Source organism: Chenopodium album, chromosome 17 (genome assembly GCF_948465745.1).
Source record: "Chenopodium album chromosome 17, dcCheAlbu1.1, whole genome shotgun sequence".
Taxonomy (NCBI): Eukaryota; Viridiplantae; Streptophyta; class Magnoliopsida; order Caryophyllales; family Amaranthaceae; genus Chenopodium; species Chenopodium album.
In genome coordinates this window covers 42,070,155-42,131,102 of record NC_137850.1, presented here as the reverse complement: position 1 = coordinate 42,131,102, position 60,948 = coordinate 42,070,155, and the positions used below count along the sequence as shown (strand labels likewise).

Sequence of the window (60,948 nt, the reverse complement as noted above, 5' to 3'; positions counted from 1 at the left end):
TTTGGAGTATCTTGAATACTCGGATAATTTAGCATACGATTACTCTATCCCATCAATGCCTTGTCTTGTGAAAGCAAGTTTAACCATTAATGATGTCTTAATACATGAACATATTCTGGTTTCTTTCGAGAAATTAATCAGCTTCATCAGACCCTTGTCTTTTGTTAAGCATTTGTCTTTGTTTGGCTGTATTCTGAGCTGTTTTAGGGAGGTATGTATGTCTAATCTCTAATTCTATCATTGGCTAAAATGCTTGATTATTTTGTTGTTATTTAATGAATCTTGAAATGTAACTAACTGTTTGTTTAATGTTTACCTTTGGCTGAAGGTATTTGACTATGTTGGCGAAAAGGTCCTAAAGGATCAACTGCCCATGCTTTCTAATCTGAAGCATCTGGACTTGGATTGTGCTTGTCTATTAATCTACTGGGATACATTGTTGTTGCCACTTCTTGCCTGTTCGCCGTTCTAAGAGACAATTACAAATTCAGGGGTTAGTGTGTGCTTCCAGTTTTTATTTTAGAATACGCGGAATGGATTATGTAATGGTGATATGATGTAACCTTAATCTGTCTTCTGATTTGCAGGGACTCATGGCGTATTATACTTTTTGTTGCATTGATGAAAGGGGACTCGTGTCACATGATCCTCCAGATGACTTTGGATATGAACAAGAGTTACTGGACTTGGAACTTAAGTATTTCAGAACATTTCAAGCAATTCCTTCATGTTTCAGAAATCATCTTAAAAGAATAGTGGTAAAAGAATACTATGGAGTATTAGAACGGGAAGTTGAAATAATCAAGTTTTTCCTGAGACATGCATTAGTGTTGGAGGAATTGGTCATATGCCAAACTGTGAGAACTGATGCTCCCATCCCAGATCAGTTGCTGCTTGAAAACACCATGAAGAATTTACCTAGGGCCTCAATAACCTGTTCAATTCAAGTATTGTGATCAACTGATCACAATGGCGTCAGACAATGTTTCATAAATTACCTGTCAACTTTATTTACTTGTATAAGTTTTATCTATCCTATCCTATCTTACTCTGGTACTTTCTCTATTTTTTACTTGCTATATATCTATTTTTCATGTTGATCAATGTACAACTTCAACCGTTTATATCCTTTTTTTATATGTTGTGATCACAATGACGCTAGACAATGTCTCATAAATTACTAATATATTCTCATACACACAATATTTTTTTTTAATGTACTTTACTAGAAATTTAATTGTTAAATTTAGTTAGTGATGAGTAAAAAAAAGTCAAACCATGTCAAGTATTTTGAATTGGAGTATTTTATAATCAAACATCTATTTTAGTGCTCTTATGAAATCTATTTTCATACTCCCTTCGTTTTTATTCACAATTAGTCTCATAGAAAAAAGTTTAAATATTTTATAACAAGCATCAATGATTCATAAATATTTGGGCTATAAATCAAGTTTTCACGATTAATTCACTGGTTGAAATACAATGGTGATTGAGCATGACTCATTGACAAAGTGAGCCTATAATCGAGCTTGTTCACAAGTGATTTACGAACATGTCAGCTCATTACAACTTTAAACCACTAGCCGATATTAACCGAAATCAAAATAACTTGACTCAAAATCAACTCGTGCACGATAAACCCAATTTGACAACTCTATGGGACCTCGACCAACACACCATTTTCTTTTGGCCCAATGTATAGGTTTCGGGTCAAGTCCCCTTAACTTTTCTTTGGTGTTTTTTTCACTCAACGACTTCGAACTCTCATACTTTCATCACTGAACCCAGAAAAACTGCGCACAAATACAAATTCAAACGTCAATGTTTCCAACACTCAAAATTCACTTCTTCAACTCTAACACACTTCTCCTCTTAATCTCTCTCTCATGTCCAAAAGACTACTTTCTCTCATCAAACCTCGCCAAAACCCCAACTCAAAACCAGCAAAAATACCCCTTTATGAACCCCATATCAAGAAATTGGCCAATGAAGCATGCAATTTACTCAGAACCCACCAAAATTGGGACAAATTTCTCGAGCCCCAACTCGCTGAAGAATCAATTGAAGCTTCAGAAATTGCCCATCTTGTTTTTGATAGAATTCATGATGTTGGTTTGGGGTTGAAGTTTTATGAATGGTTTTCTAATCGAAAATATTGCTCTCCTCTTGATGGGTATGCGTTTTCCTCCCTTCTTAAGCTTTTAGGAAGTAATAGGGTGTTTGATGAGGTTGAAAATGTGTTAATTTGCATGAAAAATGATGGTATTTTGCCTACTATTGATGCTTTGGATGTGTTAATTCGAGCTTATGCTGATTCTGGGTTAGTTGATAAAGCTAGGGAATTGTATAGATTAGTGAATGATAAGTTTGATTGTATGCCTAGTGTTTATGCTTGCAATTCATTGCTTAATGGTTTGGTGAAATGTCGTCGTATGGAGGTTGCATTAGAGGTGTATGATGAAATGCTTAAGAGAGATGGTGGTGGTGGTGGTGGGAGGTGTTGTTTGGATAACTATAGTACGAGTATCATGGTGAGGGGTTTGTGCGAGCAAGGGAAAGTTGAGGAGGGAAGGAAATTGATTGAGGATAGGTGGGGAAAGGATTGTGTGCCGAATGTTGTGTTTTATAATACTCTTATAGATGGGTACTGCAAGAAAGGTGAGATTGCGAGGGCGAATTGGCTTCTGCAAGAGATGAAGTTTAAAGGGTTTTTACCTACTGTAGAGACATATGGAGCTATGATAAATGGACTTTGCAGAGAAGGGAAATTTGAGGAGGTTGATATACTTATGGAGGAGATGAAGATGAGGGGTTTGAAAGTCAATGTTCAGATACATAATAATATAATAGATTTCCGGTATAAACGTGGCTGTTCAGTGGATCCTTATGATGTGATTAGAAGAATCAAGGAGAGCTATTGTAAGCCGGATATTATGACATATAACATTCTAATTTCTGGTTTATGTAGTAATGGGAACGTTAGGGAAGCTAATGCATTTCTAGAGCAGGCCATAAAAAGGGGTTTGACACCTGATCGATATAGTTATACTCCTTTCATTCATTTCTATTGCAAACAAGGTGACCCTGATAGGGCTTCCAGTTTGCTCATTGAAATGACAGAGAGAGGTCATAAACCTGATATGGTTACTTATGGAGCACTTGTGCATGGACTTGTTGTTCGTGGTGAGATTGAAGCTGCATCGAACATTCGAAAGCAAATGATTGAGAGAGGAGTTATCCCTGATGCTGGAATTTACAATGTTCTTATGAGTGGATTATTCAGAAAAGGGATGCTCTCAGCTGCAAAACAGTTGCTCTGTGAGATGCTTGACCATAAAGTACATCCTGATGCATTTGTTTACACTACATTGGTTGACGGATTTTCCAGAAATGGTAATCTAGATGAAGCGAAGAAGATTTTTGAACTTGCTGTTGAAAAAGATTTAGATCCTGGTGTTGTGGGATACAATGCCATGATTAAGTCATACAGCAGACTGGGGAGGATGAATGATGCAATGCTCTGTTTCCAGAAAATGACGCAGAGACACATCTCTCCTGATGAATTCACCTGTTCAACAATAATAGATGGTTATGTTAAGCAACATGACCTTAATAATGCATTAAGGATGTTAAATGAGATGGTAGAAAAGAAACTTAAACCAAATGTGGTCACTTATACGTCTCTTATTAATGGGTATTGTCGCCAAGGAGATACGTTTGGAGCTGAGAAAATTTTCAAGGAGATGCAGTGTCATGGTTTGATGCCTAATGTAATTACATATAGCATACTTATTGGTGGGTTTTGCAAAGAGGGCAATCTTGTCAAAGCAGCATCCACATTTGAAGGAATGCTGATGAGAAAATGCACCCCAAATGATGTTACATTTAACTATCTAGTTAATGGATTTACCAATATTGTGCCTGCTGCAATAGCCGAGAAGGAACATGATACTGAAAAGAATGAAAATTCAATCTTTCTGAACCTCTTCAAAAGAATGCTTTTTGATGATTTGTCGCCCAGAAAGTCGGTACATAATTGCATTCTCATCTGCCTTTGTCAGCACAGAATGCTCACAACTGCTTTGCAGCTGATACAAAGAATCATGAATAGGAATATCCTTGACGAATCATTTACTTTTGTTGCCTTGCTCCATGGTCTTTGCTTGGAAGGAAGATCAAGGGAATGGAGAAATTTGATCACATTTAGTTTGAATGAACAGGAGATCTATATTGCTTTAAGATACTTAAAGTTGTTGGATATGTACCTCCCCAAAGGAACATCATCTGATGTTTCATTCATTTTGCATCAGTTACATGAAAATTGTAAGTTAAATGGCCATAAAGCAGAACATCGTACAGCTTCTGTGAGATAATGGGAAGTTTTGCATCAGTTGGTTGATGATTGCAATTTTACCAGCCATGAAGCTGAACACCGTACAGCGTCTGTAAGATAATGGGGTGGAAACTTTAACTCTGTAAAGACCAAGAAATGACTATACTCTTGGGTTCAATTGATTGGTAGTGCCAAAAATTCCTTCGTTGGATTTTAAGTTTGATACAAGTCTTCATGAACCTGATGAATTGGTGATTTATTAATGGTTGAAGACTTAAAAGGAGAGACATACTGGAGGAATCGTGTATATAATTTGGTCCCAAGAGCACCGTGATCTGTCCTTGTCTTACTCTTGTGGCTTTTGGTATGTTTTGAAATCCTATTGCTAATTCAGTTTTGTCTGTTGCCAACTTTTCTTCAACCATTTGCCTTTTTTATAGATACATGGATTTTTGAGTTATTAAATTGATTTGTATGGTACCTTTATGTGCTTTCTCAGTGTGCCCAAGCAGGCTGCTAACTTCACTCTCCCACATCCCTTTTTTTAGGTGCTGATCAACTATGTAACTCACACCGCATCTTGATGAGTTGGTGTAACACACATTTACCATACAAGACTTGGTAAAACACTAAAACTCTTGATTCTGGTTGGAAAGACAAACTAAAATTTGCCTTGGTGCAATTGCCACATTGTAACCTCTGATCGATTGTCTTCTTTTCACTTACATTACTATTCTTTGGGTTGGGGGCCAGGTTGCTTTTTTGTAATTTCACTTGCAAGTTTTCACTTGATTTATTTTTAGATTTGGGAGTATTGTGAGAGTAAAAGAGAAGGATGTATTAGTGTAATAAACATATCGATTTATTAGTAGAAATTGACTACAATTTTCTGACATTGTTTAGGTCCATAATTCCACTTCAGAAAACAGCCTTAGCAATCTGGTAAACTGCATGGTCTATACGAGGTGAATCAGTGCTGAGACAATTATGCATTGTTTCAGTCACATAATATTCCTGTGAAGTGTTAACTTTTTCCTTTTGGTATGGTATGAATACAGCCATAAAGTTAACATGTGCATGAAAAATTGCTACTGAAGTACATTGCCTGTTCAAGCGTGCGGACTCATTGCTTTCACTGATTCAAGGAAGAGAGGTGTATTGCTTGACTGAAAACAGCTCTGTTTGGCTCAAATCACAGGTGAAGGGTAAGATACAGCATAGCTACATCCTGAAGTTGCTGGCTGCCCTTCTCCAAGGGTTCTGGACGACACTCCTCGTTACATATAAATCAAAAACATTTGAAAATCTCTTCATATGAAGCCTTGAGCTGGTCAGTCTGTTCTTTTTCCTCTCCTTTTCTTGAATATGCTAATTCTGTTCCTAGGATGGACAATTGTAAATTAGCCAGTCAAGTCAGATGCTTGACAGAAGTATATACTTAGTTTGAACAATATTTTGGGAATGCTCAAGTCTGTTATACTTCCTACAATGGACCTCAAATCTCTCCACCATTTGAGAGTTTTAATTTAAGTAAATTTTACATTCAACTTTTACCATTATTACTGACCATTATTCATACTTCTGAATCGTTTTTTGCCATAATATCTTTTGAGGAAAACATTAGGAAATATTGGTTGTGCAAAAATTAGTCAAATCCTCTCCTCTTGAAGAAGTGAGGGTTTGGATGGAGGAAACTCCTCCGGCTGCTGCTTCTGCTGTTAGTGCAGACAATGCGGCCTTTTCTGATTTATAATACTACTGTTAGCTGCTGCTGTCTTTGTAAAATAATAAAAATAAAAAAGAAATATTGATGGTTAAAAATGTGCATTAGCAAAAGGTGTTAAATAAAAGCATATTATGTATTCAATAAGCAATCTGAAAATGCAAGAAACCTGAAAGTTCGCATATTCAATAAAATATGGTTATAAAATCTACTTAGTGGCAAAAACTAGAAATAAAACAGTTTTCATATCTACTTAGTGGTGAAAACTGGATATAAAACAGTTACTATATCAATCAAGTTTGAATTTATCAAAACTTCAGTTAGATACTGCAGGGTCTGTAACAGAATCATTGCCATTGGTATCAGTCAAAGTGCCAAGCCAAGCAGGTGGCAGCATCCCAGTCTGTTCATGGACCGTCTTCACAAGTGGAGGCAGCATGCTATAGACCTCGGCCACACTTTTCATGGATCCACCAGACCCACTTCCACCCTCCAAGGTAGCCCCACCAGACCCGGATGACCATATGCTAATCTTCGGCTGCAAACCTTGGACAGCGTCAGCATTGATCCTTGCCATCTCTTGGAACACTCCAGCATTGATCATCATGTAATCCCTCAATGCAGCATAGTTTCCATTTAGGGCCTTAAGTAGGGTACTAAGGTGATATCCTTGGGCATTAGCAAGGGCTACAACTCCCTCAGCTTCTTTCTTCTTGCTGTAGAGATCTGCATCAGCTGCCTGCTGACGAGTGTAGAAGGCAGCGTCTGCTGATGCCTTATCTGCCTCAGCTTGCTTTTGTTTCCTGTAGAGATTGGCATCCGCTTCTCTTTGGTTGTTGTATAGGTTTTGGTTTGCTTGTTGGACCTGTTAACCAAAAATCTCTGCTGTAAACATCATTAGAAGATTAAACAGAGTGATGTATCTGCTGTTATGTGAAGTATTATCTTATAGACAAGCAAATTGAACAATTTAGCAGAAATTTGTCAGAAATTAGTACCCTTATGTCATATTCAACAGTTGCCTTACTGAGGAGGTCAGCCCTGAGTTGTTCAGTCCTAGTGAGAGCATTCTTCTTCTCCACCTCAACTTGCAGCTCGGCCTGTCGGATTGAAACAGCCTGCTTAGCCTCGACCTCTGCAAGTTGAGCCGCCTTGGACCACCCGGCCTTTTGTGCAGCCAGCTCAGCATTGGCTTTTGCAACATCAGCCTGTTTTTGGTTCTCAAAAATCATAACCTCACTCCTTATTTTGACCTCTTCCTTCTTGCCTTCTCCTTCCCTTTGTGTGGATATGATCTTGGTTTCTGCATCGATTTTCGCTGCATTTTGTTGAGTTTGTCCTCGCCTTAGCATAGCTCCTGTCTCTCCCTTCATCTGTGCCTCTGCTACATCCACCTTAAAGATACAAACACATCAAAAAACACAAAAAACACAAAAAACACAAAAAAAAAAACAGTTCAATCTTAAATTTTTTAATAATATATCAGTGAATTTGTCTCCTAAGTTTATGAATCTCTTCCCTAACATAATTGTTGCAAGCAAAAGTTAACCAATATATTCTCCAAAATACATCATCAATTAGAAATTTCCCTGCCTTGATGTTTTGGAAAATCTTAAGACTTCAAGTTGTCACATATACATGCATTATAATTACATCAAGAAAAATAAGATTACTAATTAATCCCTCAGATATGAAATATAAACAATTTTCCAAATTTTATTTTCAAGTTCATACAAGGATACTACAAAGATTCCAAGACATATACACCATGTAATTTAACAATGCTTTGCACAAAATTAATCAAATAGCTAATTGAAAACCACCCCAAAATTTCAGTATAATTTAAAATTAAAACCTTCAACATACTAATTAATCAATCTAAACCCATATAATGAAATAACCAATTCATAAAAAAATAATTAAAAAAAAATAAAGTATAATCAAGAAGTACCTTAGCTTGATTTGCAGCCTCCATCTGAGTCTTCTGACCCAAATAAGAAAAATACTCATGACCAGGAACATCAACAAGCTGTTTAATATTAGCATTATAAATAAACAGTCCAAATTGATTTAACTCCAACTGAACTTTGTCAAACACTTCTTTCTTAAACTCCTTAGTACCCTTAAAAATATCCTCCATAGTCATAGTAGCCGCAAGAACCCGAGTTTCGCCTTCAATGATCCCTTGTACAAGTTCATGTACATGGTTAGAGGACATGTCATGGGGTGCCATGAGCTTAGCATACAGAATAAGGCTTGCAGGCTCATCGACTCGAGGGCCGATGGTGAACACTGCAGGGAGCACAAAAGGGAGTTTCTCTGCGCTCATGGCTTGGACATTGAAGGTGTAATTTACGGGTGATACGTTCACTCGAACGTAACGTTGCCCTGGTAAAATCAATGCTTTCTTTGATAGTTTTATTTCGTCTATTTTCCATCCTGTTATTGCTAAGTATTCTGATGGACCTGCTACTTCGTATTTTGGGATTATCATGGTTCTTAGCTTCTTGGTTGTTGAGGAATTGAAGAAGAAAATTCAGAGAATTTTTTTGAGAGTTTTTTAGTGTGAGTTTTTGAGAATTTATGGGTTTATTTATAGACGAGATAATCAAGCAAGATTTCCTAGTAATTCCTATCACCTTAAACTTCCCAATAAGATAATATTCTAATTGTCAATGAGATCTTTATCGAAAATATATCATATTAATATGTTTTATAAAGGAAAATATATCATGATAATGTGTTTATATATGGAAAATATATCATAATAATATATCTTTTTACATTCTTAATAGGGTAGTTTAAAAAAGAAATCCTATTAGGAAATTAGGTGATCGATTTAGATTTGAGAGTCGTAGACCTTGTATAATTGTATTAGGTATTGTGCTAGGGAAAAAAGAGTTGTAGCTTGAATAGTATTCCTTGGTTAATTCAAATATGTATGTACTTAACTTCAAATGGGCTTGTCAAAATGTAAAAATAATAATAAAAAAAAAAAAAAAAAAAAAAAGCTTCAAATGGGGACTTTGATTGTATCTTATTATTCGATTCAATAAAGGTTCTTGGCAAAAAAAATATTATAATATTTACCTCCGCGACCCTATCTAGCTAGATAAATTTCTACAAAAAGACAATTATTAATGTATAATCTCTTTGGACTATAACCTTATTACAAATAGAGGTGTTAATGAATTGATACCAATTATACATTCATGAACTACTTAGCGAACAAATTCGGTTAAAACTCGTTAGTTAATTAACAAACAAGCTTGAACAGAAATTTTAAGCATGATAATTGAACAAAGCTCGAACATGTTAAAATCGATAATGTTCATATTCATTTATAAGTTTGTTGACGGTAAAAAATAAATAAATAAATAAATAAAAATAAAAAAATAAAAAAAAAAACTCAGTCAAAGCTCATTCAAGTCGATTAAATTTATATTAAAATTAAATTAAAAGTATTTATTAGCATAATTATATATTTCAAATCTTTTACTCATACATACATATTTGTTAAAAAGTACTTATTCCATCATAGGTAGGCTTGAAGACCTCCGTCATTACTTTTTTTTATATAGAAAGAATGAATACATCTTATGAGTATACAAATTTTAATTAGATGCATTAAAACTTAAAAGAAATTACTTTTTAATGATAAATAACTTAAACTCAAAATACAAATAAGTACATTCGTGAACAAAACTCGAATAAGCTAAATTCTTAACAAGCCAAGCTCATTCAAGTTCGAAATAGTTCGAACTTTAATAATTTAAGTTCGAAATAGTTCGAACATTAATAATTTGTATTATGCTTAGCTCGAACAGACTTAAACTCAACTCGGCTTTGCTTAGAATGTTTATCTATTTATGTCTACGAATGTGTTATCATGATGAGGAAAGGACGTAGAAAGTTTTCCAAAAGTCATATACCAATATACATACACACATTAAAGCAACTTTTCCAACAAAAGTTCTCTTCCCATAAATTAAAGGAAAAATACACTTTAATAATCCCAACTATTAGCGATTTATGTAGAATAATCCCAACTAAGAATTCTTTTCTAACAGTCCCAACTTTTCCTCTTATTTTCTGAGCTAATTCAAGTTTATCACTATGAGAAACATGTGATGTTTATCAAAGGGTATATTGGACTATTTGCTCATGAATAGTAGGGACAATTTTGCCATATTATACTTTTGGTTAGACAAACTCAACTAACGACGTTAACCTTGTCGTTAGTCATATTTTACAATTGCTGAGCATAGCTCATCTTCTTCTCTAGCATCTGCATCTTCATCTCCTTCCCCAAAAATTAAAAAAATTTTAACCCTTCCTGTTGTGCATCTTCATCTTCTTCCCCAAAACTAAAATAATTTCAAACACTCATGAGCAGCTTTAATGGAAGATAAAAGAGGACGGAAAATTATACCCTTAAGGGTTTACCACTCCCTTTAATCTCCCTTTTATCTTAGGCTGATCTTTTAATTTGCGGCAAAGCCGCCGTAAATATGGTGGTAGAAATGATAGCTCCTAATTAACTTTAATGGAGGGTTGGAGGGTATATGTGTGTGTGGAGGAAAATATGGTGATAAAATTGGTTGTCCATTCTCACTGATCATTGTCGGCAATTGAATTCACCACCGTCTTCCGACCTTCCTCCATTGTTGAAGGGAGCAGCTGAGTCTTTTTTCTCTCTCTTCTGTTTGGAGTGAGAAGATAGTAACGTTGCTCCGTTTTGTGTCAGCTAACCAGTGAAAAAAGAAATAATATAAAAACAAAATTTCGCGAAAAACGAGGCAACTTATTTACTAATTTGCCATTTGATAAAAGTTTGAAGTTTATCAATTTGATAAACCGGGGCTTCCTCTTATTTTCTTCCAACAATCTCAATGACCGCTGAAAGAAAATAAGAGGCAAAGTTGAGACTGTTAGAAAATAAACCTTAGTTGGGATTATTCTAAGTAAATCGCCAATAGTTGAAATTATTAAAATGTATTTTTTCCAAAATTAAAACCTAAAATCACCAAATAAAAATACAACCTAACTAACTTTCAAAAATTTACTTCCCACTAAAAATGGCTGTTACAACCCTTTGCTCTCGAAGCAGAGCAGCTTCCACCTTCTTCTTCCGCTTCTTTCATGGCGCCTCTTCCTGCCATTCTCTCTCGATTTCATCGGACTCACCACCCGCATTGTCCGATGATGTTAACGATATCTCTCGAGTTCTCAGCGACTTCCGGGGGCCTCAGCACGACATTGAGTCTGCTCTTACCCCATTTTCTTCAAAGCTTTCTACAAATTTGGTTGAACAAGTTTTGAAAAGAACCAAAAATCTGGGTTTTTCTGCTCACAGATTCTTTCTTTGGGCTAAAAAATTGCCAGGTTTTCAACCTGATGTTAATAGTTATAGGATTCTTATTGATGTTTTGGGTAGTAGTAAGCAATTTCCTCTGATTTGGGATTTGCTTTTTGAGGTGAAATCAGGGGAAAATTTTGAATTGTGCCCAGAAATTTTCTGGGTTATTTTTGGTGCTTATTGTAGAGCAAATTTACCAAATGATGCGATTCTAGCTTTTAATCGAATGAGTGAATTTGGACTCGAGCCGAGTTTGAATGATCTTGATCATCTATTGTATTTGTTGTGTAGGAAGAAATTTGTAAAAGATGGGCAGGAATTTTTTGATAAGATTAAGGGTAAATTTGATCCAAGTGTGAAAAGTTATACGATTTTGATCAGGGGTTGGGGTGATGTTGGTAATTCTGAGGAAGCACGCAAGGTGTTTGATGAAATGCTTGAGAGAGGTTGTGTAGTGGATGTTCCTGCTTATAATAGTTTGTTGGAGGCGTTGTGTAATGGAGGGGATTTGGATGAGGCGTATGCTATGTTTAGAGCGATGGAATCGAAGGGACTTGCTCCGGATGCTTGTACTTATTCGATATTTATTCGTTCTTATTGCAAAAGAGATAACATTCATTCGGTTTTTAGGGTGCTTGATAGAATGAAGAGATACGAGTTAGTGCCTAATTTATATACTTATAATTGTATCATTAAGAAGTTGTGTTTGATTGAGAAGGTTGAAGACGCGCACCAACTTTTAGATGAGATGATAGAAGGCGGGGTTAGTCCAGATACATGGAGTTACAATGCAATCATGGCTTTCCATTGTGATCGTAATGAGGTGAACAGAGCTGTCAGATTGCTTTCTAGAATGGAGAAGGAGAATTGTAAGCCAGATCGGCATTCATGGAATATGTTGCTTAAAATGTTAATTAGAGTGGGAAGATTTGACAAGGTTGAAGAGGTGTGGGGTAGCATGCCACGAAAGGGGTTTTATCCTTCAGTTTCGACTTATGCTGTGATGATCCATGGTTTTCTTAAAAAGAAAGGCAAGCTAGATGAGGCAATTAAATACTTTGAGATGATGATTGATGAAGGAATCCCACCTTATTCTTCAACTATTGAGCAGTTGAGGAACCGCTTTGTGGGATGGGGTATGATGGAGAAGGTGGAGATACTGGCTGATAAAATGGAGGCAAGTAGTTCTTCCTCTATAAAAGAACTGTCGAAAACAATGAGAGGACATAGATCTGATCGGAGAAGACGGAGGAGGGAAGATGAAAGCTCAGAATCCAGTGAAGAGGAATGGCCTTTTATGCCTGATGCTTCATGAGTGCATGATGCAATTCTGAATTTTTTTAGTTTGCAGCTGGTATTTCCTACCATCCGCTCTTGTTTGGTCATTGAACTAAAACTGATAATATCATCTTCCATCTTTTAAGTTTTGACAGAAAGTGAGGAAGAGGGCCGGGGCATTCTAGTTCGTCTATCACGCTGTTGGAGATTGATAGTGCTACATAGTTCTGTAAGCAACAATGAATGTCTTATTTCCTAGTGCTGCCTTTCCTGCAGAGGTGCTACATATTTTAGTGAGCACATCTCTTCTGATATGTGATTCTGTGTGTGAACGTATCTCTTCTGCAGAAGTGCTACATATTTTCCAAGTTCTGGAAGCAACAATCTGTCTAAATATCTAGGTTAATTGATGATGATGATGTGAGCCTGAAATACAATATGAAGTTACCAGCTAACATACAGAATAAACTACGCAATATTACCATTACGATACAGCATTTACATGGGTTTGAAGTAAAAATGTGGTTGAGTTTGATTTAATGGGCTATTTTACTTAGGAAGAAGCTTATGGATGATGTCTTTTGTAACTGATGCATTTTTGTAAGGGGAAAATTTTCATTGTGGTGCATCATTGCTCCTTTGTGAATTTTTGACATATGTAAGAAGTATCCTTCTGATATAATCTACTTCCTATTAAACGAAATTAATTTTGACTTTTGTATTCAATCGTTGAGTGGAACACTTCTGTGGTTCTTTTGGTTCAAAGTTCAAATAAATATAATGAATCTGAGCACATAAAAACCTATCTTTCTATCATAAACAATATGGTGACGGACGAGAAATGATCCCTAAGCTTTAAGAACCTGTCAATGTTGTTGAAGAAAATTTTTCTACGGAATCCCATTCGAAATCTTATGAAATTTCAATCATATCTTGTGAATAAACAGAAGCGGTTATATGTCATAACGATATCTAGTACAAAAGAATGATGACTTCTAGGCCTTATATAAAATATCATACATGTAAGATACACACTGGTAAAAAGGTGTATAACATCAATGGATCTGAAATAGGAAATGAAAAACTAATGTAAGACACTTCCTATTTTAGATTACAGTTTGAATTCACAAAAACAATCTGGTAAAGCCGATCCTCTACCCATGACAAATTCATCTCTATGTACCCTCCATAGTTCCCTCTTCAATTGCTTCCCTTTCAGCCCTTGAAAAGTCAGCTCAGAGAAAGCTTTCCGATTCAAGAAGAGAGTTTTATACATGCCTCTAAAAGCTCGCATAGCAGCAACCATTTTATCCATGTTACCAAAATAAGTGGCAATGTAGGAGTCGCTATTAATGGAAACATGGTAGTCAAGGGCAGCTTTAGTGTTCCCATGCATGGCCTTGAAATCTTCATCACGAAGTAGGGCAGATTTTGTATATACATTGGAGTAGATAGATGTCAACCCTTCAATTCCCATTAGACCATCCCCAGCAGCTAAATATATATTTGTGTTTTTTGGAATACCAAGAGAATGAAGGATGAAGGCCGTCTCCCGAGGAGTCAAAGGACATTTTCCACGCTTTCTCCAAATATCGGCTGCTTCCCCAGTCCATGGTTTTCTCTCTCCTCTAGCAGCGTCAATGGCTTTCATGGATTCAGCGGAGAGGCCTGAGTACTGACACTGGCTGTATGCAACCATGTCAGGCTCAAAACGCAGATGTAGGGCAAGGAATGGCTTAGGTATGGCTTGGAATAGTTCGTTGCTTTTCTTCTCCAAAGCTTCTGTGAGACGCAATGCTTTATAACAAGCTTGGCAGAGAGAAGCTTTGGCATAGTGAGGATACCTGCAAGATGAAAAGACATTAAATTTCAATCAGATCAATTTTGCTCATCCTTAATAACTAACAAATGTGCCTTGACTAATTAAACCTGTTAACTATCCTTGATTTTCCTTTCTCCTTTTCTTTTAAAGCATGAATATTTGTAACAAGGTCAGACAACCATATAATTTAGTCATATAACAAGGTAACACAGGCTTTCAAACAAAGCTACAACACTATATCCAATAGCCAAACAATTCAATATGATGATACCTATCTCTTCTTTGGCTCATCTGGGGAGTAAATGAAATATATCGATTTTGTAACAGGGGAGGAAGCACTGTTTCAATGTAATCAAAGTGGCCCTTCCGTTTTCTACAATCAACCTGGAATGGCTCCTTTGTTGTAAGCTCTGCTGGCAGTTCTTTAACTACTTGAATAAAACCATCCATCTCCTGAATGAAGTAATCAACATCAAAAACATCTGCAAAACCACTAAGGGCATACATATAAACTGTCAGCTAAAACATGCCTGATAGTTTATTAATTTTGCATGAACAATATGGTCAATATGGTCATTCTCTTCCTAGCTGCATTCAACAAAAGTTGAGCTTAAAGCTTTCAATACATCCTCATACCCAACTAGACATTGGAAGAGCGTTTATCTATCATGTGGCATCATATTCATAGCATGCATTGAAAATCAGCAGAAATGGTAAAGGTTTAGGTTCCAACACTAGCTAGGTCCTTAGGAGAAGTGGCGTGGAGGGAAGTGATGCATTATCGACATTCCTTGATTACAACTTTTGAGAAAAAATCCAGAGGCAACAATCTCAAATTATGCAGAACCCTAATTTTTGAGCAGTACACAATAAATCAGAGATGAATTAGATGAGATGAAAGATCCTCTTCGCTCTTCCTCACTATCTTTTTATTCACTAACATAACCTCCATCTTCATTACCAATTACCACAGTCCACCTTTCCACCTAAGAGGCTACAAGTAAACCCAAAAGGCATGCCAATATTCATGGAAAAAGTTAAAAACAAATACAAAGAAGAATGTGCATAACCATTTTAGCCACATTAGACATAGATAAAACTATAAAAGCACATTCTTCAGGGAAAAAGGAAAATATAGATCATCAATGATGGATAAAATATACCTAGATTCGTTCCAATAGGCAGCAACTTCAAATTTTGGCAAAACAAGGGTTGCATTCAGCAAACGTGCAATGCCAACACCGTCACAGAACTGTAGAAACAATGCATTCGACAGGATCAGTTCAACTAAAAACTACCCTCTTTCTGCTAACTAAATAGTAAATACAGATGCAGAGTACATGCAACAAACAAATGGAAGGAATACTCACATCTCTTCTCATCTGATTGAGGCCCCCATAACAATCCACACGAATATACCCATTAGTCTTTGCAGGTAGAGCTGCAGTATGTCAATAACAAATGTCTGCAAATCAAACACATTTCACATATTCACTTGGAGAGTAAAACAACACTTTCTCCCAAATTTCCTTTACTAGACCTAGATCGAACATATCCCATGTGGAAACAATTGCCAAGAACTAAACAAATGAGACGGGGGAATAATACTAACCAGCTGGTTTGTCCTCAAGCCACCAATTGCAAGGTCTCCACTCTACAATACGCCTGAGGCTCCATATATCCGTTTTCACACTAAAATTATAAATTTGAAATCCGATGAGCAACAATGTCAGTATGTCACTATTCATTAAGCTAGGCTACAACGAATACGGAGTATCAATCTTCTATAGCTAACTTTAGGATTCCCCAACTTCTTAAAATTCACTTTCTACAAACCACAATCTCTTTCTTCTCCTCAAAATCAATAGTTAAGTTATCCTTTAACTTGTAACTTTGGGGCAAAAGAAAAGAAGCCTGAAACTTAATTCTGAACTGTTGAAATTCAGAAATTCTAGCTTATTGGTGCTAATTTTATGTGACCAAAATCTATGTTACTCCAAAATCTATGTTCCAAAATCATGAAAATCATTCATAATGCCTTAACAAAGACCAAAACAGATGAAACCGACATTAAACCTAAAGTACAATGAATCACAACTTATATTGTCACATTCATCAACATTTTCAGTAATCAAGAACAATTGAGAAAACCCAGAACTTATTTTCGTGTTCAACGAATTGGGTTTTTTAAATAAATTGAGAAAAATCAAAGAAAACATCAAAAATAAAAAAAATAAAAAATAAAAAAAAAATAAAAAAAAAAAACCATAATATTAATGATTAAAAAAAATACTGTATTAAAAAATAAGACATGAAAATTGAAAGTTTACCCAGATGAAGAAGAAGGAACTGAGAGCTCGGAGAAGAGAGAAGATGGTGATAAGAAGACCAAAGCAAGGACGAGCGAGAAAGAAAGGATGAAAATGCTGCAAATTGGCTTCTTGAAGAGCATGATTGCTTGATTTAGTGGCTTCATTTCTATGATTTAATTTGAGGGTTTTTTTCAGTTTAATCTCTCTTTTGATCTTAATGAAGAACATATGAAAGAGGAATCTGGGGAAGATCTGCAATCTCAATTGCAGATTTGTGAAAAAAATTGGAGATTGGAGATGAGAAAGAGGGAAAAGTAGAAGAATTTGTGCATTGATTAGTGCTGTAAATAAGTTGTTTAGGGCTCAGAAAGGTTGAACATGGAAGTAGATCGAATCATCGAAATTGGGACTTCACTGCTTACTTGAGACTTCACTAGACGATTTTACTCCTTCCGCCCACAATACCGTCGATGCTTAACATAGCTCCCATTTTCATCTGTCTCATAATATTTGACACGTTACTAAATATGAAATGGAATTACTAATAAAAAAAGACATTTTTCTATACTTTTTTGGGACCTCAAAGGCTCAAACCCCAAAACCTTACGCAATTTTTTGTATGTGGCCTGCTGTACCGTGCGGCAGGGGTTACTTGAGTTACTTGGTCAGAAGTTACTTGAGTTGTCGGGGTTACTCGAGTTTCTCGGTTAGGAATTTCTCGAGTTGGCGGGATTACTCAAGTTACTCGGTCAGGGGTTACTTGAGTTACTTCTGATCGAGTAACCCCTGACCGAATAACCCTTCGAGTAATCCACGACCGAACTTCTCGAGTAACCCAGGAACGAGTAACCCCCTCAAGTAACCCCTGACTGAACCCTCGAGTAACCCCTGACCAAACTCCTTAAGTGACCCTTGACCGAATTACTCGAGTAACTCTTGCCAAACTCCTTAAATAACCCCTGACCGAGTGAACCCCTCAAACCCCTGCCTGAACCCCTCAAGTAACCACTAACCGAGTAAGGCGAATTCCCCTGACTGAATAACTCGTGTAACCCCTAACAAAATAACTCGGGTAACCCCGATTACACGGTGTGACTGACTTGTTGAACCAAAAGGTTGCTAAAAACCCTATTTAATACAGTACTACATTTTCTCTTTCCTCACTACCCCTACCTCCCCACTTTTTGTTTTTATACAATATAAAAGTACAAAAGAGAATTCTTTATATAATAAACAAATGTTTTAAATGGATTTATTTGCAGTTTTCTTTGTGTATCCACCCCAATGTCTACTTTGGATAGAGTGAGTAACGGACATCTTTGAATTTTTTTTTTTTTTTTATTTATTTTTTTTAATGTCATGTTTCTTTTTAGAAAAAAAAAATTTAAGGCAATTGTATTTTAGAACCTCGAAAAATTCTAATCGATCAATTTTCCCACATTTAAACCGAGAAATGCAAATTGAGTTTTTTTCTTTACGCAAAACGAGATAATTTCGATAATTTTTTTTAGTCTTTACACAAATTGAATCCTTAAGATATGACCCACTAAACCTAAATTGTGCAAATTTTTGGCACACAAATTGAATTTTTTTAGAAGCTGAAAAAGTGATTGCAAACGATTTCTAGACAGAAGTTATAAAATGGAGGTTAAGGGCATGTTCTCTTCAGATTATTTTCAGTTCAATTTAGTTCAGTTCTTAATTTTCCTCTCTCATAAAATATTCAGTTCAGTTCAACTAAGTTTAGTCAATCAGAACAGACCCTAAATTAAAAATTTTGTAAGTTTTTAGGTGTCATTTTAAAATAAAAACTAGAACAGTTACTAGACTTTTTGATGTGGTAAATACAATTTATCGTAAAAAAGTCTCCTATAATTGATGTCTAAAATTTAGGAAGAGCAAAATTACCCAAAAACCCAAAATTTGATTTGTAACTAATTTGAAACAAAGTGTACCTAATCCTAGGAGGTTTTTTTTTTTTTTTTTTTTTTTTTTTTTTTTTTTTTTTTTTTTTTTTCCCTTTATCGGGTAGCAATTTTGGTACTCGATCTGATAATTTAATATCGGATCAATTGTTGTTAACAATTTGTTGTATGTAATATTTATGGGTAGTCGATAACGATCTGATAAACACTTTTTTTACCTTTTTTTATTATTCATTTATATATATTTATCCTATACATGAACTATGCTTTAATCACTTTATAATTTAAACAAATAGTAATATTATTATTAGTAATTAAGCCAAGATTATGTGGTAAATTTTAGATTCGGATACATGAGCATATTGGTTCGGTTTATAGATATTACTTTATTTATTTTTAGTGTGAGCAACCCTAATCACCACTTGATCAACAAACAATTAGTTATATACGGAGTATCATTTTTAGTGTTACTCCCTCCGTCCCTAAATTACATTCCTCCTTTCTATTTTTGGTATTCCAAAATTACATTCCTTCTTTCTATCTTTGGTAAGTTTTTTAGTAAATCAACTCTCTTTTTTTGTTTTATATTTAATGCTTTTTCACTCATCCTTACCTAATCTCACTCATAATCCTTGTGCCAAACTACAATGAATATGATTGGTTAAAAAATTTCAATTAGGAGCATGTGATTGGTCCTTTTTTTTTGCAAAGGATTGATGACATGTCATGAGTAATAAATATTCTATCTTTGTACTTCCCATTGCATTATCTAATTATTGTTATTTGTCTTATTCTTCTCTCCTTAATTCCCGTGTAAATTTCCAAATAGGAATGTAATTTAGGGACGGAGGGAGTAATAATTATGGGATATTCGATTCCATAATAATAAGAATTTGGGAACCCGGCCCACGCTCATTCCCACTAGAATTGTATCACTAAGGGCACAATGAGCAAATTATTATATTTCTCTCGTTCTTAAAACTTTTTTTTTTTTAATTAATTTCGAATCTGAATATCATTCATATATTAATATATAGCTATTTGGGGTCTTATTATTTGATTACAAACAATGTCTCTTTCAAAAAAGTCAACCACCATGAACATTGAACAAAAAAACTTGATATTGACTCACTATTCATTGATATTGGCACACCTCTACGTGACAAAAGCATACAAAACTATGCTCTTATAATGTGTGTGTCAAAATCATCTTTTGTAGAACAAGTTTGCGATGCTGATGTTACACAAGGCATCGTGAACAACAACACCTGGTTCTTTTATATTTTTAATTATTTAGAATCTAAACATTATTTTAAATACAAAGTATAATTTGATTGTTTTTAATGGAAAAGTACAAGTTTATCATCTTAATAAACAAAAAAGCGTTTATTTAGTGACATTTTGCTAAATAAATCAACAACTTTTTAGTAAATATAAACTCAAAAAAGTTAATACGGAGTACATACTCTACGTATCAAAATATCATGCCGACTTTGATTTTTTGTTCATTTATTCACATAAATGCCACTAAATAAACAATTTAGAAAATGCAACTTTATCTTCTTGATAAAATAAATATGTTTATCAAATGACAAAAATGAAAATAAATCAACAACTTTTTGTGATACATGAACCCTACAATTGTTGATTTATTTACCAAAATGTCATAATTGGACAAATTTGTTGTTTTATTTACGATTTTTCCATTCAAGAAGATAAAATTAGAGTTAACAATCTCTGACACGACAACACGAACGGAATGTACGACACGAAGACGAAATTACTGCAACAAAACACGAAGTCGACACGAAATTTACTCAAACACGATCCGTTTAGATAAAGTTATCAAACTGTGTAATTTGTCTTATATTTTACATAGGTTTTGATAAATTTTATCTAGAATACGAAATTAACACGAGACCAAACACGATACGACTTTCCGGCTTTATAACGGACTTCCGATAAAATGGGGCTCCCCGTTTTTAATTATACTGTAGTTGGAAGTCTTGGAAGTAGGAAGTCAAAGCGTCAATAGTTGGAACTCTTAAACCAAATTGGCGCTTCCCTCTCCCCTCATTCACTCCCCTGCACACTCTTTCTCCTCGTTTTTAACTCCTCCGCCATTTCGACGCCGATCTCCGTCGCTTCTCCGACTCCACCGTCGCTTATCATTTCGACGACAAACGCCGCCGTCACCATTGTTGCTCCTTCTTCAACACCAAGGTAATCTTTTCTCATTTTTCTTTTTAAATTCCTCAATTTTCGTTGCTTTTGTCTCAATTTAGTATTCGCATTTACTTTATACTTTACTCGGATTATGCTCATGAGTTCGGATCTTGATGTATTTCGTCCTCTGGAAGACGGATTTTGTGTGCGAAACATGAACTAGGGTTTTGTAATTTTGGCAATTAGGGGTTTTCTTGTTCATCTTCATGGTTGCTGTTGTGGTGGGATGAAATGTGGTTGATATTGTTTTTTTTAATTAGAGAAAATGAAGGGAATTATGACATGATATTGAAGAAAAGTTAGATTTTAACTAGAATTGAAGATGTTATAGGAATTTGAGTAGTAGTATATATGCATGCAAATGGGATTTCAAACATCCGAAATCAGAATTGATTGTGAATTACTTTCGTTAAACTCGAATTTGCGAGTTACAAGACTTACAACTATAATTATCTGGCATGCTATCAAATGTAACCAAAGTATAAGCTATATAAGGCAATACCAGGCATGCTGGCAGCATCTGGTCAATTATCGGGAGAAAGTCTTTGCCAATAACTGTTCTTGACTTGTAGGACAATAACAAATCCTCGTTGGTACTTATAGATCTCTCGTTGTACAATGTTGTACCAAGATAAGAGTTAAAAAGTACCAACGAGAATTTGTTCTTTAACTGACAAAAACAGCTATTGATTTAGAAGCCCTCCTATTCCCGTAGCTGCATTAGCTGATTTTGATGCTTCTCTTTAGTTTTGAGCTGATTTTGAAGGAGGGGGGGGGGGGAACAGCAGGGTTTGTTTTAGTTGTTCCAATCTTTAGCTGGTTCGAGTAATCTGATTCTGAAATGTGGTTGCTTGTAGTCTTCTCATTTTATTGCATCTGATAGTTTTATTAGTTGCATTAAATAGGACAGAATGAAGTACGCTGTTTTAATTTGTGACTTTATGGCTATGGATATATCTCAGATTTTTGTACAGAGTTGGCTTGTTCTTTGGTCATGGCACAAGGAGAACCTGTTACTACTCACATAGAACCTGTACTGGCTAATGACACACCTAGGAGACCCAGGATCCTTCTAGCTGCAAGTGGAAGTGTTGCTGCGATCAAGTTTGGGAACCTCTGTCATTGCTTTTCTGAATGGGCTGATGTAAAAGCAGTGGCGACTAAATCTGCATTGCATTTTATTGACAGCGTGACAATTCCAGAGGATGTGATGCTGTACACAGATGAGGATGAATGGTCTAGTTGGAGTAAAATAGGTGACAATGTCCTTCACATTGAGCTTCGCAGGTGGGCTGACATCATGGTTATTGCCCCTCTTTCAGCAAATACTCTTGGCAAGGTAATTCAACTCTGTCCATTATGTATCGTCTGGCCACGTATCTAACTTTTCTCTTTCAAGATCTAAATATGCCATTTGTGGAATAGTCAATGCACTCTTTTAGTATTAAGCACTAATGCATTAACCTCACTTGATAAAAAGATGTGCATAACCTCAGTTAGCACTCAATAGGGATTGGAGAGAGTGTATATTCACTTTGAATTTTTTTCTTGCCTTTACATTGATATTTCCTGAAGGCTGTTAGGCTATGTCTATCATGACTTCAGACTTTCTGAGTTATAACAGTGTATAATTTGAACATAATCAGTCTAGCTATCTCCCTCTCTCATACACTATAAGTATTTTAGATTGAATCAACATGCAGGTTAAGAAAAGACTGTATATGATGATTTGCCGGGAAAGTCAATGTCTCAAACTTAACCTTGTGTAGTTGATTAAATATATGGATATATGAAGTCATTCTGTTTTATGGAAGGCAGTGTTGATAATTCGTGCATTAATCAATTTGGAAACTTGAGTTGGGGAATGTCAAGATAGCAAGTAGGAATGAATATTAGTATTAATCTATTTTACAATTTTGTTTACAGCTTTATAGTATAGCGTTGTGTTTAATCCAATAGAGATTGAAGATTATAACTATAAGATCCAATGCGGCCTTTCTAGCAAATTTGGGCCCTTGTGCCAAATCATGTTTTAAATAATGTGTGTGATCCTCTATAATTTTCTTAGTTAATAACTAAACTTATACATTCAATCTTCTGTGTACTGGCAGTCTGGCAGTCATGGAAACATGTTAATTATCTATAACAGTACACTTGAATTTCAAGTCTTTAATTAGCTGAATTTTTAATTCCATGTATATAGATTTTTATTTTTATTTTTAATCAAATGCAATCTTTTTAGACTGCCTTTTTTAAAAAAAAAATTAGAAAATTGGAAGTACAAACTATTCCATAACTTCATTTGTGTAAGTCATTATATTCTTTAATTAGCTCCAGCTAAACCCTCCTGATTGTTGATGACTGTGATTCATCTTTAGTCTTCCACTCTATCGGAGTAAGTAATGATGCCTGACTGTGTTGGTGTGTAAAATTTTGATAGGAGTATTTCTTTTGAGGTTTGGCCTAGGGGCTGTTGTAGTTGAAGACTTGAAGTTACAGTATAAAAGACAATCCCAGGCGGACTTACCATGTCGCTAGTGCCGCTTCCAAATGTTACACGTAAAAGCACTATAAGACAACAAAAAGCATACTTAACTTTATGTCATCTTTAACAGAAAAGAAAGAACACATGAAAGATCTAGTTGATGGCCAGATGCATTTTATTTGTCCTTTTAGGAAGCCTGAACAAGGCCTGAAGCCACATAATGAAGTTACTTCCTGAAGCAGCATAATTGGGCTGCAGTCTTTTCTTAATTAACTATTTGGCCTTTGTATTTTGTACTCTGCTTATAGAAACTTTCTAGTAGTAGAGTGAAGAAAAAAACCATGAAATCTCGCAATTGCTAAACCAACAATTTTGCTTGAGGCACAGTTTTTACCCACCTAATTCTTGATATAATACTCAATGTGAGTCCACTTGATGTATTATTCATCTTAATCTTGTACAAAAAGATATTTTCCATTGCATCCTTATTCCTACAGACCCCTAAGCTCTCAGCAAGTCAGCAGATCTTGCATCAGAAAGATGAGGCCAGCATAACAGTGACGCTTTACTGCTGGCAGCCTTACCAGTTACCAGCCCAAATAATAATTTAGATGTTTTGTGACATTAAAAATACCTAAGTTTTAGCATCAGTTGTATACACATTTAAAAATCATGATCTGAATTAGTTATTTAATGCTAGAATTATTTCAAAGTTTTATACCCATAAAAGTAGATATATCAAGCATCTTGTCAAAAACAAACTTGTAACGCAGTCTGTGTGAAGAGAAAGAGACAATTGAAGAGGACTTGTTGAAACAACTTTTTGATTTAACTAGATGTGGGATCACAATATAGTGTCTCTTTTGTAAAAGTCACACCAAACTTTTTATAGAGCTGTAAACCCTTTCATATTTCCTATCTATGTGCTTGCTTCTCAACTGTATTGACTTTTGTTTCTAATAATATTATATTGTGGCGATGGGATGACATCTCTATAAAGTAAAGCTAAATTTTATTTTGCCACTGTTGATAATTACTCATTTTCACCTAGGTTTGCGGTTCAGTTACCATTAAGTTACCTTTCCCCCTCACCCTGGGGCCCTTTTTTTTTTAGCTTGGCACTGGAGGAATGTGGGTAAACCAGCCACAAAAAGCCACTAAGATATGGGGTTTTTCATTGTACGTGTAGTAGGTGCCTAGCTTAAATAAGAGCCTGAAAACATTGGAACTAGAATGCTAGATAATTTAGACACGATCAAGTCTAAGATCTCTATTCACCAGCCCTGGGATCAGTTCTTGCTCTACAAAGCTTTGGTGGAATTATGCAAGCCAGTGTATGAGGCACAAGGATACAAATAAGGGTCATTTGCCTTTTTTGGTTTCATTGAAATGCACCTGAGGCACTAGGATGATTTATTGGGATTGGGAAATGGCCTTCATTCTGTATTTTATGTGAGCATCATTATACTTTGTGAATTTGTGATTACAAAATATTGTGATGTAATAAGTTGATAAAGGGATTTAGTGATGGCTGAGTTGGTAGCATTTCTTCACACTTTAGTCACAGGGGTAAAATATGCATAGTATGACACATTGAGAAGTCTTTTCCCCTGTTGGTGCCAGCTGTAAAGATTAAAGCATCTTAACTAACATTGAATTAGGTTCACTACCATATTTTGATCAAACTTTCTTGTCCCTTGATTGGAAAAACTGGAAAAGATGTTTAACAATTGAAGTGTAATTGGGCTGATGGAAATCCTGTTACTTAAAATCTTCAATCTATTACTAGTATCCACGTCGGATCTTTGACTTGGGTATGGACTATCCACACTTTAAATGCCCCTAAATCATGATATATTTCATGAAATAGGTAGTCGAGTCAGTGTGACACTTGGACTTGTACCCTTGTCTAACATGAGTACCTGATTTTGTGTATCATGGGAAGGAAATTATAGGTTTTAAACTTTAAATGGGTAAAAAGTTGAATGTGTATGAACCTTGCAGTTTTTCAAGCACCCAATCTGTTCTGTTAGTAGCAGTAGCACCAGATCAACGTATCATTCTTAGAAGAGATTGTTGGATATTGGTTCACATCTGCATTCCACTCAGCATCACTTATTCTTTCTAGTTACACTGTATGGCACATGTCAGTGATGTCTAAATGTAACTGATTTTATTTTTTTCGCAGATTGCTGGAGGATTATGTGACAATCTGCTGACATGCGTTGTACGGGCCTGGGACTACAGCAAGCCTTTATTTGTAGCTCCAGCTATGAACACCATGATGTGGAACAACCCATTTACAGAGAAGCATCTTCTGTCAATTGATGAGCTCGGCATTACTTTGATTCCTCCTGTTACAAAGAGGCTGGCTTGCGGAGATTACGGAAATGGAGCTATGGCTGAACCATCTCTCATCTATAAGACCATACGACTGTTCTTGGAGTCTCATCGGCTCCAAGCTGGCTCAAATGTGTAGAACTACTTAGGTGCCATTCCTAAACTGAGCTAATTTTGTGAAGTTTGTGGATGTTCTATGGCTTCATTGTATAGTAGTTGGATTGTGTGAATGTTTGGTACCATGATAGTGGGTGTTCTGATTAAGTGCGCATGTTGTAGAGCTTTTGTTTGCCTGATAAAAGGCTGACTTGAATTGTTGTCAATATTGCAGATCTAAACCGTTAAATAGTTATTATGTTTTAAGCAGTGCAGCGTAGTTTGCTGAACATCATTTTATGAAAGTAGACATTTGCAAATTACTCCGTACAAATGAGTCACAAGGAGATAGCAAATGCGGGAGGGGGCGAACTTGTAAATTGTAACCTATTGTACGCAGATTTTTAGGTGAACTGGACTTGAGCATGGATACCATAAAAAGTTAATTATGGATAAAACGGAGTAACTTATACGTATTAAATGTAGTAAGAAGTTACATACTTACATAGTACTCGTATCCTTTTTAAGAAATGAAATTAGCTACTTCCTAACTTTTTTTTTTTTTTTTTTTATTCTTTTTTTTGTAAAGAGAGTTATAAAGGCAGTAATGTAGAATGAATTTGATCCGAGGTTTTAGATACCATTCTACAGGTGTTGAACTAATAAAACTAGTTGGCATTTATGACCTCATTTTAAATTTTAATAGTTACTGGTAGCTGATACGGAGCATTGCAGAGATATGTTTGTATACTACATACTGATCAGAGTCATAGATGATGTTGACGTTGCATTTAAAATACCTAATAAAAATGTGATATGAGGAGATAAGAGTATTAGGTATTACGAACTTGCTAACTACAAAAATAGTGACCAAACAAACATGTGGATGCTTGAATATCAAACAACAATTTATATACGTCAGTTGGTCATCGTATCTTATAAAAATAATTCTCGTTTTATAAATGATTGATGTATTATATTACATTACGTTTAAATGAAAATAATTTAAAATTATAACAATCAATCACTTGGACTAAACTACTAAAGCTTTATGTTCTAATAAAAATATGGGAAACATTTTTTTGTTTTTTGTTTTTCCTTAATGTATAAATATATTATTCTTTCAATTGTAATTAATATGAAATGTTCCCAACTTTTCAAAGGGATAAATAATTACATCTTTTTGAACTTCTGTTGGTCCATTTTTCACTTTGTTTAGTTTGGAAATTTAAAGGGACAAATTAATCTAATTCTTTATAACTTGACCATAATACAATAGACGTCCACAAAAATTTTAAGTAGTCAAATACAATACAATGGCTTTTGGCCATTGTCTATAGTTATAAATTTTTATGACTATTTTTTTTTTTAACTTTATGTTATCGTCCATTTCCGACTATGTCAAGTTAACTTAAGAAATTCTAAACCAAATTAAAGGTTTAGAGTTCGTTTGGCATTGTTTTGGTTTTCTGTTTTTTGCTTTTTAAAATTATATGATATATGTCCCATAATGAATCAAAAATTATATAAACTTATTAAAAACATGATAATTTTGAAAACTGACAACAGAAAAGTGAAAACACATTTTTCTTGTTTCCTGTTTTTGGTTTTTGGTTTTTAAAAAAACAAAAAAACTGAAAACCAAAAATGATGCCAAACAAGCCCTTAATTAATTAATTTAACAATAAATTATTATATATCGTTATTCTATAATAATTGACAAATTAAAGTCATATTTAAAACACTTGGCAATACACTAATTTGACTCTAATTATAATAATTGCAAAGTTTCAAAAATTTTGATAAAATGATACTCTATACATATGTTAGTAAAAAATTATTACAGTCAAAGTTTACAAAAAAATAGTGCAAAAAGTCAACATGTGTCAATTTATCATAAAAAAAAAGGAGTTATATTTTTCAGCATTGTCTTCTATACTCTTTACTCGTATTATTTATTTATATCACTAGAATTAGACATTTTATATGTGCATGATGGCACATCTAAGTCAAATTATATAGATCTTCATAATTCATACTCTATTTTTAGTGGGTTAACATAACATTTATGGAAAGAAAACGAGAAATTAAAAGAAGCATGCATGCAGCATGCATGGGAATTGGAAGGGCCGTGCAATCACTGCAATGGGCATGCCAAAGTAACAAAATGACGTGCTTTTTGCAAACAGCAGCATGGTTATTCATGTCACTTAGAATTCATTAGCAACAAGGTAAATTTTGGTACACTTCTTAAGTGTTACTCTTTCTGTCTCTATTTATTTGTCCCATTACAATTATTTAGGTCAAAATTTATTTAAATTGATACCATAATCCCATTTCCCGGTTTCCTCTAGGTATGATTGCGAGAAACGATGGTAGGACAAACTCAAAGGCTTGCTTTTATAGATCAATTCACATTATAAATTTAATGGGTGAACCTTTTTATAAGGTGTAATGTGTTACACACTTACACTCATTATTAGTCATAAACTCAAACATGTAACATTGCCAACTTGCCATATCATATCACATGGTGTGTGTACACTTAAAGTCCTTATATTAGCTCCGTTCTCCAAGAACAGTTAATCTGTATTATGTTGTTGATCAACCCTACAAGAAGAATAATTTGAATAATTCTTATACAATATATGCATAATGTATTTTTTTTTTCTCTAACAATTAGAAAGCTAGAACAATAATTTAACAATAATATATGGTTGCTCAAATGGATTCTTGGATTCAATAGTAGCACTTTGTTTGCTTCTAGAATAAGTTCTAGCTATTAGAAATATTTAGTTTTTGTTTAGAATAAGATGAAAAACCTATACTTTTACTAGTTCATTTAAATATCTATTAAAAAAAATAATAAAAATATTATTCAATCAAGTAAAATCTTAACAGATTTAATTCTTTAATTAAATATACATAGATAATTAACCAATCATATGTACACAATTGAAAACTTTGTGCCATACTTGGACTAGATATCAATATATCATCATAATGTATAAATTAATAATCATTATGCTGGAAATCATGAGGAATACACCGATTAAAAAAGAAAGATCGGCCATCATTCCATCGATTTATGCAAGAAGCTAAGAGAGTTAACAATTTTTCAAAAAGTAAGTGATTATAATATATAAATTATAGACCTTTTGTTAGCAAATATAGACCCATCACACATCAATATCAATAGGTAAAACAACAAATTCCACCAAAATGATTGAAGTTGTCCTTTCCAACACATTTCTTTGTTGTTGAAGGTTCACATCAGTACAAATATTTCATAGTACGAACCACTAAAATTACATTTTCTTTTGTCATAAGATCCTCTTGTAATTTTAGAACTATAAATATGTGCTTCGAATAATAAGTTTTTGATTTTATTGAAACCAATTCTCCTACCACATGTCAACACCTAATTGGTTAAAAAAAAAATCATATAACCTTAATAATTTATTCCATAGATTTTTTTTTTGACAAAGTTATTCCATAGATTTTAATTTTAACCTTTTCCCTCCATCACCATTCGATTGACTATCTCTGCTTCCACCACGGACCAACTCCTCACCACCGATAAGCAACCCCTCCTGTCCCATATTAATTCCTGACCCCCTAAAAAAATAACCCTTGTCTCTTCTCCATTGCCGAAAACTTAAAACATTTTCAATTCTATTTACCCCAGTGCACATAGAGGTAGGTGCACTCAATGAAGGTTATTAAATGAGAAGAAAATACTCTTGTGTGCAACCTTGCACTCGGGTGTATATAAAAAATTTCACCGAATGAAAACCCTCCTCTCCTCCCCCACCTAATATAATTCATTAAATAGTTTTCCTATTCTAATACTGAAACGACACCTCTCACAGATTTAGCCAACTCAACGCTTGAGAGTAGAGGGCTACTCCCAAGCGTTTTGTAGTTAGTAGGCTGGAACTTGTGACCTTTAAATCACGGGGTGATTTGAGTTCTACACTAATTCCACCGAGTCTTGCTTGATCATTTCATCTACTTAATGATCATATCACAAAAGCCATTATACGGAGTATGTATTTCCTCAAAAAAAAAAAAAAAAAAAAAAAAACTACGGAGTATGTACCATACTCCCATTACCTTCATTCATCAAATGGTATTCTTTTTGTACATAAATATGCGAGGGCCCCACCTTGCAATTGTATTGATGATCTGATCTGTGATTGCTAATTTCATCTGCATTATACATAATTTTTTTGGAATTTTATGTCTTAAGATTTCTTCAACAGGTACATTAGTCACATGTCATTATATCACCGTCAATTTAATTACTTTATAGTAAACAATTTGTAGTAAGGTTTATTATTGATTACCATAGACTAATTAATTATTTTGGTTGTTTAATTTCTGTTGAATATATATAATATATATGCTGATATGCATAATGCATGGTCGTATATGATATATCATGTATAATTAATATTTAATTATCGCTAATTAATTGTTCCCACATGGATCTTATAATTAGTTAGAAGTTGAAAACTGCTAAATAATTTATTTCACCTATAACAATAATGCATGTATTATAATTTACGTATAAAATATGTACTCCTTGATAATAATCTTCTTTCAACTTGCTCATTAATCACGTATTCGTATTGTCAAATACTATGAATTATTGTATTACCACTTATTTACTCATAATTATTGATGAGATTATATACTTAAGTTGCACTTTATTTATCTGATTTTCACTTAATTAAAATCATCAATTTTTGGACCTTGTCAAATCGTACTCTAATTGTAAATTGAACTTGAGTATTTCTTAATTATAAATTCTTATTTGAACTCACATAATTTTCCTTAACTAATTATTCCGTTTTTTTTCGAAACAATAATTATTCCGTATATAATTAAAATATACTTATATACAGATATAATTATTCCATATGTAAGTGTATTTTAAATGTTAAGCGTGACATAAGTGAAAATAAGATAATCCGTACATAATGCATGGTATTAACGTACCGTATCATAACAAATCTACATTTTTTTTTTTTGGTTGGTAATTAAGGAGAAGGGCCCTACTGGATCGAAACCTCTCACAGGTCCTCCCGACCCGGGTTAGCGGGATACACACTTTAAAAGTGAGGGGGAAGGGTAAGGGAATCCCCACCCCAAAGGTGCCTCTAGTGGGGTTTGATCTCCCACAACCTTTTAGTTGTGACATATAAAGTTGATCACTAGACCAACTTATGCAACAAACCTACGTAGTATACTAAACTGGTTACTCTTCGAGTCTCCGCAATATACGAAGTATATGTACTGTATATAATAATATATTTATTTTTGTGCCAATTACCTATCTTGCTAGTCCGAGTGTTTGACAGCGTAAATACATGCATAGCTTGTCATAATTTCGGCTTTCATTGATTTTTTGACGCAAAACCTGAATTATTTTATACTTACTTGAATAATTCAATGTTTGAGGTTGCTTTCCTAAAAATCTATAATGAACCTCAATCAAAACAAAATAGTCCAAAGAGTATGTCATATTACTTAGGAGTGAGCAAAAATTCCGGGTACTCGGAATTAGAACTGAAACCGATTAGGAATCAGCGGGTCCGGATCTAGAATTGGACCCGGTGGTTCCAATTCCGGGTAATAAATTTAGGAACCGGTTGCAACCAGTTCCAATTTCAATTCCCAATTTTTTGGACCCGGAACCGGTTGGGTACCTGGTTACCCAATATATATTAAACTAAATATACTTTATTCTTACAAAAAATATGTTAAATGTATCTAGTTTGTAAAATAAAAAAAAATATATTATTAATATCTAACCTAAATAAAATAGTTTCATGCAATCATGCATATATAATATAAGTATTAAACACTAAAAATGAAAATGGATCAAAATAAGTTTTAAATTTGTATTAAAATTTAATAATTAGTATATAAGTGGGTATCCGGAACCGGACCTGGTACCCAGCGGTTCCAATTCCAATTCCTAAAGTTTAGGACCCGGTTGAAGTGGTTTCAATTCCAATTTCGAATTTTAGGACCGATACCAACCAATTTCAGGTCCGGTGCCTAAAAATTTGATCAGGTTCCCGATTTGCTCACCCCTAATATTACTCCTATAGTTCATGTGATGTGGCAAATATATACTTCATAGTAGACATGGCAAATTATAATTGATTATTAAAATTAAACTGATTGTGATACGTTTTTAACTTCATGGTATCCCTTTTTTTAAATTCACAAAAATAATTCTAAAAGCTATTAAACAAAGTACATATAAATCTATGAAAACATAACACGTACAATGCATGGTTCCTGCAGGCGGATGCACGATTCGTATGGTGCATCCCTTAAAAAAAAAAAAAGCGGAAAGAACATTGTATAGAAATGTAAAGAACATTTAGTGAAATTGAAAAGAACATGTTATATAATTGTAAAGAACATTGTATAGAAATGTAAAGAACATTCAGTTAAAGTGAAAAGAACATGTTATAAAATGTTAAATAATGTTCTTTAGCTTCATGTTCTTTGAAATGTTCATTGCATTGAATTATCATTATAGGTGATAAAAAATTCGGCTTGGGCCGGGCCTTAGCATAATATCTCGTGCCTAAACCAAGAAAATATAGCAGGTTTTCAGGCTTTTTTCGGGTCTGGTTTGGATTTTTAACTAAAAATGCATTTTAAGGCTTGCCCAAACCCGCCTTATTTTCGAGTCGGATCGTATCGGGCTGAAGTTGACCACCTCTAATTATCATGTTCTTTATTAATATCACGGATGTTGTTTAGATATATATAAAGAACATGAAGTTTGATTTTTTTTTTTTTTTTTTTTTACAAAATAGCTATATGTCTTTACAAAACAACTATATAAAAAAAATCAACGCACTTTTAGGGCCTGTTCTGATTTATCTGAATATTTTATGAGAGAAGGAAATTAAAAACTGAACTGAACTTATTGGAACTGAAAATAATCTAAAGAGAACAGACCCTTAGTACTTCTTTACTCGTATTAAGATATGAGATTGACTCTGGGCTAAACGTCTTTTCAACTCATATTGCTTGATAGAATACGGAAAACAATCTAATATATATATATATATATATAGGGGAGTTTTTTCCCTAGTTTTTAAAGAGCCACGTAGGATTTAATTTTTTCAGTGCGCCATGTAGGATAATACATTTTAGTGGTAGCCAGTTAAATACGAGATAATTAATTTCTTTTAAAATTAAATAATTTAAATGCCACGTAAGCAAAACTGGCGAATGAGATTTCCCATTTTAAATTAATTAAATATAAAATATTATCTTTTGATATCAGAAATTTTATTTAAATATATAACAAATTTTAGCACATAAATATATATATTAAAAAAATTATTTAAAAAATTCAAACAAACCGTGCATCGCACGGGCTGGTGTTGAGCTCTAATACCATGATAAACGGGCTTGGGCCACACCCGTTCACAACTGTCCACTTTATATAACCAAGGAGATTCCATCTCAAAACCATATAACAATGAGGGGAGTACCCCCTTAGCCTTATAAAGTGGACACAACTTTCTTATTTCTTCAATATAGAATACACATCCCAATACAGACTCTCACTTATACACTTATCTAATGTGGGACAACACACCACTCACATGTGGGTTTTCTCAAAGGCTCAACATAAACTTTAAATATCTGCTTAATTTATTTTTTATTCAGATGATCACGAGCTCAAATCTTTTTGTCACCCTTAATTATTCCGTTGACATGTACTCATATAAGCACAAAGCTTAATGTTAACTAAAGATATTTAGGGGATTGATTGCGGATTAGCAATCGAGGACCACTAGGGTTATAATCAAACTAACATGTCGGGCTCACTTGCTGAAAAGGCTAGCAACGGCGCGGCTCAAGGGTTGCAATTGACCACGTGCGCCAGAATCTTTAATGAAACCTTAATGAGAAAAAAAACCGCGTCTAGTTGCCACTGTTGAAGTTGAACCAAGCCAAAAAACACATGAGAATGATTTGGTCAATTATGGCAACCTCACAATTTTCTAACTTGTTTCCTGATTTTTTTTTTTTATTTTTATTTTTTTTATCTATGTAATCAAGTTTTCTATTTCTAGTAACTTTTGTGTTAGTAGAGTAAATTAAAATATTTTATTCGAATACAATCATAAACTCATAATAGAGGACCAACCGGCTTAATCATGCATGAAAGAATCTTCACAAATGACTAGGCTACCTATGAAAATATTCCCTCCATTATTATTTTATTCTTATTGATTTAGGCCAAAAATAATTTCAATTCAGTAAAAATAAGTTCAGTTCAACAAAAAATAATTTCAATTCAGTAAAATTAATTTCAGTTCAGCAAAAATAATTTCAAAGGTGAAGTGAACGGGACCTATTCTTTATGTATGTCTTATTTTGATTATGTTTTGTTAATATTAAGATCAAATAAATGTCAGGCTTAATCTGTCACCTTAAAATTATGAAACAATTTTTAGTTAAAATAAGTTCATCATTTTAGTACAAATAATTTAGGTTCATAAATATAATTTAAGTTTTGTAAAAATAATTTCAGTTTAGCACAATAAGTTAAAGCATTTTAAAAATATCAACTGCTTATAATTTTTTATATAAGATTTGATGACATATTAAAAATTTGTGTATCGACAAATAGAAAAGTCACCACTTCCACTTTTTACACATTTTTTATTCCAACATTTCAACATCTACACTATTCGAGTATTCACACTCAATGATTTTATTATATTTGACAATTTATACTTAAAGTAAAAATATAGTCATTACATCATTTAGGTTTTATTAATTAGATTTGTCATGTATGTGTCATACTTCCTCCGTTTTTTTATAGTTGCAACAATTTGACTTTTATACTATTCATGTGTTTCACTTTGACTAGGTTTAATGATTTATACATAAATAAAAATATAGTCACGTGGGATCTTGTTAGATTCGTTTCGATTTGTAAAATTTTAATATCTAAAGTTTATAATATTTACATATTGGTAATCAAAGATATTAACTATTTAAACATGCATCGGCAAGCGTGAAAAGTGAAGTGTTGCAACTATAAAAAAACAGAGGAAGTATATATCAGTCATGAACAAATTTTTTGTCTGATTCAGTGTGTGTATAAATATTTTTTTTTTTTTTTTTAATATAAACTCAAATTTTCTTTCACAAATTATTATTTCATTAGTCTCTTTTTATTGTTCTCATTTTCCTTTTTAAGAGCACCAATTAAAATGATGTTCCTATTTAGAGTATTTCCTTTTTACACCAAAGTTACCCTCACAATAATTCCATTGATTTTTTAAAAATAAGGAATAAGGAAAAGAGATAAAGGACGAAGTATCGTGTTTCATTGTAATAGAATTTATTTGTGGTTGCTCACATTACAAAAGGTGATATAATTCAACAGTTCAATGGAACAATGGAAGTTTGGAACTCTCATATCACAAAAATAAATCTTGTTTACATATGAAAAAGGGAATTGCAACTTTTCTGGTCTTTTAGTTGCTTGTAAAATTTGGCTAATAAAAAAAAAATACTCCTTTCGTTTCATATGTTTCTTCCTACTTTGGTCAATTTTATCTCACACAAAATACTTAACTGAAAAGAACAGTATACAATTGATTTTTTACTTGTATTCTTGAAGATAATTCTTTGAATATATAAAGCACTCATATATATTAGCCTGTTGTGAAGTATTCAACTTCAATAGGATATAATCTTGGCATTCTACATGCTATTCATAATAGCATATAAGGGTTCCTAGCTTAAGGTAAGTGTGAATGTCAATATTTTAAGAGCCTTATTAGATTGATACAAATAGTAACCTTGTCATGTTATGGTCCAACAACATAAAACATCAATGGACCAACTCAATAAAATAAATAATTATGATTTTCAAAATCTCAATACAAAAGTATCAAAGGAGTAATAACAATGAATGTCCCACAATATATACCCTACTTGAATCATCGAATTATAGTGATGTTTAATTAGATAATCTTCAGTGTCCACATATAAATGCAATTATGAAAAAAGATCCAATGTGATGACTAAAAGAGAGATAAGACAAAAATTATAAAAAATATTAAGTGGAAAATTGAAGTGACCAAAATGTGATAAGGAAATGAAGATAAAGAAAAGAAGAGTCTGGAAGATTGGAAGTATCTCAAAGTCTCGACATGTAGAAGATATAGACATATGTCATACTTTCCCACTGGTCGGTTACCCGTGAATCATCTTATACATGTAACATGTACACTACACTATTTATCACTTTCGAACCCTAAATTTCTTACTCATTTTTAGCTTTATCATTATCAATTTATCATCGAAAAGGCCACATGTCCCACAACCTACTTTGAATATCCGAATAGGATTATCCTCCTTTTTTCGGATGAATGATTCAAAGATACTTCCTCTATTCACTTTTAATCGTAACAATAATAACACTGTCAAACAAGATAAGTGTAATTGTGATAATAAGTTAAGATAAAACATTATAAAGTTTTAAAATGTTTAATAAGGTTGAATAAGATCTTATATATAGGGTCCAATTTATTCTAATAAGATCCAATGAGATCAATAATACAATAAAGAATAAAAATAAATTTAAGGGTTGTAATTTTAAATAAGATAAAATAAAGTTAATAATTTTAAATTAGTAGCAGAAGGACAAATAAGATAAGATCAGTGAAATTCAGTTAAAGAGAACACGTATACCTAGTTTATTTATTTAATTTATTTATTTATTTATTGTTATTTATTATTATTATTATTATTTTTTAATGAAGAGTACTATAAATGAAAAGCAAAATTGCAACCTAAACTAAATAGCAAGATTACACGATAGAACATTGGGGATCAGACCATACAACTTCTTATGATTAGGAAACCAAGTATATCCAATGGGACAAGATGCTATTCTTTTAGAGCCGCTTAACTTGCAAAACAAAGAGTTAGTAAAAAGCACGGGAGACCTACTTTGCAGAGTGACGTATTTCCTTCTAACCTGGGACGGGGAAAAGAGACAAAACCCAACAAAATTTCAGAGGAGGATGCTGTTAGGTGAACGAAAGTCTGCAGAGGGGAAGAAACGGGCAAAATTAGTAGGAGTGTCGACGTAGCTTTACATGATGACTCGTGACTTGTCGTACTTATGGCTAGATCTTCTTGCATCAAATATGGAGTTGTTTCACAGTAACTCCAGATTTGACATACTATTTAGTTAATTGAACTAAAATGGAGAACTCTATCTAAATTGAACTTAAATTAACTGACATTGTGATGAAAGATTGCCTAAACATGAATTGAAGAACTGAAAATAAGTTCAAAAGAACTCTACCTTAGTGACTATTGCCATAATAAGTTCAACTTATTTGATTAAGTAGTAGATTTTTGCTTATATCAGAATTAATTAGGCTACATCAAATCAAATGAGAACAAACTTTTATTTGTGTTTGATTATAGCTAAATAACTTGATATTTAGACTATACACATTATGCAAATTCAATGGCATTTAAATATTAATTTATTGTTTTTAAAGATTAAAATTAATAAGGTTAAAATTTAATCAAATCATAAAATAAAAGTAACGATTTACCTAATTAAATCCTCCACACCTTTACAAGTATGTCCAAGGTTTGTTAGGCATTCAAGTCCTTAAAAGTATACTTCACTAGTTCACTTCTTTAAAATCATGTGGTTTCATCGCTTTCACACCCATCTACATCATCTGTACTATCGATCATTTTACTAATTTATCAAAACTATCGTAAGCAAATATATTTTTAATTAATTTATATTATTATACTTGGACTGTATTTAGTGAATGTATACAATGAAATTACATCATCAACCATTCAACCGTGTTTAACAATTAACATAAAAAATTCACGGTATTCATCAACCGCGTTGTCAACCTCAGGTAGGGACTAGGATAAATTTTTATATTTAAAATTAAACATACGTAACATTTGGTAAGTTTTTGTAATATTTTTATATACAACTGCGCAAATCAGTCCAAGAATCACATGGCTTTCGGCAGTGCAACTAGGGTTACATGATTTTTATATTGATCATGATTATACGTAGATTATTGATTGACACTAATTAGCTGTAGATTATAATGCTAAGCACCTTATTTATAGTTGTTTTTTTCATCAACTATATACATAATGCATCATGCATGCATAGACCCTACGGTTATTGGTCTAATTGGGATTTAATGTCAACGTGTACGTTGATATAAGAATCAATCTTGTAACCATGAAAACTATGATTAAGGGCCTGTTCTGATTTATTGAATACAACTAAATTGAAGTGAGTTGAAATAAATTATTTATGAGAGAAGAAAATTAGAAATTGAACTGAACTAATTGAAACTGAATTGATTGGAGTCGAAGTGAATTGAATTGAAATTAAGATGAAGAGAACAAACTCTAAGATTTCGTATCACTTAAGTTCCTTAATTCTTTATAGTAACATTTAAATTATATTTTCACAAAACATAATAAATTATGGATAAATTATACGTAAATTTATCACTAATTACTAGTAAGTTTCCAAACGAAAGCTATAAGAAGCATAGCTACTTAGCTAGCTATCTTTATTCAACTTGACATAATTAATCGTTTACAAAGTCGGTCTGTACGACTCTTCGCACATTGCCAAACTATTTGATGCGTCTAGCACTTAGTGCGAAGTGCGAACGAGCCCATGTGCACGGCTGCCTGGTGCTACTTGCTTAGTCTACTACTGCCGATCTTTGTCTTCTCATATGATGCTATTGCTGGCTAGTGCGTGACTCTTATACTACTTGTCTATGTAAGATTTTATGGCATCCCGTGACTTATTTGTTACTCCCTTTATTTCTAAATATATGCTCAACTCGAAGTTTATGTTACGCCCTCACACGCTTTTTATTACTTCGCTTTTGATTGAGTATTGATATATGGAAATAAAGGTAAATAGTGAAAGTGTAAGACCACATACTACCATTAAGTAATAATGGGACAACATTTGTACAAGTATAAGGAAGTGAAGCATTTTTCCTTAGACGCACGTCGGTCCAAGTAAATTAGAGCTAACAATTTTTGACTTGTCCCAACAATTTTATTAAAATCTTATCTTAAATTAATAAAACTTGAATCTAACAATATGAATCCAATCTGATTGAACCCATTTATTATATGATTCATATCCTATCCTTCCATCTGTTTGTATCATACATTGCCATTTTTACAAGATTTTGTTACCTCTTTATTTTTATTCTAGTAATCTTTTTATTTATTTTATGATCTCCAATTTCCTAATGTCATATATTGTCTTTAATTATTTTTTTCTAATTTATTATCTGTCACATCATCATCCTTATCCAACATTTATGACAATAATTTATGTTAGCATTTTAGCAAAAAAAAAAAAAAAAAAAAAAAAACTAAAACTGGTTCATACCTGTCTTATATTACCAAACACAAGGAAAATTGTTACTCCACTTAATACGCGTAATACTAATTTCAATATGTAGTAACTAGTAAGTTGTATAGATGAGCTGGACTTAATTTGTTGAGTATAAACTCTACCCGAAAGGCTGACTCAGATCCGACTAAAATCAAGTTGTGAAGTAGTTAAAATTTATCAGCCTAATCAGAATAATTTTTTAATTACGTAATAATCAGAAATTGTCTTGTCTTCTTATCGACTTATCATAACCATCAACCTAATTAAACTACTACAATCATCAGAAAATTGCCTTAAAGGGAAAAATTATTGTACTCTTGGTTAAACTAAATACTACTCCCGTAGTCCCGTACCAAGTATATTTTTCTCAAATTAGTTACTACATTTGGCTTTTTTTATAATTTAAAAAATATACTTTATTTGCTTTTTCTAATATCTTCTTATATGTATTTTTAGCGGTTTGAGCATTACAATCTTTAGTTACGGAGTAAATTTGGTAAACAATAAACATTATAAAAATATACGGTTACATTATTGAAATTTAAGAGAATTTCAAATGATAATATGTACATTTTCTTAATCATATATAATGTATTTCGTATAAATCATGTAAGTGTCAACGTAATATATCCCAAATATTTAATGGGAATTGAAGCTAATTATAGAGCAATGCATGAGTGTACATGGTACAAGGAGAACATTATCAAATGAATTACATTGTGCACTATATTGTCATATGAAGTAATTTTTTTAACATATTAATCGAACTTGTCATATATATATATATATATATATATATATATATATATATATATAAAATAATAATAATAATATTATTATTATTATTATTATTATTTTATATATATATATAAAATAATAATAATAATAATAATAATAATAATAATGACGTATTATGTTAACGCATATGAAAATAAAACGTGTTGAGCTAATAAAGTTCTATAAAGTCAAATGTAACAACTATTTTAAATAAAGAGCATCATGAAATTTCATATAATGTCATGCGGGCAATTATTCTCATGACATTTAAAAATGTGCTGTACATCAACGTGGAACCTACGTGTCATAGAATCATTGATGGTACACGTGGCAATTATATCTTCGATACTCCCTCTATATAAACCCTTGCCAATTTCCACAAATGACACAACCAAAACTCCAAAACTAAAAAAAACTTGCTGATATTATTATTCCCCTGTTTTTTCATTCATTCCTCTGTTTTTCTTCCAGTATTTTCATTAAATTATTAATTCAATTCACTATTTCAAGTTTATTCGTGATCAATTTTTTTTTTTTTTTTTTTTTGAAGGAAAGAGTTTATTTGTGATCAATTTTATCAGTTAAATTTTAAAAAGTGCGGATTTTTTTGGATTTTCATTAAAAAAAAAAAAGGGCTAAAAATGAAGGATGTTCAAGGAAACCCACTTCACCTAAAATCTATAAATCATATTTCTCTTCTTTGTCGTTCAGTTGAAGAATCCATTAGCTTTTATCAAGATGTTCTTGGGTTTTTCCCAATTAGACGACCCGGTTCATTTGATTTTGATGGAGCTTGGTAATTTTCCTAAATTTTCAATTTTTTTCATTATTAAAGGGTATATAAAATTTTCATTTTCTTTTCGATATGAAATCTTCCGTTTTTAATCCGATATGGATATATCGGATTAAAAACGGGGAATGTATTGAGGAATGAGGGAGTACGTCGAAATGATTTTGGTTTATGGAGTTGATTTTGATTATATGTTTTTTTATTAATTTTGTTTTTTTTTGGGTAAATGTAGGCTGTTTGGGTACGGAATTGGAATTCACTTGTTACAGGCGCCGGAACCAGAGAAATTGCCGAAAAAAACAGAAATTAATCCAAAGGATAACCACATTTCTTTTCAGGTAATTGCTACTTTTATTAATAGTGCACCAAAATTAGGATAGATTTCTTGTTTATTTTGACATGGATTAATGTTAATTTAAGTATATAGAATGTTTTATTTTAAGGGTATGAGTGCTTCATTGTAGTTTTTATTTATTTTAGAAAAATAATGTCTTATTAAATAAGTTCAAGTAAAATAAAGCGAGTATAAAATAATTATTTTTAGCGAAAATAAAATAAGTTTAGATAAAAAAAAAGTTTGGATAAAATAATTTCAATCAAAAATTATTTGTGAAAAAAAAAAAAAAAAAAAAAAAACCAAACAAATCTTTAGTTGATCAAAGACTATTTCATGTTTGTAATTATGAGATTGAGTTTGGTTTAAGATGATTTTATGCCATGAGAGTTTTGTTTTTGAGTGGTAAACAAACAAAATGAACTAGTTGGACGTATACTCGTACATGAACAAATTAGTTTTACGTGTCATTTGTCAACCTTAACATTTACACATAAGAAGTGACATGTTTATGACTTGAGGCCATGATCCCATGATTCATGAACCACTTTTATTTGATACTTTGGGCAACATTATCAATTTGTCATCAATTGAAAAATTCCAAAATAAAAAGAGAAACGTGTTTTAGTTTGAAAGTGGTGATTTCATAATGCATGTACATTCAGCTACCTAAAATTCTACAAGTCACAAGTGTTTAGTCCTTATCGGGTTTGAAGCGTTGGACCATGATACTATTTAGTGTACATAAAATATTCTCCTTTTTTCATTACTTCAATTACAAATGAATTATGGAAAAAGAATTATTCTTGTTCGATAATAATTAGCAATGGTGAATTTGGAGGTCTCGAGTTCGAGTTTACATAACGATACATGAGAGCAAGCAATCCAGAGGGTGATCAAAATGTACAATCTGTAAAGTTAAGGAAGTTGATTATTGAAGATATCATTGTCTTGCTATAGTTATAGTCCTTATAAAAATTGATGGCTAATCACCTTTAAGATATCTTCATCATTTACAAAAATTATAATTGTCATTTTATACGACACAGGTTTTTTCAATGCACAATAAAGTCACTATGGTTACGTATTTGAAGTTGATATAAAGAAATTGACATAGAATGATGCATATAGGATTCGAAATTTCTAGACTATATCATGTACAAATAGTCAAGTACTACATAATACGCAATAGTGTTATCCATTAGAGGAGTCAGCAACAACTCATGCCGTGATTGAGATGTGTTTATGATGGTCCTTGTCACGGGGTACGCTACGATGGATATTTTCTTAATCCATGTCTACATATTTTTCGATCAAAGTAATTTTCATATATTAGTATATGTAACGATTATAAAAAATTGTTAGTCTTATAGTTTAAAGGTAACACTGATTGACAAGTATGGTAAATAAACTGTAGGGGTAATTTTTGTTATTAGCAATTTAGGTGACTTATAATTAACTCTTCCTAAAGAGATGTGATCTTTGTTTTTTTGAAGGGTTCGGATCGGATCCTCGTTGGCTTTGATATCATTTCAAAAATTTGAATGGTACATCAAGGCCCGCATTGAAGAAGAGGATGATCATATATAAGGCTGGTTGGGGATCCATCCATCCGAAATCAATCGACAATAGGTGGAATACCCGCTAGACTTATATGTTTCTCATCTTTAATCTTCTATAAATTCAAAACCAAAAAAAAAAAAAAAAAAAAAAAAAAAAAAAAAAAAAAATAGTCATATGAGCTAATGTATTTAACTTTGTTTTTAAGAATTTTACTCAAATGATCATACTATAAACATTGTGACATTATATATGTACATATATATAGCTTTAGTAGTTATCTCATGTTTATACTTTATACTATTGAATTCATGTAGTGTGAAAGCATGGGAGCAGTAGAGAAGAAGCTGAAAGAAATGGGGATTAAGCATATAAGAGCAAGAGTCGAAGAAGGCGGAATCTTCGTGGATCAGCTCTTCTTCCATGATCCAGACGGTTTCATGATTGAAATATGCAACTGTGACAACCTCCCAGTGATCCCTCTCTCGGGAGACATGGTAAGATCGTGCTCGCTCGTGAAATTCGACCTCTTACAGCAACAACAGAAAACCAGCCCTGTGGTCCAGCAGTAAAGATTTACACAATATTGGGACCAAATCAGGGGGAAGTGAAAATGTGGTGCATATCAATCTTGTAGGTTGAGAAGTTGAGGTCAGTCGATGTCGAAAAATTATGGACCATTTTAGTTAAGATTATAGGGAGATGTTGGTAATGTAAGAAGTACTATGTATCAAAGTAAGGAGGACTTGACATTGTTCTGTTTTTGTTTGGTTTATGGGTTTGTGGTGTTATATTCTTGTGGGGGAATTTCTTCCTTGGGCCGAAAGTCGAAAATGTCAATGTTTTTTGCAAGGTCAATAATAAACTATGATGTTCTACTGATTGGAAAATGAAAAACAATATTGTTGTTTTTTCATTATTTCATATGAAATGTTAAATTCTTATCAATTCAATCATTCATTCCTTTTCTGTTATACGAAGTTATAACTTATAAATTTATACATTAACACTAATGAGGATATTCTAGTACTTGAAAGGTGGATTCTGTTACACATACATGAATACATGATTGAAATGACTATTTTTCCTCTTTATTCCTTGATATATAAGTGAGAATAAATGATTTGATTGGGACAATGATTTAATAATTGGGTATATTAAGTGTATGGAATATTTATTTTATCACATTCAACTAGCAATGAGTAAAAGAATTTTAGAGAGAAAAATCTACTTATCACATTAGGTCCCGAAATCTCCAAAAATGTTCAACAATTGGGTTAGGCTTGTGTTGCGCTGCACTTATCACATTGATGTGGTATACATGTGAATAATAGCAGTATAACGACTAATACATATGGATGATGTTTGTATAATGTTTGTGTGACAATGGATGACTCATGTCTCATACATTGAGTGTTTGTTTGGTTGACGTCAAAAATTATAAAAAGTTAACATTATTTCTAAGAAGTAGGAGAAGGTACAATTACGATGTAATATTATAGGAAGTTACACTTACTATCAGTAGGTTTTGATTCTCACAAAATGAAATTACTTACCCTATAGCCGCCCCTATAATTTCAATTTCATATGCTTAACAAAACTACAAGTCTACAATCATTTAACCATTCCTATGAAATGGTAATACAAGGGATAAACATCTTCTTAGATAATATTACTCCTCATGTTCAACCTAATTAGCATCATACAATTTTCTTCCTACATAAAATAGCGATTTTTTTTTTACCCTTCACATATTAATTCCTCACCACAGTATTTTTCAACTAACTGTATGGTAAATCTTGGAACGTGCTCATAGAGTCATAGTAAGATCTAGGTTTGAGACTTTGAGGATGTGCATTATTCATAATAATCTTAATAAAAAAAAAAATTCAAGACCCATTTTGGCATTTTCTAGAAATATGATAGATCACTAGATCAGTGAGTTTGGTGGGCTGGTTAGTCCAAATTGTCTCCATATGAGTTGAGCTATACTGGGCTTCAAGTCTTATGAGTCCATAAGCATTTTTCTACAAGAGTTCTTCCTGGAGTAACAATAAGAATCCATTCTTGTTAAAAAAAGGAAAAAAAAAAAAAAAGAAATAAGAATCCAATTATTTGGATACACATGGCTAATTATGACAAATCATTTAGATAGCTGCTGAGTCATCAGATTAATCCAAATATGTAATGTTAGATAATCAAAATTAGAAAAAAAAAATGGTAATTTTAGAATCTTATGGAAAATGTTAAAAGACATAGCCTGTATAGGAAGCTAAAAAGAAAATATATACAGAGTATTAAGAATAGAGAAATATCTATCTATACTTATATATTAAAAAGCGTTTCTAAAATCGTTTATGTGCCACGTCATTCCCTTCTCATAGCATTGTGCCACATCATCACTTAATGACACGTCATTACCAATTAACAAGTCATTTCAACTATTATTAAAAAAAAAATTGATGGGTTTCGAACACTAAACCTTAAGGAAATAAGATCTACTTCTTTACCATCTTAGCAAATAACAATTGATGTCATCTATACATATAAATATAACTATAAATGACATGCATCAATTAAAAAGGAAATACGAGATAAGCAGTTTGAAAAAAAAAAAAAAAAAAGAATAAAATCAACATTTCACAAACAATGTAGTGTTAAAAATTATCTTTCTATACTCTTTATCAATTAGTAACATTATTTTTAACATTTATGCATAACATACATAATCGATGATAATATATTTCATTTTGTCAAAAAAAGATGATAATATATTTCATAAAAAAAAACAATTTAATGAAAGTGGTAACCTAGTGCAACGCCCGCACCGCACACTAGTTAATCATATTAATTTACATGTGATTTTAACATAATTTTCAACTTTATTTCAATTTAAGAAGCGTGTTTAATGCATACGTATAGCTCTGAGTATCAAAATTGAATTGTTTCATTAATGGTTAATTTCTTACTCGTAATTAAGAATTTGGATGGGGTTCATTTGGATTGCTAGCTGAAAAGTGCAAAACTTCCACAGTTCCAAGTTCGACTATTTGAGATAGCCCAATATGTGTATGAATGATTTCTCCTCTTGTTTCTAAAAGTTAGACTTTTTTTTTTCAAGTATTGTGGTTTAACAAAGGTAAAGTTTGTCGAAGAAAGGAAAAAACAAAGGTAAAGAAATACTATCTCCATTTTTTTAACTTGACATATTTTGACTTTAACACTATTCACACACTCATTTTTGACCATGTTTTGTGCTTCATACAATCATACATAATGAAAATATAGTCATGTATGATCTTGCTAGATTCATCACAATATATATTTTTCAAAATATCATCTTTTTATAATTTTTGCTTATCGATAAGGAAAATTTGATTTAAATAATCCAACCTTTCACCAATTTATTTTTAATAATCCAATCTTTTGATTATTCTATAATAATCTAAGCTTTACACCCCATCTTTTTCTATTAGGCCAAACCGGTCACCAACCTACAACAGTAGGTTACCTTGCTGCATGTCATATTTTGATTTGTCTAATTTTTATTTTTCAATTTTTTTTAAATTTTTTTTTTTTCATTTCCCCTTCCCCTTCCTTCATTTCCTCCATAACTTCCGGCGACCAACACTAGAGCAGTCTGCCACTCTCAACCCACCACCGGAAGATCCACCACCAGCAGCCCCTAAACCCACCAACAGAAGCCCCCTATTTCCTCACCCTTTCTTCCCTTTTTTCTCACCGTCAACCTCTAGTTGCCCACATTACCAGCCACCCTCCCTTGGTGTAAAATTAATGAAGGAGAAAGCTTGAATATTATTAATCACCGTTCAACCATATATAATACAAGCTAAAACAAACCTAATCAAGATAGAATTAGGAAAGTATCAAAAGATATTATAAACTACCAAAAATATGCTATCAAATATATCCTAATATTTTCTGAAAATATATCCTATTTTCCTCAATACCCCCCCTCAAGTTGGAGCATTAGGATCAAAATGCCTAACTTGAAAAGGAGAAAAACAAACTGCGACTTCCCGAGTCCCTTTGTGAAAATATCGGCTAGTTGGAAAGAAGTAGGAACATAGGATGGAGAAATTAGCCCGTCATTAATGGCATCCCGAACACAGTGACAATCAACCTCAATGTGCTTAGTGTGTTCATGAAACACTGGATTTTTAGTAATATGTAGAGCAGATTGACTATCACAAAATAACTTAATCTCCTTAGGATGTTGAATGCCCAAACTCAGTAACAAGGCCTTAAGCCATTTTAACTCACACATGATGGAAGACATGGACTTATATTCGGCTTCAGAAGAAGATGTCGATATACTGTAGGCTGTTTCTTGGTCTTCCAAGAAATAGGAGAATGGCCAAGAAAAACAAGCCATCCTGTTAGAGAACGACGAGTGAAAGGACACGCCGCCCAATCCAAATCACACCAACCGTAGGGTTAGATCACCAGTGGCACTCAACAGAATACCCTAACCCGGGGTACCCTTCAAATATCGAACCACACGCAAGGCCGCTTCCCAGTGCTCGGACCGCGGCTGTTGCATAAACTGTAAAAGAATGTGCACTGAGTATGCCAAATTAGGTTGTATAACCGAAAGATAAATCAAACGTCCCACTAATCTGCGATAGGACTCAGGGTCCGCAAGTAGCTCTCCAACTGCGAGGCCAAGCTTATGGGTTTGCAGAATAGGAAAACCACTCGGCTTTGCCCCTAACAAACCTGCTTCAGAAATAATATCCAACGTATACTTCCGTTGGCACAAAAACAAACCAGATGAACTACGAGCAACTTCTATGCCCAAAAAATATTTCAAAGAACCAAGGTCCTTCATTTTGAAACAGTCACTGAGATAAGCCTTAAACACAGTCAATGCAACAGAATCGTTCCCATAAATAATAAGATCGTCGACATACACTAAGACATTGATTTGAACCTTGCCTCTAGTATATGTAAAAAGGGAATAATCAGAGTAAGATTGAAGAAACCCATACCCTTTCAAAGTTGTAGTTAGTTTTGCAAACCAACACCGCAGGGCTTGTCTCAGTCCGTACAACGACTTTCTCAAGCGACACACCAAGGACGGATCAGAGCTCTCAAACCCGGGAGGCAATTTCATGTATACCTCCTCATCAAGATCACCATGTAAGAAGGTATTGTGAACGTCCATCTGATGGAGTTCCCAATTTTTTGCAGTTGCTATTGCAAGAACGGCCCGGACTGTAGTCATCTTAGCAACCGAAGCAATTGTTTCACCATACTCTATGCCTTCCTGCTGATGATTACCATAAACCACTAAACGAGACTTGAGGCGCTCAACATCATCATTAGACAAGAATTTTGTCTTGTAGACCCATTGACTACCTAGAGCTTTCTTGCCTAGAGGAAGATACTCTAAAGTCCATGTCCCATTTTCTTCTAAAGCTTTTATCTCTTCTCTCATGGATTGTTACCAACCCTCTTACTTCATAGCCTCTTTGAATGATTTCGATTCTTTTTCATGAACAATGGCTGCAAGAAACTTGCGATAATTTACAGAAAATTTGTCACAATTTATATAATGTGCTAAAGGATAGGGAGTACCTGAAGGAGTATTGGATGACGGAGTGGACTGAGACGGACTATTAGCAAAAACAGAATGAGTGACATAATCTCAAAGCTTCACCGATGGTATTTTTTCACGAAAACCTTTACCCAAAGGCTCTGGTTGTGGCTGCTCGGCACTGCTGGTCGGCTGGTGTGGCGCAACAGGCTGGTGGGCGCAAGAGACCCAACAACAGGCTGCTCGGCAGTGCTGGCCTGCTGCTGAGTATCTGCCGAACCTGCGCCCGCAGGTTTTCCCTCGGGTGAAGTAGAAATTGGGCTAGTTTCCTGCCCAGTCGCGGTACCTGTTGTGCCCGCAGGTAGCTTTGAGTGTGGGGATGGTTGCTCCATGCTCGTGGCTGCCTGCACATCTTCATTTTCAACTCTCAAATTCCTAAATTCATCATCATACAACCCGTGCTCTAAAAAATCCTCATCCACCTCACCATTTATGTCACCATAGGTCCCAATATTTACATCCTCCGGGGTACCAAAAGGAAACACATCCTCAACAAACCTCACGTCTCGTGAGACAAAAAAAACTTTCGACTCTAGATCATATAACTGCCATCCCTTTTTGCCGAAAGGGTAACCCACAAAGACACATTTCCTACTTCGACTCGTAAATTTGTCTCCATTAGTTTTTTGGTTATGGGCAAAATAAAGACAACCAAAAGTACGAATTGCATCAAATGAGGGTGGTTTATCAAACAATATTTCGAAGGGTGTTTTGTTTTGTAGCAAAGGAGTGGGAGTACGGTTAATTAAATGAGCTGCAGCAAGGACACACTCCCCCCAAAAATAGATGGGTAATTTGGCTTGAAACCTCAATGCTCTCCCAACTTCAAGAATGTGTTTGTGTTTACGCTCAACCCTCCTATTTTGTTGAGGAGTCCCCACACACGAGGTTTGAAAAACAATGCCAGTGGTTCTAAAATAATCCAACAAACAATTAAATTCAGTACCATTGTCACTCCGCACAATTTTAATGGTTTGGGAAAATTGTCGTTCAACCATTGCAACAAATGTCAAAAACATTCTAAAAACCTCAGTTTTGTCAACCAACAAATAAACCCAAACTGCTCTAGAATAATCATCCACAATAGTAAAAAAAATAACGAGCTCCACACGACGAAACATGTTGATATGGACCCCACAAATCACAATGTATTTTCTCAAAACTCCTAGAAGCTCTACTATCGCTTAGAGGAAATTTATTTCTAGGATGTTTAGCACGCATACATACTTCACACCCTTAACTAAACAATCTTTATTACTGCTAACATGAGGAAGCAACTTAACTAATTTCTCGGAAGGATGACCCATTCGACGATGCCACAATTCCAAGTTTGAGGATGCGTCAACAACGCCAACATGATGCATCGAATCCGAATTGCTAAAATAATATAGTCCATCTCTCCTAACTCCCGTTCCAATCAGCTCCTTCGCTTGGTCCTGTATAGCACACATATAAGGATTAAATTGGACAAAACAATGAAGCTCATCAGTAAGTTGAGACACTGAAAGCAAATTACAACTCAAATGCGGAACATAAAGAACACCGGTGAGGGTGATTTTGTCCGATAAATGAACCGAACCAACTAAGGAAGCCACCACTGTGTCCCCGTTAGGTAAACCAATGGGACACTCAAAATATAGAGTATCAAACAACCAAGAGTCATCTCTGGTAACATGGTGAGTGGCTCCGTTGTCAATAGTCCATGAAGTAACATCAAACTTACCATTCAAGCGATTCTCAGGAACATTGGCATTACCAAACAAACCCGTGATTGCCTTCCATTGCTCGGTTGTAAACGCTTGACCATGTGAAGGACCACCCGAACCCGTGACTGCGTTGGCACGTGCCGAGGCCTGACCACGACCAGCCGAGAGTGACCCCCCCGGCCGCCATCACTGGTGGTTGGTGGGTACCCATGAAGTTCAAAACACTTGTTTTCAATATGTCCCCTTTTTTTTGCAATGATTACAAATTTTGTCAGACCAACATCGAGAAGTCTCATGACCACCCTTCTTGCACTTAGCACACACCGAACCTCTAGTGCTAGATTCGGACCCCTCACGGCCTCGAGTGCTGCCCGTACGAACTGCAAAACCGACAGCTTGCACCGTTTCCTCACGGACTCTATCAAGTCCTCTCACAAGCTCATCTTGTGAAACCTGCTGATAGCCTTGTTTAACGTGGGTAGAGGGTCTTGTGCCAATATATTGGACCTAGTTTGAGCATAATACTCGGAACAAAGGCCTAATAAAAATTGTTGGAGTCTATCATCTTCACGCCTCTTCTTATGTTGCCTACCCACATTACATTCACACTTCCCACACTTGCAATTAATTAATGGTTCAAGTTTAGCAAGTTCATCCCATAAAACCTTTAATTTGCCAAAGTAAATAGCCACTGTCATGTTTTTAGATTGTTCACACCTATTTATTTGGGCCTTTAAATTTTGAATACGAGGACCATTAACAACACAAAATCTTTCATGCAAATCATCCCACAAACGTTTGGCATTATCATAATTAGAAAGCATTGATTTTACCTCCGGATCGATCGTGTACATGAGCCATGAAACTAGCATACAGTGCACCACAACCCAATCCTCCTTGGTTGCGGGTGGTACATAATCTGTGATAGTACCGTCTAAGAAGCCGAATTTCCTCCGAGATGAGAGGGCAACATAAATCGCATGAGACCACGCATCGAAATTGTCAAGCTTTAAACGAATCGGAGTGATAAAATCGCCAGGCCTATCATGCGCCCCTAGATAGAATGGTGAATTTGTTTTGATTTTTGCTGGTGGCGGTGGTGGTGTATCATCACCCGCCATGACAGAAAATTATGGAGAAAAAAAAAACTCTGGCTCTTATACCATGTAAAATTAATGAAGGAGAAAGCTTGAATATTATTAATCACCGTTCAACCATATATAATACAAGCTAAAACAAACCTAATCAAGATAGAATGAGGAAAGTATCAAAAGATATTATAAACTACCAAAAATATGCTATAAAAAATATCCTAATATTTTCTGAAAATATATCCTATTTTCCTCAATACTTGGCGAAACTCGAAACCAAAAATATCTAACCCACGAAACCCAAGAAACTCAGAAAACACTCACCTTCGTCGAAATCCATACACCTGCGTGAAACCCAGTCGAAACTCTGAGAACACTCACCTCCGTCGAAACGAAACCCAGAAAACCCATCCGCCCTCTCTCGAAATTTGAAATCGCTGAAAGCCACCGCCAATTAAGGGTGTTCATGGTGGGTTTTAGGAGTTCAGGATGCGGGGATAAGGATTTCGGTCAGTTACAGGGTGGCTGAATTCGATAAGGCCTTTAGTTGAAGGGGGTGGCCGCAGCGCGGGGGGGGGGGGGGGGGGGGGGGGGGGGGGGAGGGGAAAGGGTGGTTGGGAAAGGAGGAGAGAGAAATGTTTTTTTTTTAATTGATTTTTTCCTTTAGTTTTTTTTGTTACATTTGAAAAAAAAAATAATAAAAATTACTTGCTATACAAGTAAGTAGTCATTTTAGCCTAATAGAAAAGAATGGGATATAAAAGTGAGATTATTGTAAAATAATCAAAAGGTTAGATTAATAAAATTTAATGGGCCAAAGGTTGGATTATTTAAATCAAATTTTCCTATCGATAATTAGAGATATTATTGATTGAATTGTACATTGACAAACATGACTAAAGAAACGTATCAACTAAAAAGAAATGGAGGAAGTAGGCCCTTTTTTTTTTTTTGAAGTAGGCCATTTAGTATACAAAGAAGTCATAAACTGCACTATTTATATAGCAAAAGACAATATAGTAGGAAGATAGACTCCAAAAGACCACCAAATAATGGTACTTAATAGTAAAATCATAGTATATGATATCTTGAATTCTGAAAATTTAATACAAGTTTAGTAACCAGAAATCATTATACCCAGCAAAAGAATAATCTACTTTACATGCTTGATTAATACTATTACAATTATAACATTAACAAACATGCAGAAAAAAACAAATAATTACGTAAACTTAAATTTAAAATTAATCAATTATTAACAAAATCAATCAAATAATAATTCAAGCACCCAAAAACCACAAATCCTCTGTTTGCAGTGAATCTCAGAGCCCTCTTTCAAGCATCTTCTCGACATTTTCGATGGATTCGAGACGTTGAAGAAGCAATTGCTGCTTAAATTTCTGGATAAATTTCTCAGCACTTTCATTTATATCTTCAGATTTCTTACTCTCTAGCTTTTTCCCAGGCACTTGCGGTATAACTTTTTTTTCTACTTGATGAAAAAATTCATCATCATGAACAAAAATATTATCATTATTTTTACTATACAATCTAGACTTGGTATTAGTAACTGGCGTAACCTTTTGACGATATGCACGATCATTACTACTAGGCTCTGCTAATTTCCTTAAACATTCGAGCTCGTCTTCGTCTATACGTACCATTCTAGAATTAACGATTGGCTCCGCTAATTTCCTTAAGCATTCGAGCTCATCTTCGTCTATACGTACCATTCTAGTGTTGTTCTTCTCCATTGTTTTTGTTTGAATTTGATTTTGTTTAATGAAATATTGGAAGGTTTTAATGTGAATGTTATGGAATAATAAAAGTGTAACATAAGGTCTGTATATATATAGGGAGTTGGAAGTATGGTTTATATTTGAAGATTATAACATGTGAGCAGTGGGCTGGCTGGCTGAGTCAATTGCGTGTTATATAATTATATGTGTGATTCTTGGAAATTTGGCAACTTTAATTTGTGTATGATTATATATTTGAATAATTTGTATATTCGTGGTTTGGTCGGTTATATGGTGAATTTTTTCTTTAGTTGCGCCGTTTTTCTTGATCTAGTTTGGCTGGCAGTCTCAAGCTTAGTTGGTCTAGGTGCTTTTGATTACTTTTCTGTCCCTAAATATCGATATTGATCCATACATGGTATATTCCGATAACATAGTTCCTCGTTTCTTAGTAATTGTCTACGTTTCTTTTAAACAATGTGAAAAAATAAGATTATTATTTATCTGCACACTACAACTTTTAAAAAGGTAAAGAAAAATCAAATAAACAAAAAGAAATACATTTTTAGTAAATGAAAAAAGCTAACGAACGTCTCGGGGGTTAGATAAGCTAGCTAAAAGTAGAAAGATTAAATTAAAAATTAATATTAATTACACCGATCGACGCGTGATTTTATCATGCTTTTCCAAATTAATACTACTTTAGGTAATATTTTAAATGGTTATCCAATGCCCCGGTAGCGTTCGTTAGAAAGATCCTTAGTAAAAATACTCCATAATGTATATATTTAGAAAAATGAAATATGCATTTAAAATGCTAAAAATTGAAGTATTAAGAATAACTAAACATTAATTACATAAAATGACATGTATTTGTGTTTTAATATATGGTATTAAAGTCATTACATACTTTATCGAAATGGTGTAATCTGTTTTTTTTTAAAAAAAGATACATAGATCCCTCCACCCTATCACAGGAATGGCGGAATGAGGATCGAACCCAACACCATCTCTCCATCTCTTAAGTTCTCGGTGTATTAGTCTAATTTGATACAGAGTAATTGGTAGAAAAGGACGGATGAAGAACCCACGGTGTATACTTGCCTTGTATAATAAGCTGATTTTCTCAGATTTGTAATTATTATTATTATAGTATGATAAGCTCAAATATGTTGAAAACAAATTTTCTGGTCAACTAGAGGATGATGGGTACAAAACAAGAGAAATCAAAGCTAAATACTTGATTCTATAATATAACCGTGCGTACGTGCACCTTTTAATTCTTTTTGTTGTTTGTTTTATTTAATCCTTTGTTAGTTATTAATAATCTTGTGTTGGAGTTAAGGAAAGTGGTGTATGAATTCAAGCCCCCAATAAAGTAAATCTAGTTTATGCATAAGAATGTGTGGAGCAAGTCCCAAACAAACAAACACAAAGTGTTATTTAATTTGTTTTAGCTTGATTCATGTACTCAGGAGACACCATCCATGCATCTAGGATCGGTGATCCTCAATTTAAACGGCTCTAATTTTTTTGTGCATCCTTCTTTTGGGGGAAAAAAAAAAAAAACTAAGATTGATCTAATTAATCTATTACAAATCACCGAGAGTAAAATTTTGTAGTTTATACTCCGACACTCCGTATAAAAGATTAAAATTACCCTTTTTTTTATAAGATTGTATCTTTTTAATTATTTAGTACTTAAAATCGAATCCCATTTATATAATGCACAGCTAAAAAAAATAAAAAATTGAAACATAACATTATCTAAAATAAGGATTACAAAATGGATCTTACCTAAAGGGGTATTATTTGGGAAAGTATGATAAAATTACGCGTCGATCAGTGTAATTAATGTTAACTTTAATTTAATCTTTCTACTTTTAACTAGTTTATCCAACATTTCCGGAGCGTTCGTTAACATTTGCCTTACAAAATTCTCTAATTATAAAATTTCAAAGTTGCTTTGAATAATGAAATTACATTGAAAAAAAAAAAAAAAACTCAATATATATATAATACTTATAAGGTCAAGAAAGTATTTAGTATGGGGTTGCTCTGCCCTACAAGGCTACAACCATATTCGATTATTCAAGTATGGTCATCCTCTAGTATTTTAGAAGGTACACTACCTACAAATTGACTTCACTCTATAGTCTATAGTTATGATGAATAAGGCTGCCCATAAAATCTCATTTAATGTTCATAACCACCCACGTGTAATTGTGTTACATAATTATAAGTTTTATAACCAATAATAAATAAGTTATGTTACTATAAAAACAATAATATCAAAATTAAATTAGAACTCATTACAAGTGGAAGTTTGGCTAAATATAAAGCAATAGGATTGGTAATTAATTAAATGCGTCATGTATGGGGCCGAAAGATGCCCATCATACAAACGCGTCAAATTTTAAATTGGATTATAATTGAATTTAAGATTGAGTATCTTTTTTTCTTCAATTGAAAATACATTGTTCACCTTTTCGTATAGTAGTAGTTAGTTGAATGTTTTGGTAGGTTTTAATGTCTTATTATACGAAGCTATGAAGAAGCTAAGCTCCCGTAATTAAGTAGTTAAGCTATAAAAATATGCTTAATTAGCTTCTTATAGCTTGTTACGTATACGTCGTTTACATGCACATGTGCTTTGTTGTACGATTAAAGGCGTTGAATTTCAATTTTTTTGACTTATTTGAGATTAATACAAGTATATATGATTTACGTATGATAATAAACTTATAAGAAATCGTAATTTCAAATTAAATGAGTTAGTAATCATCTAACAATGAATCTGTCAGCCATTATATAAACGTTTGTGTTGTAGGAGAGGTTGATGACACGAAATACGATAATCTAGCTAGTTGTATTGCATCTGTTTCAAATTAATTGCATTTTTTGTAACTTTTTCACAATTCATCTACTAAATTTGACAACGTCTCGTATTTATTAGTTAGAAATATATAGCTTAATCTAATAAAAACTTCTTTCATTGGAAGCAAAGGTTGGTTCATTAGTAAAATTATAAAAACATTGTTATTAAGAAACTTTATATTTTTATTTATTTTTATTTTTTTATTTTATTTTTTTTTAATGAATGGAAGAAACTTTATATTACGTACTTTTTTTTTTGGAAACAAATCAATTCATTAATAAAAAGCCATCCGGCATCTACAAAAGAAATCTACATTAACAAATACATTAAATTGAATCAAATTAGGGTTTCCTTCATCAAAGCTACTATCGTTGAAAAAATCTTGCACTGTGGTACATCTCTCGCACACATCGCTGGAATATACAGCCTTTTCGGAGAGATGATCTAACGATTTGTTGTAGCCGTAAGGATGATTTTCATCTGCTTTGCTTGAACGCATTTGAAAACTTGACAACCGTTGCGATTCCGAACAAATCTTTACCAAAGAACTGACAATAGGGCAAAAGATGATTACCTTTTTGATAAACCCTAACTGTTGAAGCTTAAAGTTTTGATGATGATAGACTTAAACTCAAGCAAACTTAACTAAAGATTTCTTCTAGTGTTTGACTGAGGACAAGTGAAGTAGACCTTGGTGGTGGAAGAGTAACTTTGACTTTGAAGAACGTGAAGAAGAAGTTTTTAAGAAGGTCAATCAAGATAAAAGAAGAGTTCCCTAACAGGAACTTAGTTATCTAACAAGAACTATTTAAGTTCCTTAACAGGAATGTTCCCTAACAGGAACTTGAAGACAACAGGAATTTGGTCCTGGTCTGCGTGAAGCCCAAGCAATCCACGAGTGCAGAATAGATCGGCACATCAACTTATTTAGTTAAGATCTTATCTTCTAGATTGGTTGTTAAATATGTTAAGTAGGGTTTGCACGAAACTTATTAGAAGCATGACAAGATAATTGGCAAATAATCTAAAAACGGAAAAGATAAAAAGATAGATTTTAGGAAAAGATTTTCTATAAGTTTTATTTCTTAAAATCAGTTTGTTAAAAAGACATTATTCTTTTTAAAATATATCTTTCTTTATCTTTTTCGAAAAGATTTTCTTCTAAACTAATTTACTTAAAACCGTGGATTTGAGATTAAAAAAATTAACATCTTTATCTTTTTGAAAACTCTACTAGGTATACGAGTCATTCTTGTATAAATAGTAGACAATCTCATTTTACTGGTTTTTGTGAGTTTATGCGTGAAGAAATCTCAGAGCTTAATTTGTGTAAGTTTGCCAAGCTTATAATCTTGTCATATTAGTTTCGGGTTTCGTGCATTGCTTGCCTAACATATTCTAGGTGTTTTATATTTTGTATTGGTTGGGTTCTTGGGTGAGTGTGTAATTTATATTTTGCATACAAAGAGTTAACTTCTAGTGTGAGGCTGTAAGTGTACTTTGGGAGTACGAGGGAATCTAAGTTTGGGACTTAGATTGGGTAGGATAGGGTCCTATTGTGTAGCAAGTTCATTGTGGAACTTGTGAGTAAAGATCTGTTTGTAATAGGTTATAATTTGGTATTGCCCTATTATAGTGGAGTAACTTGGTTTTGGAAATCCCTTAGGAAGGGTTGAGGTTTTACTTCCAGTTGGGTCTTGAAGGTTTCCTCGTAAAATCTGTGTGCATTTGCAAGTTCCTTTACAGTTTAATTAATTTCCGCAAAAAGTAGTAATAGGAACTCACCTACAATTCACCCCCCTCTTGTAGTGTTCGTCTCAACTAACACTAACTCACAAACAAACCCTAAACATAAACAAACAACTAAACTAACAAAAACTAACGACTCCACCATAGGGAGACACTCCATCATAGAGAGACACTCCACCATAGGGAGATGGACGTATCTATACTTACTCGTGTAGATTTATTGAAACCTAAATTGCAAAACTAAAGAAAATTTAGGGAAAAGGTCGGAAATGGTAGACTATTTCCGGCCTAAACGGCCAAGATTTTAGAGAAACCCTAGAAGAGAGGAGGAGAGAAGAGTTTATACTACTTACTTTGTATTAACTAGTTTTTCAAAAGATGCAGCAAAAAAGTTCACCTATTAAAAAAAAATACTTAGATAATTATCAAAATTAAAAAATAAAAAATAAAAGTCAAATTTAACTTACTCATCAACTAAACAATAAGCTACCAACGCTGGCTATTCTTTTACATTTTAAACCAAAATTTGTCAAAATGGCAGAACTTCACTATTAAGCCCAAAGACCCAAGCCCAAAATACATAAGCCCAAAAGCAAGAAATCAACTTTATGAATATTTTGCATCGATGAATCTATGACTTAGAAAATCAGTAGTAGATGTTTTATTATTATTCATAATAATCAAAACTTGTGAATAGGCTGCCCGCCTCACCGCCTGCACTAAAAGTGTAAACCCAAAAGAATAGCACATCAATTCTTATACAAAGTACTCCGTAATTCGTATTAATAATAAGTGTCAAGTTTACCCTTATGATTTAAGTCTATGTTTCTGTTTCAATTATGTCAATCAACCTAATTAAATCAACTTGTGCGTTTTAATTATGTTTGGATATGATTATATTTTTATTCACCAAGTAAAATAATTTTGATTTTGTTCTTTGAATCTAATTGTGCATACAAGTTGTATGATATGACTTATCTCGAACCATAGTATCACAATGCATGGTATGGTTTGGTAAGAAGCAAAAACAACCTAGCAAGCAAGGATAAATTCAAATGTCATGCATGGTATAAAAGCCATTATTTAGAGGTATTGGAGGATCATGGAGTGGACGGACGGTTAGTCCCTCCATCTCCCCCCGGATTACCAGGAGTGACCTGGGTTCAATATAGTCACCCACCCCTTCTGTGTGATAGGAGGGGTACCCCAGTATTTTATAATGAAAAATAAATAAATAATTTTTTTTAGATTATATAGGGTATCACCTTGCCGTCCCTTAATCACTCGACACATTAACATTGTTATATATTATTCTTGTTAATAAAAGTGAATGAATAATGGGCTATTGTCGTTGACTTGTTGCCGATGGTACTAGGTTCCTTTTCATTTAATCATGAAACCTCCATAATTGAGAATGACATTGAAGTTTGAAGTGATATGAAGTTGACTTGAGCAAAGCCAGCTTGTTTTACTTGTTTAACTTTACTGTTCATGATAGAATACAAAACCAAAATAAGAGTTCAACCATCAACTTAATTTTTTGGTTGAGTCTGTCATTACTTTGATATTAATTGTCAATGTGACAAACATGTTATAATATCATTCTCATTCACCTCAATCTGCTTCCGCAAACACGTAGCCAAAGGATTGCTAATTTGCTAGTTTGCTACTTTTGAAAGTCGTTGACAATAAGGTGGTATTTGAGGTGAATATTTGACATACATTGACGAAGAAAAGGCTTGGTTTTCCTTTTGATTATTATTATTTGTGTTTGAATAGATTTCTTGCTACCAAGTATAAAAATACACCAGCCTAAGAAGATGCTCGCGTACCAAATTGAAAAAAAAAAAAAAAAAAAAAAAAAAACATGCAAATATAAAATACAAAGTAAATAACATGTACTTGAATTGAGAACATAATACTCTTCATATTTTCAATACAATAACTAAACCAAACAACACATACACAATAACACTAAATAAGTAATAACCTTAAAACAAATAAGTCGTCATTTTAATTCTGACACAATATATTATTACAATTTACACATCATGCTTTTTTTTAAAATTATATATTATACTTTGTAACATAAGACACCGTACATGTAACGCAAAGTTGACATAAACTTATTAGAATACATAATTTTTGCCATTCTTTTCCATCAATAACGCATGCATAATGGCTTGCTTCATTGTTTGTCGTAGACATTTAGACAATAATTCTAGATCTCTCGACAACTAATTGAAAACCTCAATAATTGAGAATGACATTGAGGTTTGAAGTGGTATGAAGTTAATATGAGTAAACCCTGCTTCATTCAACAATTTCTTCCATTCATCTTCAGTCCTCTCTTTAGCACCACTAAAGGTTACCATCATTAAAAGATCAAGGGCAATGGATGCATCGTCGAACATTGCGTGGCGATCGGGATGAAGAACCACGTCCACAATGATCACTTTTCCTTTCTTTTCAGCAACTGCTTCTTGACACTTCTTTAGGATGAGCAATGCTTCCTCGTCGCCCAATCATGTAAAACGGACTTCATTTAATGCAAGAAAATAAACAAAGGTATTAAGTCTAAGCTATTACAAGTGCTTGACAAAGGTTTTCATTGGATTTTTGCTTGGCTTTTTAAGGTGGTTAAAAAGTAAAAAATATAAATGACTTTTCATGAAAAGCCAGTTTACGTAAGATATGAAAGACTGACTTATTTTGCCTGTTGACATTTTATAATACAACTTATCTTCATCCCTTATTTTGTAAAATATTACAGTCATATTTTACCAAACATATACAATATAATTTTTTCTCATTTTAAATTCGCTGCATTATTTCAATTACTAGTTTTAATTATTAACAAGTAAACATTTACAAAAAAAAAAAAAAAAAAATAAAAAAATAAAAATAAATAAATAAAAAAATGATATTATGTAAGTATGAATTAAGGAGAATTGAATAAGATCCTATATTATTAATCATCAAAACTAGTTATAGTAGAATGTAAATATTGCATAAGTTAAAGTGTTACAAGTATAAAATAAAAAAAAAAAAAGTAGTTCAATCACCTAATAATATATAGGTTAAAAAATAGAAGTAAAATGAAGCAATAATCATCAATCAACTTCCATTCGAATTGATTTTAGGATTCGGGTTATTTTCAATTCTAATGCCAATATGCATAATTTTAATAAAACAAATCACATAATTAGACACATTCATTTTAATTTGATTGATCCGAGCCAAGTGAAGTCAAGTTAGTTCTGGTCTGGTCAAGTAATTTTAAATAGTGTTCAAATTGCCTATTGGT

The 60,948-nt window shown here is 33.3% G+C and overlaps 4 protein-coding genes and 3 pseudogenes across 7 annotated transcripts in view; 4 read left to right on the top strand and 3 right to left on the bottom strand.

The window, feature by feature from the left end:
* Positions 1-1,776: 1,776 nt before the first annotated feature.
* LOC145588030 (uncharacterized) lies at positions 1,777-7,005 on the top strand. Of its 3 annotated transcripts, none has more exons than XM_081644668.1 (3): positions 1,777-4,697; positions 4,882-5,663; positions 6,390-7,005. In XM_081644668.1, exon 1 carries the CDS (start codon positions 1,887-1,889, stop codon positions 4,371-4,373), a length of 2,487 nt encoding a protein of 828 aa, XP_081500794.1. In that variant the 5' UTR covers positions 1,777-1,886; the 3' UTR covers positions 4,374-4,697; positions 4,882-5,663; positions 6,390-7,005. The 3 variants fall into 3 exon arrangements, with proteins under 3 accessions (XP_081500794.1, XP_081500793.1, XP_081500792.1); XM_081644667.1 differs by lacking the exon at positions 6,390-7,005 and having other exon boundaries at positions 4,882-4,954; positions 5,237-6,296; XM_081644666.1 differs by lacking the exon at positions 6,390-7,005 and having other exon boundaries at positions 4,882-5,749.
* Positions 6,369-8,550, bottom strand: LOC145589019 (flotillin-like protein 3 pseudogene; annotated as a pseudogene).
* Positions 8,551-11,134: 2,584 nt separating this feature from the next.
* On the top strand, positions 11,135-13,211 carry LOC145588029 (pentatricopeptide repeat-containing protein At1g52640, mitochondrial pseudogene; annotated as a pseudogene).
* Positions 13,212-13,664: 453 nt separating this feature from the next.
* Positions 13,665-17,275, bottom strand: LOC145588028 (O-fucosyltransferase 13-like). Its single transcript, XM_081644664.1, has 6 exons — positions 16,846-17,275; positions 16,128-16,207; positions 15,886-15,956; positions 15,679-15,767; positions 14,787-15,008; positions 13,665-14,537 (listed from the first exon to the last, which is right to left on the bottom strand). The coding sequence occupies exons 1-6, from the start codon at positions 16,989-16,991 to the stop codon at positions 13,805-13,807; spliced, it is 1,341 nt and encodes a 446-aa protein (XP_081500790.1). The 5' UTR covers positions 16,992-17,275; the 3' UTR covers positions 13,665-13,804.
* Positions 17,276-20,768: 3,493 nt separating this feature from the next.
* LOC145588027 (phosphopantothenoylcysteine decarboxylase HAL3-like) lies at positions 20,769-26,166 on the top strand. Its single transcript, XM_081644663.1, has 3 exons — positions 20,769-20,975; positions 21,941-22,317; positions 25,652-26,166. The coding sequence occupies exons 2-3, from the start codon at positions 21,973-21,975 to the stop codon at positions 25,940-25,942; spliced, it is 636 nt and encodes a 211-aa protein (XP_081500789.1). The 5' UTR covers positions 20,769-20,975; positions 21,941-21,972; the 3' UTR covers positions 25,943-26,166.
* A 14,550-nt stretch (positions 26,167-40,716) lies between these two features.
* On the top strand, positions 40,717-43,939 carry LOC145588026 (glyoxylase I 4-like). The gene is made up of 3 exons (XM_081644662.1): positions 40,717-40,970; positions 41,197-41,302; positions 43,176-43,939. The coding sequence occupies exons 1-3, from the start codon at positions 40,816-40,818 to the stop codon at positions 43,428-43,430; spliced, it is 516 nt and encodes a 171-aa protein (XP_081500788.1). The 5' UTR covers positions 40,717-40,815; the 3' UTR covers positions 43,431-43,939.
* Positions 43,940-59,809: 15,870 nt separating this feature from the next.
* LOC145589018 ((R,S)-reticuline 7-O-methyltransferase-like) overlaps positions 59,810-60,948 on the bottom strand; it is a 2,094-nt pseudogene continuing 955 nt past the window's right edge. The window contains exon 2 of the transcript XR_014101627.1: positions 59,810-60,180. The product of XR_014101627.1 is annotated as a (R,S)-reticuline 7-O-methyltransferase-like (transcript). The remainder of the gene's footprint in view (positions 60,181-60,948) is intronic.

Bases quoted from the DNA above. Each gene is read 5' to 3' on its own strand.
- LOC145588026 (XM_081644662.1), top strand. From the start codon at position 40,816: ATGAAGGATGTTCAAGGAAACCCACTTCACCTAAAATCTATAAATCAT. The intron at 40,971-41,196 runs GTAATTTTCCTA...GGGTAAATGTAG, and splicing joins TTTGATTTTGATGGAGCTTG to GCTGTTTGGGTACGGAATTG. The intron at 41,303-43,175 runs GTAATTGCTACT...GAATTCATGTAG, and splicing joins ATAACCACATTTCTTTTCAG to TGTGAAAGCATGGGAGCAGT.
- LOC145588030 (XM_081644668.1), top strand. From the start codon at position 1,887: ATGTCCAAAAGACTACTTTCTCTCATCAAACCTCGCCAAAACCCCAAC.
- LOC145588027 (XM_081644663.1), top strand. From the start codon at position 21,973: ATGGCACAAGGAGAACCTGTTACTACTCACATAGAACCTGTACTGGCT. The intron at 22,318-25,651 runs GTAATTCAACTC...TTTTTTTCGCAG, and splicing joins CAGCAAATACTCTTGGCAAG to ATTGCTGGAGGATTATGTGA.
- LOC145588028 (XM_081644664.1), bottom strand. From the start codon at position 16,991: ATGAAGCCACTAAATCAAGCAATCATGCTCTTCAAGAAGCCAATTTGC. The intron at 15,009-15,678 runs GTATATTTTATC...GTATGCCCTTAG, and splicing joins GCCTATTGGAACGAATCTAG to TGGTTTTGCAGATGTTTTTG. The intron at 14,538-14,786 runs GTATCATCATAT...TTCATCTTGCAG, and splicing joins ATGAGCCAAAGAAGAGATAG to GTATCCTCACTATGCCAAAG.